The sequence below is a fragment of the Lepisma saccharinum genome, chromosome 13, assembly GCF_977018435.1.
Source record: "Lepisma saccharinum chromosome 13, izLepSacc3.1, whole genome shotgun sequence".
Taxonomy (NCBI): Eukaryota; Metazoa; Arthropoda; class Insecta; order Zygentoma; family Lepismatidae; genus Lepisma; species Lepisma saccharinum.
The window spans coordinates 8,631,600-8,703,688 of record NC_139241.1 but is presented as its reverse complement, the minus strand read 5'-3'; the positions used below and the strand labels follow the sequence as shown (position 1 = coordinate 8,703,688).

Here is a 72,089-nt window from a genome sequence, read left to right as displayed (position 1 = left end):
GGAGGCAGTTTGGCGGTCCAATGGCGGAAGATCATGACTTAATGAAATGGCCACCACGATCCCCAGATTTCACACCATGTGATTCTCTCCTATGTGGTTTCATCAAGGATCGAGTTTTTGTGCCACCACTTGCTACAACATTGGTGGAATTGAGTGAGCGCATCACTGCAGTCATAGCCGACGTGGAACCTCACATGCTAGGAAGAGTGTGGCAGGAACTTGATTATAGACTAGATGTGTGTCGCGTAACACGTGGATCGCACATAGAACATTTATAATATGCCAGGAAAACGTCTTGAGTTTTTCAATCTGTGTGTGTAATATCAGTCATTTACGTATCGTTACGATGAAATAAATAGACGCTGAAATCGGAAACATAATTTTGACTTGCGCTGTATAACTGAGAATTACTTACAAATGAGATTTAGATACCATATCATATAATTATTAAAGTACGGTAATTGTATCTATTTTGAGGAACAAGACAATACGTAATACAGGTTAATTCTGTCATAAAGTGGTAAATTAACGAGTCTAAAAGTTTGATTCTTAAATACATTACATTTGCCAATTTATTAGCGAACTCTTTGATACTGAAATACCACAGTAGACACTGTAGTTTTATAGTTTTACTACCCAATTTTACTAATGACTGTGCAAAATGCTGTATATGCGATGCCTAAACCTGCAACTATTTCAGTTTTAGTTTTACGTGGGTTAGCGTCCACTTCCTGTATAAATTTTAGTTTCTGGTGAAGGGTGTAACTTTTCCTCTTCCTGTTCTGCATGGCAACTGAAAGCAGTTACTGTTGTAGCTTGGTTACGTACAATTCAAATGTATTTTATGAAAATTAGTACGTATAACACCGAATTACGCACAAATAAGGTTAATTAACACATTTTGAAATTATATTTTGCCCGGACATACAGTAATTTACATATAAAACAGAATTACGCAGAACTGAGTTACGTATAAAGCAGTTTCAACTGTATATACAAGGTGTTTCATAAAGAACTTTACAACTTTGTAATGACATATACATTTATTCACACAACTTACAGAGCTCGTTTTGGTGTCATTTTGTAGCAAGATACATCAAGTTTTTACCCTATAAGTCAGTAATATTCAATGTGACTTCCATTGCTAATTTGGCAGACTGAACTCGATTTCTTGCCAAACACGCCACAGCATGTCACGTGTAACTTCCTCAACTTCAGCGTAGATTCTTGCTTTGAGATCAGCGAGTGTAGCAGGTAGGGGTGATCTGAAAACATTTTCCTTGATAAATCCCCAGAAGTAAAAATGAAAAGGTGTCAGGTCTGGTGAAAGAGGTGGCCATGCAATCGGTCCACCTCGACCTATCCGTTGATTTGGAAAGCGGTTACTGACGAAACCCCGTCGTTGGTGTAGTGCGGCGGTGCGTCATCTTGCTGGAAGTGAATTTGCAACTCTGCAAACACTCGCTGGAAACCAGTGAAGGCAGCAGTTTTGGTACAACTGTCGCTAGCACTACCGGTGGTGTGATTCCGAACTAACCTACTACGTGAGTCGAAACTTGATGTGTTTTGATACAAAATGACACCAAAATCAGATGTGTGAGGCGTGTGAATAAATTTATATATAATTACAAAGTTGTAAAGTCCTTTATGAAACACCCTGTATATTTGTATATTATAAATAAAAAATAAATATGAAAATAAAAAGGCGGGGAACCAATTGAATTCAATAAACAGACGTCCTGGTTTATTTAAAGGCACCAGGAATTAAACACATACCCTGAAATGTGTGTGGGCGGAGGCGGACTTACTTCTGACGTTCCCCCTTTTTTTGTATTGACATCTCCCAAGCTACAAAAGGTATCCACACTGAACTTCATTGACTTCAATCAAAACTTGGTGAGTTTCCTCTAAACAAGATTATACTAAAATTTATAAGGGCTGTTTTTTTTGGATACTTTTATTCCGGACACCCTGTGTATATGTAGACGTACATACATTATAACTGTTAGTTCAAGTTATATAAAATGGTTACTTATGTCTAATATTTTAACCTCATTTTAAATACCCCCCTTAAAAAATCCCCTTTTCAAAGCGATTTTGCTTCCCGCGGGGCTGAGACCCCCTATGCCCCTCCTGAACCGAGATCGCACCTATCGACCTGCTAGCCACGGCATAAGGGGCGTCGCTACGGATGGGCGGAGTGGATTCTAGCCCACAGTGAAATTATCAAAGAGCTAAGTTTAGAAATTTCTACACGAATTAAATGTAAGAAATAGGAAGAAAGAGAGAAAAATATGTAAAGAATGAAAAAGAAGGAAAGAAATAAAGGATAAACAATAAGTAGAAAGGAAGGGGAATTGTAGAGAACGCAGATAGAGAGAAACACAGAGCTCTCGAGGGAGCCAAGGATACAGAAACAGAGGGGAAGAGAAGCGAAGAGGAGATAGAGAGAGTATGGAAGAAAAATAATGTAAAAGGGGGAAGATAGAAAGATATAGTAAAAGTAGGGAGAGAGAGATATAAAATAGAATGAAGGGAAGGAGAGAAGAATAATAGGGGACGAGGGAGAAAAATATTACAAAGGGAAAGAGAAGTAAGAATAGATTAAAAGTGAAACAGAAAAAGGTAGTTTAAAAGGAGATGGAGAGAAAGAATGATAGATAAAAATGTTCAACGAGGAAGAAATAAAAAAGAAAAGGGAAAGAAAATATAGAGGTAAGGTGGAAAAGAGGAAGAAAGAAAAAGGGAAAGAAAAAGAAAGATAGAGGAAAAGGGGGAAAGAGATGAAAAATAAAAAGGAAAAAGAGAAAAGAAAGAGGAAAAGGGGAAAAGAGAGGGAAAATAAAAAGGAAAAAGAGAAAAAGAAAGAGGAAAAGGGGAAAAGAGAGGGAAAATAAAAAGGAAAAATAGAAAAAAAAGAGGAAAAGGGGAAAAAAGAGGGAAAATAAAAAGGAAAAAGATAAAAAGAAAGAGGAAAAGGGGAAAAGAGAGGGAAAATAAAAAGGAAAAAGAGAAATAAGAAAGAGGAAAAGGGGAAAAGAGAGGAATAAATAAAAAAAGGAAAAAGGGAAAGAAAAAGAGAGATAGAGGAAAGGGGGAAAAGAGAGGAAGAAATAAAAATGAAAAATGGAAAGAAAATGAAAGATAGGGAAAAAGGGGGAAAGAGAGGAAGGAATAAAAATGAAAAAGGGAAAGAAAAATTTTGAGGAAAAGGGAAAAAAGAGGAATAAATAAAAAGGGAAAGACAAGGAAAATAGAGTAAGAAAGGAATGAGAGACGGAGAAAGAAAGAAAAATAAATTTAAAAAGAGAATCGCATTATAGAAGAGCACACGTGAAGCTTTGCCAACACCATCCATGGACGTCGTGAGGATAGGGAGGTGTGATTCACCCCCTCCCCCACTGGAAATTGGCATAGTTCATTTCAAGTTATTTTGTTTGTTAGCATGTTGTTTTAATTCTTAATAGCATAAATATTTTTTTTTCAGTTAACGAGAATTCTAACGGATTAACCATAGCAAATAAAATGCGTTAGATCAAGAAAATTAAGTGTAAAATTCAGAAACCAGGTTTTTTCTTGTACACTCTACCATTTAATCCAAAGAATAAACGATTGCACAGTTTCCAAAATTTCAAAAGTTAAGATTTTATGTGATAAATTGCACAATATATACTTTATGAGTAAAATCTCCTCCGAAATGTTGCAGCTCCTTTCTTCAAGGACGTGTGCAAAAGTTAATAACAAATTAGGATAATTATCCGTTTTAGTACTACACTAAAATTAATAAAAAAAGGGAGACACTCGTGTGGTTGATCGAGTAGAAAATTCTCTTAAAGAATAATAACAGACAGAATAATAACAATTAAAGATTAATAATAATCGGGAATAAACTTGGTATATTTTTATTAGCTTATAATAGTTATTCTTGTATAATAATAAGGAGCCTAGTGCTAATGTCCTCATCTTGCAATCAGGGGTTTACGGGTTCGGCACACGGTAGAGGTACATAGTGGTTCGTATCTCACTTTAAACTGTAGGTCCAGTCCCGATTAGCTAATCTGTGCATAAAATCAGCCTTAAAACTCAGCCCAACTTAACTGTGTACTATTCAAGCTCTATCAATAGCCTGAAATCCCATGCAAAAAATTCTGGCAATGCCCTATGACAGCACACTGTAAATTTTCGTTGCTAATTGCATAGGCATCGCTTAGCAGCCACTAGGCTATGGAAAGAGGATTCTCCATGTTCATAACCACAACTCTTTTCAGGATAGAATTATATTGTTAAGCGAATTTCCAGGTATTCAACACGTACTGCCAGTATCCATTCTTTCCGCTCTTAAAAACTAATTTTCTCCCACTCACCAGTGTTGCCACAATCTGAGAGTAAAGTTTCCCTAAAGAATTTCCCTTTTTTGTCTAATTTTTCCCTTCATATAAAAGAACCATGTAACAATAATAATAATAATAATAATAATACGAGTAATAATACTACTAATAATAAGGTTACAAAGTTCAGAACTGTATAATTTGTATTCATGTGCAGATATTATTAGAATATTTAAATCAAGAAGGCTTAGATGGGCAGGCCATGTGGCACGAATGGGAGAGGAAAGAAGAGTTTACAGGATTCTTGTTGGGAAGCCTGATGGTAAGAGACCTGTAGGAAGGCCAAGACAAAGATGGAGGGATAACGTGGTGATGAACCTAAGGGAAATCAGTAAGGATGGAAAAGATTGGATTAATCTTGCCCAGGATAGGGACAGATGGACGGCTTGTGTTGCTGCAGACATAAACCTTCGGGTTTAAGAAGGCTAGAGAGTTAGTTAGAGTTGGTTAATAATAGAAATGCAGGTAATTGTAATTCAATGCGTAGTAGTAGTAGTAGTAATAGTAATTGTCCTTTCGTTGGTTCATGTCCGTATATGTCAAAAATGTTTAACAAATTCATCACATACATGTTTTTTAGTCAGTCTTCTTGCTAGTGGGGTCAGACGTCGCAGGTTCAAACATTGGTCAGGCATGAAGGTACAGTTGTGTATGTTCCGTCACCCTTTCATAAGTTTATTATTCATCCTCCTCGTCGCTGTTAACCACAGATATAGAAAACGACGGACAATAAACAAACTGATATATAAATGGGCTTAAACCGTTTGTACATGGCCCAATTGTCATTGTAAAAGAGCATTCGTGACAAAATCGACGACTGAAAATTGTTGAACGCGTTCCTGTTGGAAATCTTGAAATGTCTGAAATTGCCCACGTACACATAAAAAAAAATAGAACTTCATATTTGATTTGATTTATGCACAGTAAGGCTAATTGGTACTGGACCTACAGTTTAAAGTGGGGTCCGAACCACTAAGTGCCTCCACCGGGTATCGAACCTTGATTACAAGGCAAAGACGAACATTACATTTTGCCAAAAGATGGCAGCACGTACGGCACGAAAATTAATTGACTAGCGATTAGCCGTTAACAAAGATAGTAATTTTCTTTCCAAGGGAAGATATAGGGAATATTAGAAGCTCGAAATAAGTGTGATATTTATGTATCTTCTATGTATTAATAGTCTAAATGTAATATGAAACAACAGCAGTGGCGTCTCGTCCCTTGACGCTTCCGGGGCTTAGCCCCTAAAGAAAAACGGACGTATTCACGTAATTATCAATCACCATAACGCATAACTATCACACAGTCTCTTAAAAGGCGATTTTTACCCACGTAAATTCATCGTCTGTTGCAATGGATACGACAGCGCTCCTAGCGGGATTGATGTCAATTATCGTTTTCCGGGGCACGTCGCAAAGGAAGGCGTGGCCTACACCCATCTACGCTACAGTGAAGGTCACATGCTAGCAGAGAGAGGAGGGAAGAGTGCAATGGATTTGAGTGCTGATTCGGGGCTAGCTCCGTTGCGTCGCGTTCGATCTCGCGTGTTGTTCTGTTGTGTTTTGGTGGCTTTAATTCGCTATGTTTGAGTGAGTTTGGCAGGGTTGATGTTCGAACACAAATTGATGAAGGACATAGGCTGTCAATTACAAGACACAATGAATTTGTCCGGAAAAATAGGCATATATTAAATAGAATTATCGATTGCTTAAAATTCTGTGGTCGACATGAACTTGCTCTACGGGGACATAATGAAAGAGAACAATCTTTAAACAGAGGCATCTTACCAGATTTTTTATCCCTTCATAGAAGAGGTAACTTCGTGTTCTTTATTGTAGGGAAGAGTTGTAAAACATAAACTCTATCATTAGATTGCATTCATTTTTTATTTAAAATTATTTAGAGGGTACCTTTTCAGAAACAGTAAAAATGACAAACATAGTTTTAATAACTCCAGTGGCAACAGCTGAATCTGAACGATGTTTCAGCACATTGAAGCGTATTAAAACCTGCTTAAGAAATGCAATGGGACAAGACAGACCAAATGCCTTGGCACTTGCTTACAATAGAGATAGAATACATTTCAAACAAAGAGGGCTTCAACGAAAAAGTAATAACAAAATTTGCTGAGCAGAAGAACAGGAGTCAACGTTCGTAGAAGGTATGTTTCACAACAATACCTATTTCTTTTGTAATCATGTGAATTGTCATTATATTTTAAATTCTTTAAAATAATAAGTTCAGTTTTGTAGTTTAGAAGAAGATAAATACCCGTTTTTTTGTAATTCATGTAATTTGTCATTACATTTTAAATTCTTTCAAAAAAGTAAGTCCAGTTTTGTAGTCTAGAAGAAAAAAATACCTATTTTTTGTAATTCATGTGAATTGTCATTATATTTTAAATTCTTTAAAAAATAAGCCCCGGCCAAATTTGAGGCCACGAGAAGCCACTGAACAACAGAAAAATAATGTAAACACAGCAAAATAATTTTACAAAAATCTCATTTCCACAGAGAGACAGTTGTATGTTTCCTTTTTCGCAAGTCACAACACCTGTTTTCATTTTCCGCGTCGCTTTCTTTTCACCACAGAATAGAAATACATATAGTTTTGCCCCTGAATGCTTCTTTCCGATAATCAATTTCAATAGCATGTCCTCTGATTGGTCGGCAGTCAGTCACGAAAAGTTTTAATTAGAACTGTTCCTATTTAGAAATTCTTGGACGGTTACCACAAATGCGAAGAGCAGCATGACGTGTACTCTGACGTCACTTCCTTTCAGCATGGAATTCAAGGCGTTGTTCGTGTTTTTATTTGGTCGTGTATAGATAGCTTTACATTGAAAGGAGTGGAAGTAAGATATAACAAGAAATATATATGAGTCTGAAGTCTTCAAATTTCGCTGAAAATTTCCCTTTTTGCTTAAAATTCTGTGAAAATTTCCCTCTAGAAAGGGAAATTTTCCTTCTTCTGGCAACACTGCCGCTCACAGCTCAATCACAAGTGCATGCTGGGACTGAAAATCGAACGTGGAGGCAGTTAAGCTAGTGTTTCGCTCACCCACACACGCACTCATTCTGATTCCACTCTCTTAGGTGACCTCTGACATTTCCTAGGCATGAACTCCGAACTTCACATGCCCCGATTATCGGTCGACAACTGCGCATGCGCCGTGGCTTTTTCGCGCCGGCCATGTGGGAGGAATGCTACCTATGCCCTTCCAGCGAATTCTTAAGCGAGCGGCCAAAGTTTGCGAAATTGTTTTTCGACCGTCTTGGAACGCCTCTGAGATTCAAGGACCGTTGGTTGCACAAGGACACCCACACATCTAAGCGAGGCCCAACAATAGTATGTAAAATATTTCCCTTCCAGGCTACGCGTAGCTTGGGGGGGGGGGCAAGGGTGGCACTTGCCCTCCCCCAAGTTGCAGGTTTAAAAAAAATACAAGTTAATGCAGGGGCGATTCCTCCGTGTAGAAGTGAGGAACTTCCTACAGTTCATTTGTACTTATTTCGAGTTCTCTACTTTTTAGGAGTAATGCGTTATAAAATTACGAGCGCAATGTACGTGCAATTGACTAGATTAGCTACTGTCAAGAGTTGGCTGCTTTCGCACGCACCAACAGCAGCCGAAAGACAATGGCCAAAGGCTTTCTGACGCTCGCTGGGTAACCACGGCGGTTATCCTACAGATGGGTGAGGGGTGGAAGAGGCAGTGAAGGGAGGGGCGTCGAGTTTGCGAAGATCGGCGAGGACTGAGGAACCAGCAAGTTGTTCCTCAATCAGCGTTGCCAATCCCAGCATAATGGTACTAAACCAAGCACAGTTTGATCTTTGTTGGCACCTAGCACCCTGCTTTTGACATAATGGTAAAATCTGCAAACGCCAGTCCCTGGGAGAGGAAAAATACAATTCAATGGAATATGCTTGCAGCAAATAGAAATAATATTATGTCCAAATCTTATTTCTACTTCACCAGCGGACATGTTCCAAACGAGCCGGACCCTGTGGCCGACTGATTATCTCATCGCGCTGCAACGCTAGGGGTCCCGGGTTCGAATCCCGCTCGGGCTTGGATGTTTCTTTTCGTCCGAATAATGAGAAACAATGTGAATAAAGGGGAAATTGACATGTGTGAATGGCGGGGGATACTGCCGAATAGGGGTATTCCTTTATAAAAAAAAGAAAAAAAGTGGTTAGCACATCGCGCTGCGACGCCAAGGGTCCCGGGTTCGAATCCCGCTCGGGCTTTGTTGTTTGTGAATGTCCATTAATCAATTTCATCATTTAATCACTCATCCTCATCTTCGGAAATTAGCCAAGAGGCACAAAACGCGAAGTAAAATAAACTAAATCAATCATGTTTGAAACGAAAGGCAAAATGCCGATCCAGCGGTAAGCCTTTTTACAAACATGCCACAATCCATTTTCTATATTTTCTTCATCCTGACGGATTTAGTTTGTCAGGAGATTTTCTGGTAGGAAATCGGTGGAAATTTTCAGGTAAACCATTTTCTCAAACCTTTTTAAGTTCTATGTTGAACCCATGTTGTTTGTTGCACAATTTTAAACAATTTTGGGGGGAAATTTATACTATTACATAACTGTTAAGAATAAGTAACGCGAGTTCAAAACTCTAGAAAAGTAGATGTAGAATTACAATTACCCGAAAAAAGGTAATTAATATTAAATCCTAGCACAATTTAGAAACATTTAGCATAATTTCGAAGTTTAAGCAGATCTTTTTGTTATCGTGAATTCACTCGACGACAGGGAGTTAAGAAAATCGAAATTCGTGAAAAATCTGAAATATCGTTAATGTAATTTTCGTCTGTTTTTATAGGTTCACATTTAAATATTTCATAGTTCAAAGTGAGGAGCAAGGGCCCCTTGCCATACCTTGAGCATAGGCCTGCAGCTAACGTTCTAAATGCAAAGGATAGTACAAGCGATACGTGTGAATGTAATTGAAAGCATTTTTCAAACCTTCTCGGTTTCCTACACTCCGAAAAAGTCACGAGTCGTCACTGACTTAATGGCAATTTTGTTAACCTCCTTCGGACCTCAGAAGCAAAGTGATATGTAATTTACATGATTTAGTAAAACTTTAACAGAATTTTGGAAAAATAGTCACGGACGCTATTCTTATGGAATAAAAAACGTTTTATTTTCCCTCCAAAGTCAAGATCCAAATTCGATTCTGTCCCCAAAAGGTTAAGCCCCAAGTTCAAGTTCAATTATGCCCCAAGGTTAAGACCAAGTTGAATTTCGCTCCCAAAGTTAAGCCCCAAGTTCAGTTATGATCCCAAAGTTAAGCCCAAGTTGAAAATTGCTCCCCAAAGATAAGCCCCAAGTTCAGTTATGACCCCAAAGTTAAGCGCAAGTTGAATTTTGCTCCCCAAAGATAAGCCCCAAGTTCAGTTATGACCCCAAAGTTAAGCCCAAGTTGAATTTCGCTCCCGAAGTTAAGCCCCAAATTCAATTATGCCCCAAAGTTAAGCCCAAGTTGAATTTTGATCCCCAAAGTTAAGCCCCAAGTTCAGTTATGCCCCCAAAGTTAAGCCCAAGTTGAATTTTTCTCCCCAAAGTTAAGCCACAAGTTCAGTTATGCACCCAAAGTTAAGCCCAAGTTGAAATTTGCTCCCCAAAGTTAAGCCCCAAGTTCAGTTATGTCCTCAAAGTTAAGCCCAAGTTGAATTTTTCTCCCCCAAAGTTAAGCCCCAAGTTCATTGATTGATTTGGTTTATTTTTCTTCGCTTTTTGTGCCTCTTTTGGCCAATTTGCGAAGATGGGGATGAGTGATGATATGATGAAATTCATGAATGGACACTCACAGACACCCATGCCCAGGCCGAGGTTCGAACCCGGGACCCCTGGTGTCGTAGTGCGATGTGATATCCACTCCGCCTTGTGGGCGGGCAAGCCACAAGTTCGATTCTGCGGACCCAAAAGTTTGGTCACACGTTACGCCCATGTTTCTAAGTATACCAGGGGGTTATTCAACACCCTCCCCTCTCCTGGAAATATGAACATTACCTAGCCGCCATGTTGTTCTGGGTTCGATTCCCGGCCTGGGCATGGCTGTTCTTTGTGAGTGTCCCTTAATCAATTTCCTCATATCACCACTCAACTTCATCGTTAGCCATAAGTGGCGGAAAAGTGAAGTAAGATAAACTAATTTAGATCAAGGTATGAAAGAACATAGGGGCAAGTTGAGAACGGGTAAACACTCGTAAAATTCGCCCAAGGCCGTTAATTGGACATTGGCTCTGAATAATCTTTCATTATCATCGCCGCGATCAAGTTCAAGTGGTTGAGAAAGATCTTGTAGGACCAGGGCAAGTTTCTTGATAAATTACGCGTAATTTACTAGTAATTTACTTCTTGTAGAAAACCAGTTTTTTACGCAGATGTAAAGAAACTAATTTTCTTTTTTAAATTAGTAATATAAAACTACTTTAAATATATTACATTCTAAATTTTAATTTTCTTACATATTTAACACAAAATCATTATTTTCTGAAGATTGTTTACAAAGCCACTTCACGCTACTAACAGATTTTGAAAAATTGACAAACCTGTTTATATTACGTCTCGCACTAGTACTTGTACTGTACATTACGTAACGATTAACGACAATTTATTTAAATTGGATTTCAAAGTTTTAATAACATCATCAATTTCTTTTTCATATGTACAGTGCATATAACTGTCAAAAGGTAAAAAAAGAATACACGTTGATTGTTACAAGTTATACTGAAAGAAAAAACCGTGCTGATTGGACAGAACCTTTAAGTTAGCCGATTTTGCTTCCAGTACTGAAAAAAATAATTTGTCATTATTTTAATTTGCACTGAAAAAAATTTATATATGCTTTAAATGTTTATACATAAGAGTACAGGCGGCACAAAATGAAATTAAATTCAAAATTAAAGAAATCTCCGCTCGGTTTCAAGAACGAAAGCAATTCGCGATTAAAATTATCCGATACGCCATCTGGTGGGATTTTCAGGAACCACTTCAAGTAGGACATTCGCTGTGTTGAAGCCGTTCAAAGCATGGGGAACGTGCGAAAAACTAACGTCTACTGTTCACTCTTTTCCTCTAAATCATTTCGTGATTCAGGACAAGTGAAAAGCATACATGTATTTTCCACCAAGTCGAATCAACAATATGAAATTTGTAAATAAATCAGGGAAAACAGAACTGATTGACAAGATTGGCATAACTGAAATGCGGCAACGAAATTACGAAGAATGCACGAGTCTGTTCACTTTATTTTCAGAAAGAGGATTTTATTACCATGAAAGTAAGTTTTAAATTGTTCTTTACGAATATAACATTTTTTCTTCTAAAACAATGTATTATGTATGTAATTTCGAACAGGTGCAAGTCGATTAAGTGCGAATATGAAAATAGTTTGAGAATTAATTAATGTCTGTCTGTAATCATAATGGTAAGTCAGAAAAAGGAAATTGACATGCTGATGTTGTTGTTTCATTCAGAAAGTCAATTTTCAGTGAAAACTGAAGATAGCCTCAATGAAATTGTTGTTGTTATTATTATTATCCGGTGTTGTTATTAAACCAGCCTGCCTGTTTGGAGGAAGAACTGCAACGGCATGTTTACATCTTTCTCGTGCCCAAGCTTTGCAATACAGGTGAATTGCTTTATTTTCTATTCATTCCTGAGAGCCCCAGTTAGGCAGTTACAACCGAGGTGCAGTGCAGATGAAACAGCACCGCTTTGAAAAACCAGTGCGTATACATTAGTTTCGTGTGCGTTTCCCGTGTTATTTTTAGTATCATAATAAAATGCTTCGCTCTCAGCACAGCTTCACCTTCGTTATAGTTCCTGGAATTTACATCGCATTCGCAATATTTAAATATAACGCGTAATTTAAACGTTCCTTCCATACCAGCAATGACAACACGCTGCTATTACGCACTACTACTGAATGTAAACAAAGATTTATCCTACATAGAGCGGCCATATTGGAAGCGACACTAACGCTCAGGTGGTAATTTTAATCGCGAATAAAAAAAATCAAATTTGAATTCAATCGCTACTGGTCCGAAAGCTACAAATTAAAAATCTGAAACTTTTGTTTTTAAAAACATTTCGTTCTGTGTTCTAATGCAGCAAGGTAAGTCAATAACATTAGGTGCGACGTAAGCAGTGGCGTATCCTGGATTTTCACAAAGGGCATGCTGTACACAATTTTTTTAAAACATATATGAGTCATTGCATGCCAAACCAACACATATATGCGCAATTTCCAACCTCAACATCTCCGATTTTCATAAAATTTGAATAGTTGAAACTAAGCATGGAACTTAGTAACTACGAAAAGTTTGAGTCACGTGCGTCTTGTAATTGTTAAATTATTCAAGGTCAGAGTTAGCATAAATTGCACTTTTTGAGCCCGCTTAGCTATACTAAATGTGCTGTAACTCCGTCCCTATTTCGCCTAGGAAGCTCAAATAAAGCTTCTTGTACAGGGAATTGAACAAGCTTTCCAGTGATATATGACAAGCCTACCTTTGGATAAAAATACAATTTTGAAAAATAGAGGCGTAGCAAGATTTGTGGAGGCCCCTGGGCATGATGTTTTGTGGGGGCCCCCATTTTTAAATTATTTTTACTAGGAGCTTTATTAGCTCAATATGTTAACCACTACTTTTCAGCGGTTGAAATGGTAGACCTGATTTTAGAATCAGTAGTCATTCACAATCGAACATATCGCAGATAGGTTTGCAGGGAGAATAGCGTAGTAAAATAAAGTTTCTTAGCGCTATAGTAGCAGTAAAACTCTGCGCCTAGATGTCTACAGTATATTATGAAGAGTGAACACCGTAACTACAATATATAGTGAATACTAAGGGGGTTCAGACGGAAACAGAGAACTGAGCAGTAGACTGTACTTACGTACATAATTTATTATTAATGATATTATTTACAATTAAGAGTAAATATGTCACTACATATGCAAGGGTCCATCTACTGGACAATTACCGACAGGTTCATTGTGGAAAATGTAGTAACTACACTTTCTTCAAGAAAATTCCCAAAGGTTTAACACTTACAGTAGACACACTTGTCTTGCCTTTTTCGCCCAAAGTTCATCTACTATATCATCGAAGTTGAATTCACGAACTTACACCCTGGACTGCATTTTGCAGACGAACGAAACTCTGGCGACTGGCACTTTGTAAACAAAAAGCAAACCTCGGAACGCGCAAGGAGTAAAGCACTCGGTGTTTACAAAATGCAATCAATGACGGATTCTAACCATACAATCGCACACATTATTAGCATTTTACCAACAGGACGACGTTTAGAAACAATGAAGTCAGTGGCGGCTTGTAACCACACATTTGCAATTATCTCGAAAACGGCTCGTTTACAGACCCATGTTTACTGAGACCTTTTTTTGCTTCTGTTAACGTGTACTTTCAACTGTGTCAGCGTGCGCTATTACTTATGACACACCCTGTATATTGAAGCAGATATATTCTGATTAACTGGAATTATCCGGCGTCTGAAATGGAACATCACAATGAAAATCAACATTTTCGAAAGGAAATTAAAAGATTTAATTAGATCTAGCCGTCCTCAACTAAATTAAACCAAATGTTCTGTTTGTCAACAAGCCTAATATAATATCTATGCTCATGCCCTGCATATTAATTAAGGTATCATCTTTTTAAAAAAATAGGAAGTTAATTGCGAGTGCAATTGTTGGGCTTGGGGCATCGAATTTTAAAAAAACTAAGTTGCCGGTTCGCTGCCTTGCTAAGGTTGCGAACCACTGCTCCACTGGGTCCTTACTTCTGTTTTATCTCGATTAGTGTCGATTTGTTGTTTGAGGACCTCCAAATTAAGCAGTATTAATGTAAACTTTATGTAATAAGAGACGTCCTACATTCGATTTCCAGCGTCCAGAAAATTTAGTTTCGATTGACTTATTTGTGCTATTCTTGTATCCTTTTGGTTGTCTATAAAAGGTTACAGACGAAAGGGATTATTGAAGAATTCTGTCATAGCTTGTTCGAACGGATTTTTATATGTTGGGATATAACGTTATCATTATTTTCGAAGTATTTAGTCTTTATTTTTGGGAGAGGCACGTGCCTCCGCGGCCTCTCCACTAAACCCGCCAATGCATACGTGGATTAATCGAATTCCCTCATAACCTAATGAGGTGATAAATCCGATTGATTGATTGTGTTGGTGTTTTAAGTCCACTTTATGCACTCTAAGGCTAATCGGGACTGGATCTACTGTTTAAAGTGGGATCCGAACCACTATGTGCCTCCACCGGGTATCGAATCCAGAACCCCTTGATTACGACGCCATCGGGGAGGCAGTAAAGAATTTGAATCGTAATAACTTTCCTTCATATGCACCAACGAAGTGCAGGATTACACTAATAATATTACGTGCAATTAATGCTAAGCCTATATAGGGTAATTCAAAAATATATTTCTACGATTCCAGTACAGGAACGTACAGTCAGCGGCAATAAAAATGGGACACCTAGATCCTGAAATACTCACTCGCTTACCTGCAAGGCGTAACGTTTGTTGCATAACTCTACGGCGGTTGTACAAGCTGCCATTGAATATTTGCTATTAAAATCAACTATCAACGTGGAGTTAGGCAACACGCATAACGCCTTGCGGGGAAGCGAGTATTTCAGGATCTAGGTGTCCCATTTTTATTGCCGGTGAGTGTACTATTATATATTAATTATGTTATGTACCTGATGACAAGTGATGAGTGGTTGAACACCTTATGGTTCAAGCTCGCCATGAGCTAAATAAATAGGGCATTACTACTACTACTACTACTACTACTACTACTACTACTACTACTACTGCTGCTGCTGCTGCTGCTGCTGCTGCTGCTGCTGCTGCTACTACTACTGCTGCTGCTGCTGCTTCTGCTACTACCACTACTGCTGCTACAACTACTGCTGCTGCTACTACTAATACTGCTGCTGCTGCTACTACTGCTACTGCTGCTGCTGCTACTACTACTACTGCCGCTACTGCTGCTACAACTACAGCTACTACTACTACTGCTGCTGCTGCTTCTGTTACAACAACAGCAACTACTACTACCACTACCACTGCTGCTGCTACTACTACTGCTGCTACTACTACCACTACTACAACTACTACTGCTACTACTGCTGCTGCTACTACTACTACTACTAATACTACTACTATTGATGCTGCTACTACTACTGCTGCTGCTGTTACAACTACTACTACTACTACTACTGCTGCTACTACTACTACTACTACTGCTGCTGCTGCTGCTACTACTACTACTACTACTACTACTGTTGCTGCTGCTGCTGCTGCTGCTGTTACAACTACTACTGCTGCTACTACTACTATTACTATGACACAAGGAAATCCACATATGATACAGAATTCCTACTAAAAGTATATAATTTCATAGTGCTTTACTTTAACTACTGTACCACGGAAGATCGAGTATTCAAAATGGCTACATTTCACAGAAACAAACCAGACATCTTTCATGCCAATTCTATAAACAAATTATTTCTCTTTAAAAATCCCATTTCCTCGTTGAATTCCTTCTAAGGACAGATATTTTCGTGCATGTGGCAACCCTGCTACGCCTCTACATTACGTGGGTCGATGCGTATCACCCGATGATGCTTATACGAACAAAATTTCATAACTTGTTTATGATTCGGAAAGTTCAAACACTTGAAAAGAAACATCGCTGCAGGCCGTGTGCACAAGTGGAATTTGCTAAATGAATGCTTATTCGTGTGTGATTTCATTTCAAATTTCCACATTTTGTCTCTGTTTGCGCCAATCATTTAAACCGAGACTCTTGCCTTCGGATATATTACGGTAATTTTAGCCCAAGTTTAGTTTTAAAACCAGCCAATGGATAGAGAGCCTAAATGGGACTGGATTTCAAGTTCAAGGACTAGAACATGGATAGTATCTGCTTCTCCAGACAAGAATACTTAGTCTGAATTCTAACTAGCTCTCTAGCCTTCGTAAACCCAAGGTTTATGGCTGTAGCAACACAAGCCTTCCACATGTCCCCATCCTGAGCAATATCAATTAAATCTTTTCTATCCCTACCAATTTCCTTTAGGTCCATCTCAACGTTGGCTCTCCATCTTTTTCTTCGCCTTCCTACAGGTCTCTTACCATCAGGTTTCCCAACAAGAATCCTGTAACTTAATCTGAATTCATAAGGGGAATGTGCAACAATGTGACACTAACCTAGGCTAGCAGGACTAAACCTAACCTACTCGTAAGAATATTTCTGGTGTTAGATACATACTTGAGTAGGTTAGGTGGGTCAAGATTGGTGATGTTAGCATGTATCTCCAAGTTGGGAGATAGGTCAAAACGAGCGAGAAAGAGAAAGTACAGTGATATATGCGAAAGGAGAGAGAAATAGAGAACACGGAGCTAGGGTGGGGGCAGAGAGGCGGTCGCCCCAGGCGCTGATGAAAGGGGGCAACGAACGGCAAGAAGAAAAACATTGAAAATTACTTGTAATAAAGGATGCATGCGATCCCCTCGAAAGTTTTGGAGCCCTATTTAAACAAAAAAGAAACTAAATAAATATCCAATTTATATATATCCAATATCCAATTTATATATATAAATATTATTTGTTTGTTAGTGACGATGTGTTTTACAACTTCTTAGTGAATAGTTCCAATAGTAGGGTTACCAGATAACTATAAGGGAAATGTAGGACATGCTGTCCCAAAATGTAGGACATTAAGTGAAAATGTAGGACACAAAGCATTCTCAATAAATAATACATATTTCTATAGAACACGTTAGAAAATAGTTCAAAAATGACACTTTTCATTTTTTAAAAAATGAATTCTTAATGAATTTTTAAATCCAAAATTTCGAAACTTGCAATCATACTAATCAATGCACCTCTTAGCTACACGATTTAAGTGATATTCTTAGAGGAGACAATTGTTGTCAAAATTTCAGGTTTAGTCAAACTATAATTATGTTAGTTGAAATTATAGGGACCAGTACCAAACATTTTACAGACTTTATGAAAAAATAATTTCTCTCGTGAGTCTCTTGTGTTGATTGTAACGAAAGTACTCTCTCAACATTTGAATTATGACCTGTAATGGCAAACAAATATTCAGCAATTACTGTAATTTAAAATGGTTCGAGAAGTTTCATCTTGGGTAGTTTTTAGCTCAATAACAGGGTGTCTACCAAAACAAACACATCCAGATTTCTTGACTTTTTCTGGACTTTTCTAGACCTTTTCTTTCTTTTTTTCTTAACATTTGCTTATTCGAACCCTACTTAGGAAAAGTTGGAAATTAGTAATTAAGAAAATAAATATTTATTTAACGAAAACCCCTACCAAAGGGCCAGTTAAGATGAAAACTGAAGCTGAATTAAAGAAGAGAATTAGATCTGATTTCTCGTTTTAATGCATCCTGAACTGTGTTTGGAAGACAAGCGAGGCTTTGGCGTCTGGACTCAAGCCAGTATAAACTTATGTGGGGCTTGTGTCGGTTGTCCCTGTATGTTTGTGACTGTCCCTTCATCCATCTTATCTTACCACCATTCATCCTCATCTTCGCGATTAGCCAAAGGGACAGAAAAGAGTGAAGTAAAATAAACTAAATCAAACAAATAAGCCATTATCATAGCAAAAATTCTTCAACAAAAAAATTATTTATTGCCTTTTTCTTTTTATTTCTTAACCTACTTGTTGATTTCTTTACTTTTTCTTGACTTCCATGACTTTCTTGACTGTCAGACACCCCGAATAACTTTGTTATCTATACCCCTGCTTTACAATCAAATTATATTGAATATTGAATAAGAATGAGCAACACCTCGTTCCATCAGGCATTGAACAGCGACGTTATCAGAAAGTGATCCCAAAATTTTGTTCATTAATTGCTTTCGTTTTCCCGTTTGTTTAATAGCAGGACAAACTTTTTTTATTTTTGGACAATGACTAAATCAAAATAAATTTCACTAATGAGGATGGAAGCGCAGTGCAAAGACTTATAACTTGCATAATTATTTTCTGTTACGTATTTTCCTAATTAATATTATGTGACGCTCAAAATGTAGGACATTTCTGATATTTTTCAAATTCCTCCCGGACACCGGACATAAGGCTAAAATGTAGGACATGTCCGGGAAAAACCGGACGTCTGGTAACACTATCTAATAGTGTATGCAGTTGTAAAAATACTACTGGTGTAAACTGCAGTCTGCATGTCGTAACAACTGTACTAAATTTTCCTAATATCTCTTCAAAATGCTGTTTCATTCAAAAGAATACGTCGTGAGTTTTCTGGCTCTTTCAGTGATCTTTCCAGGTAGCTTTGAAATAGCTAAAAGGTGTACAGAAGGAGAGTACACGTCACTTAGAACAACAACAACACGTCTGTGACCTTTGTCAGTAGTGGCTGCGTTCTCATATGCGACAATGACCCATTCAGAGCATTACGATAAACAAAATTTGCAAAAAGAAAAGGGAGCGACAGGGCAAAACCGAATCAGAATTGACGCTCTCATAACTTCACAAAAGTACTCATGCTAAGCTAGTTTAGATGTAGCTACTACGAACTATACACTCACTTTCCGAGGACTATTGTATAGTCAACGTGCTTTGATGAAGCTGTGTGTATCCGAAATTGTGTAACTATTATAAGTGGTGTCTTCCAAGAAACTTTCTGTGGCTCAAAACAGGAAAAGAAAGAAGATAAGCGAGAAAGAGGACATTACAAGTGCAACGATTTTATCGAAGTTTTCCAAGAAAAATGTTGAATCCACAGACGCTAACGAGGATTCTTCAGCGCCGGAAATAGAAACCACACGACTGTGAAGAGTCAATCAGCAACTAGGTGGTCTTCAAAAGCAAGCGCAGTACAATCTCTAAGTACCCAATTTCCGGATGTCTGTGCAGCTTTGGAGGAATTATGTGACCTCTTAAAAGAGTCACCCGAAACAGTGCACGGTGCCAAATGCTCGCTACAGAGCATTAAGAAGTTTAACTTTCTTGTGTTCTTATTCTGCTGGGCCGATATCACAGCTACAAGAAAAGTCTGTTCCAGTAGATATAGGTGTTAGTCACTTACAGGGACTGCAAAGCTTTTGTCTGCCAATCGGGAAACAATTGTGACGAACGCTTTTGAGAAAAGCAAACAGATCTGCGATGATATGAACATTGCAAGTAGAGAACAGCTTCCAAAAAGAAAACCAAGTTTTTCGATGAAGTTGCAGAAGAACAAAAAATTAGAAAGAGCTTATTTTGTGCATTGGATTCAATTTTGTCACAAATAGGCGATCGATTCAAGCTAATGAAAGGAGTTTTGGAGGATTTTGCCGTAATTATTCCAAACAATATGGCAGTTATGTCAGGAGAAACGTTGAGAAAGGGAGTCTTTGATCTGGCTTTATTAAACCCCGAGGAAATCAACGGAAGTGAGTTACTTCATGAACTGTTGTTCTTTAAACATCATGCGCAAGCATTTTTAAAAGACTTTCACTTGGAATGCTTGTCAGAATTGTCACCACATGCTGCTCTCTCATTCATTCATAAAATATTATGTATTGAGTTTTACCCAAATTTTGTCACTGCATTGAAACTATTTTTAACTCTACCTTCGTCTGTTGCATCTTGTGAAAGGAGTTTTAGTAAGCTAAAGCTTATAAAGAATTACACTTGCGCTCTTCCTTGAGTCAAGGAAAGCTGACTAACCTGGCTATTTTGTCTGTTGAGAAGTACAGAATTCAATCACTTGTGTTCGATGATGTTTTCAATGACTTTGCTGCTCGAAAGGCAAGAAGAGTGAAACTGTGGCTAGTATGCTCGAACAGGAGAATTGTCAAACAATCATGTACTGATTGTTATTCTTAATACGTTTTTGTTTTTATTGTTGTTGATTTCAGCTGATCAGTATAACATTTTACAGTGTAAGTAGGTTTTACTTTATAAACATTACATTAATACTGAATGATTTTAGCTAGTTTGTACAATGACTTTGCAGGGTATTTGAAAGGGTTTCATGTACGTATTTTTTTTTAAAAAAAAAAAAGTACATTAATGATCTTTCTTAGAGATTCTTCTGCTACCTAAGAAATATATAAGCTATTCATGTGGTAAGATATATTTTTTTTGCATGGATTAGTTTCATTTCTAGGATTTTTTATCATCGCACACCGAGAGGTCAATAATGATCCTTGATTCAGAAGAATACGTGTACTCGTACAAACAACTCGGTAGTTGTAATTGCTACAATTACATACAATTGCTAAATGAAACGTCAATTTGAATGAACGACATTATTTAAGCAAGGCACAACAACAAATGCTTCTACCCCTCCCTTAAAAAAAGAATGCTAGAAGTTCAACAAGTGGAGTGGAAGGGGGGCGCCGAAATTTATTCTCGTCCCGGACGCAGAAATCTCTAGCTACGGCTCTGGGAGAGAGAGGGGGGAGGGAAAATATAGGGCCTCCTATAAAAGAAAAATTCGATTTCAAAACCTTGTATTTTCCAAGTATTGCACATACAGATATGAATGACATATGACAATAACTGTAACCTCACCAAGTTTGGATCGTGACAAACCAGTTGGCAGTGCCTGTGCAAACTTGCGACAAACCGACGAAAGAGTTCTGTGTTGGAATATGCGAGATGTTGATCTGTTGCAGTGCAGCGTGCATTCAGAAGAGTACAGAAAACAACCAGGGAAGGCTCAGCGAAGGCATCAATGCTTCTCTGATGACCATTGGTACAAAATGTATGGGTGGAACTTGACTAGCGCTTGGATGTATGTCGTGCGGCCAGCGGGGCATACATAGAACATGTGTAGAATATGAGGAAAACTTGGTGAGTTTACAGTTATTTTCATGTATCATTCAATGTGAGGAAAAACTTGGTGAGTTTACAGTTATTTGCATGTTTCATTCATATCTGTATGTGCGATACTTTGGAAAATACAGTATTTTGAAATCGAATTAATCATTAAAGCCCTGTATAAAAAGATGGAGTCAGACGGAAGAAAGAGGTAGGCAGGAGAGAAAGAAAGAGATAAAATAGGAAAGAGATTAAATAATAAAGAGAAAAAGGAGACTGAAGAATGGAAAAAGAGAGTCATAAAAAGAGGCTATGAAATAGGAGATAAGAGTAAAATTCGAGGTAGAAAGAGAAAAACGGAGAGGAGAGAGAGAAAGATAAGGAAAGGAGAAAAAGAGGGAGCCTGAAAAAGAGAGTTATGGCGGGAAAGAGGGAGAGAAACACAGAGAGAGAGAGAGAGAGAGAGAGTAACAAGAAGAACAGAAATGAACAGACAGAGAGAGAGACAGAGAATAGGAAACAGAAAAAGAAAGAGTTGGAGAAAGGGGAGAAAAATAGGAAGAAAGAGTACGAGAAAGCGAGATAGGGGAAAAGACAGAGAAAGGCACGGAGAGGGAAAGTACAAACAGAGAGGGGGAAGAAGAAAGAGGATAGGAAAGAAAAGAGGGAAGAAGAATGAGAAAGGGAAAGAGACAGGCAGAAAGTGGAGTATTTCAGAACGCTGCCACTTTTGGCGCTGATCGCGGAGACGAGGATGAATGATGATATGATGCAATGGATGAAGGAAAAATCACAAACATCCATGCCCAGGCCGAGATTCGAACCCGGGATCTCTAGCGTGTTAGCGCGGTATGCTAACCATTCCGCCACGGAGGTCGGCCTCTTGAATTACAATGCCCCGACGTTACCATCTTGAAGGTCCGGAAATAACAATCAAAGTGCGAATTGACGCGGGAAAGGGGGGGGGGGATCAATGCAGGGTATTTTCCGCAACAAAGAAAAAATTATGGCTGGCAAAATAAATTTATTATTTTTTCCTTGCCAGAGATGCTTGTATCCTCCTCTCAAATAAAATGGATTTGAAAGCATATACACTGTATATATATATATATATATATATATATATATATATATATATATATCAAGCACATCCGTACCCATTAATAGTCCAATCATCATCAAAGGTTTCTCTGTCGAAAAGAGAGAGACCTGGATTGTGTAACCTAACAACTCATCGAGCCGAGACAACAGTAGGTTGCTTTCTACTTAAGTTTTCCTGGCACAGTGTTCATATTTTACATGTGTTACATGCTAGGCCTGGACAGAACTGGCAAAACGACTGTCCTGTACCGTCTTAAATTCGATCAGTACCTGAACACTTGTCTCCACGATAGGTTTCAACTGTGAAAAGGTCAAGGGGACAACTGGAAAGGCGAAGGGAATCAGTTTCCTAGTTTGGGACGTTGGGGGGACAGGAGAAACTACGCCTCCTGTGGAAACGTTACGCACGTTTCACGGACGGGATAGTGTTTGTGTTGGACAGTGTTGATGTGGAAAGCATGGAGGAGGCGAAGATGGAATTGCTACGGACTGCAAGGAGTCCCGAAAATGCCGGAGTGCCTATTCTAGTCTTTGCCAACAAACAGGACCTTCCGGGTGCTAAGGAAACTAGGGTCTCCACGAACCGGGACCGACTCACCTTTGGCACGTTCAGCCTGCATGTGCTATCATAGGGGAAGGTCTAGACGAGGGTACGGAAGCCCTCTATGAAATGATACTAAAACGTCGAAAATTAGCGAAACAGTGCAAGAACATTGGCGAGATACACGCTCCGGGTGCTGCAGCCTGGCAGAGGCTATTAGAACTGGTTATCTGTCAGGGACAAAGGTTGCGGCGCCAATGGATGATATTCAGCGAACAACTTCCCCCACAATTCATTGCGCGAAAGCACGCCCGCGGCCATGATTCCGGTAAACGTTTCGCATCACAGACGGAGCGTGTTGAAAACACGTTTAATAAGCATTGCGCTCACAGCTTTTGTGGCAGTGATTCAATGTACAAATATAACGATTATAAACCAAATGTAGACTTTCACATTAGATGATATACCAATCGTAGACTTCAACAATGACCAGAGTATCTAAAAAGCTGCTATTTGCCACAAAACAACGTTGTATAAAACTACGTAACACACTAAAAAAATACAGGACTATGGAGCATGTATCTCATGGAATTAATCGGGCCTATCCGATAGTGCAGTGGCTCATGCTATCCCCTTGTAATCGAAGGATCCGAAATTCGATTCCCGCTGGAGGGAATTTTAAATAAAATTAAAAATATATTTTAAAAAAAAAGAGAATTAAAAAAACTTCGTCTCGTGAAAATGACAATTTATAGAAATGTTCCCAAGTAAAAAATTGTGTACTATATTTTTTAAGGCCGTAACTTATCACTGTCACATTTCGTATGTGTATTGAGATATGCTGAAAAATATATATAAATATACGCATACTTCGAACGCACCCGCCGATTGATAAGCAATTTCAAATTTTCTGTGAACATTATTTGAGATCGTACAGCAACCACACATGTTGCAAAGCATGCGGATGTAAAGAGGGACACAAAATTTATATAATGTTAGCCATAAACACAGTACTTGAATTTCAAATATGATTCATATTTCACCCCGGATCGGAAAAATCACGCCATCTTAACCACCGACGAAATTGTATAAAGGTATGATGTTCTCTCACAATTAATACATAAACAATGACACACACACACATACACAACGCATTAATTCACCAAAAGGAAACTTCATTTGAAAATATACAATAATAGTAATACAATTAAAAATTTTAAACTTCGGGTAATTTTCATGCACGCAGCATTTGCTTCGCTTCACGATTGCTATGGCTTGCCAGACTGAGTGCCGGAGCACGTGCGGTTTGGCCAAATTTCCCATCATGCTCTCCGCCGCTGATGTCACATTGAATATCATCCATTCGCAAGAGAAAGTGGTGGTTAGTTTTGGCTTTGGACGCTGTTATAGAATTGCGACCTCCGAAAACTTTTGCAGTTTTAACTCAGCGTTTTCTGAATTCTCATCTGCTTTGTATAAAGTGTAAATCACCAACCCTGAGACCTTCTGTAAACAAACAGTCTCACCGATTCGATGTATCACTCCGCGTCAGCTGATTCATGACCGCAATCATCTGCTGTTACACTCATAGTTCGCCGCACCTATTCATTTTATATAAGAGCCTCTGAATGTGAGAACCCGCTCTCAAAACATCAGACGAATATGCAGCCGCATACAATGTTACTCTCCCGGTCATTCTCTCTTTCATAACCCTTAAAACTGCAGACACTGACACACCACTGCACTGGGATACCAACTTAACCACTTCATTTACTGGTTTCTCAGGATCCCACTGACAGAACGTTACATAAATATTGAGTAGAATCTGTTTCTCACCCCTTTTCAAAGGCTGTCCTTGCTGGTGTTTTGAAAACAAGCTCGGAGAACACGGAGACCTTCCCGCACGCATAGAACTCGGCATGTTATTTTTCTAAGGATAACTCAGGCAATATTACTAAGTTGCACTACTTCCTTGCTGTTCACATGATTATTTTTGGAAAATAACCAATGTTATAAAATATCATTATGTACACAAATCTCTAAGCTCATTGAAAGTTACAAAGCATATTACTACAAAATGTTCACACTTATCTTGCCTTGCCATGTCACCAAGTTATTTTACGAAGTGCACTATATTTGGCGGAACAAAAATCGTTATTAGGATGCTTGTCAAAGTTTCCAACCGCAATAAATTTACGAACTTTTTTTGTCTTGTTTTGATCATCATCATCAATATATTTATTGGACTTACAGCAATGCATATGGCTGTTTATGCCCATTATATATTTTATTTACATAAGATACAATTTACATAAGTAGTCCAATCAACCCGGTTCACCAACATCAAGTGAGGAGCTGAAGTGAGGCTCGCCTTAATGGATTTCTCTCGTAAGGCATGAGCTCCATTTGATGGCGCAGTGTTGCCAGCTCCTTACTCGAAAAAATCACCAAGGTTTTTGGTCTAACCTAACCTAAAGCAAGGAGCTGGCAACCTTTTTCTCGCAGTGTTGCCAACACCTTACTCGAAAAAATCACCAAGGTTTTTTTTTCTTGGCCTAACCTAACCTAAAGCAAGGAGCTGGCAATCTTGCTTGAGGCTTGCCTTACAGTGCATAAAGCAAGGTTGCCAACCTACTGGTGCTTTTGCCATGGCTTTTTACAAAAAGAGAGAGGAGAGAGAGAGAGAGGGAAGAGTTAAACAACCGACAGCCTACCTACAGCTTTTTTTTCTTGGTCTAACCTAACCTAAAGCAAGGAGCTGGCAATCTTGCTTGAGGCTTCTTAATAGTTTGCTCTTGTAAGGCATAAGCTCTATTTTCTCGCAGTGTTGCCAATATTTTACTCGAAAAAAATCACCAAGGTTTTTTTTTGTCTAACCTAACCTAAAGCAAGGAGCTGGCAACCTTGCTTGAGGCTTGCCTTACAGTGCATAAAGCAAGGTTGCCAACCTACTGGTACTTTTGCCATGGCTTTTTACAAAAAAAAGAGAGAGGAGAGAGAGAGAGAGAGAGAGAGAGAGGAGTTAAACAACCGACAGCTGCCAACACCCACCCTAACCTAACCTAACCTAACCTAACCTAACCTAACCCACCCTAACCTAACCTAACCTAACCTAACCTAACCTAACCCACCCTAACCTAACCTAACCTAACCAAACCTAACCTAACCTAAAGCAAGGAGCTGGCAACCTTGCTTGAGACTTGCCTTACAGTGCATAAAGCAAGGTTGCCAACCTACTGGTACTTTTTACAAAAAAAAGAGAGAGGAGAGAGAGAGGGAAGAGTTAAACAACCGACAGCTGCCAACACCCACCCTAACCTAAGCTAACCTAACCTAACCTAACCTAACCCACCCTAACCTAACCTAACCTAACCTAACCTAACCTAACCCACCCTAACCTAACCTAACCTAACCTAACCTAACCCACCCTAACCTAACCTAACCTAACCTAACCTAACCCACCCTAACCTAACCTAACCTAACCTAACCTAAAGCAAGGAGCTGGCAACCTTGCTTGAGACTTGCCTTACAGTGCATAAAGCAAGGTTGCCAACCTACTGGTACTTTTGCCATGGCTTTTTACAAAAAAAAGAGAGGAGAGAGAGAGGGAAGAGTTAAACAACCGACAGCTGCCAACACCCACCCTAACCTAAGCTAACCTAACCTAACCTAACCTAACCTAACCTAACCTAACCTAACCTAACCTAACCCACCCTAACCTAACCTAACCTAACCTAACCTAACCTAACCTAAAGCAAGAAGCTGGCAACCTTGCTTGAGGCTTGCCTTACAGTGCATAAAGCAAGGTTGCCAACCTACTGGTACTTTTGCCATGGCTTTTTACAAAAAAGAGAGAGGAGAGAGAGAGAGAGAGGGGAGAGTTAAACAACCGACAGCCCACCTACAGCTTTTTTTTGTCTAACCTAACCTAAAGCAAGGAGCTGGCAACTTTGCTTGAGGTTTGCTTTACAGTGCATAAAGCAATTTTTGCCAACCTACATATACTAAACAAGGAGAGCCGGCACTGCCGTAAAAGAGAGAGAGATGGATGGATGGGAACACTACAAGGGTTCAACGTCATCAAATAAAAATCGCCTTAATGGTTTTTTTCTTGTAAGGCATGATCTCCATTTTCTCGCAGTGTTACCAACTCCTACCTATATTTTTTTTTACTTGGCAAGGGCTAGAGAGAGAGAAAAACTTATAGCTGACAACAGTAATGAGCGAATGCGTCATATCGTAATTTTCCAACTCCGGCAATGTTTGTATATCGTGACTTTTGTAAACCTCTCTCTCTCGGGGGAACGATGTGCCACACACACACATACACACACACACACACATACACACACACGTGTATTGTGACACAAACAAACAAACAAAATAATAATAATTGTTGTTTTTTAGGATTCCTGGCCCCCATAACCCCGCCAGGAGTGCGTGGTGCCCAACCAAAAAAGTAAAGGTTTTCCCGTACGGCCTTCGAACGTAAAATTGATTGACGTGGGGGGCGAATCTCTTTGGGGATGTTTTTTAATTTGTATATTTACCTGTGCATACTATTTATTATTAATTTAGCCGTTACGGTGCACGTAACCCCCGACCAGCTTGTGGTGGTACTCGAGATGCTGTCGCGGGAAACACAAATATTGCTTGTTCTGCAACGCTTCGCTGAAATAGTAATGCGAGAGATGCAAGTTGAGTTGATGCCCTCGAACCTGGTCTGCTTGCAACACGCTCTGGCAGTACGTGGAGACGATCGTTTGCACGAGTCTGTTTTTTTCAAAAACACACGTCCCTCACAAGCATCGAATCCTGTACGTTGTACTGCAACAGATCGTCTATCTTGTTTTTCTCGTAGAGCGTCTGCACGGTTTCGCCCTCGGGTTCTAAGCCCTCATTTGGGGCTCGAATCATCATTTGAGGCTCGTCGTAGCTTTTTATGATGTATATTTTGAGGGGCACAGAGTTGGCAACACTGTGGGTTTTTACTGTAGCTTTTTATGAGGGGGGGGGTCTATTGCCCTCTGTTTACATCTGGCAACTCTATTGGATGTTTTTTTTTTTTGAGGCTCGAAATTATTATTTGAGGCTTGAAATCATCATTTGAGGCTCGTCGGTGTTACCAACCCACTCTACAAAAATTCCACTATATGATCTTTCACTGGCTAAGCTAACCTACAAATAGGAGTTGGCAGCACTGACTTATAAACCCACTGGGTCCTCTTGGCATGTTTTTTCATGATGTGTTGCTAGGCTATTGAGCATCTTGGCGTATACAATGTATATATTTTGAGAGGGGGGTTATAGCTTTTTATGCTGTACGAATACTGGAAGCTTGACAGTGACAACCAACAGAGTAGGTAAACCTACATCCAGGAACTGGCAACACTAGTTTCTGACAGTGAATTTGAAATAAAATATTAAACATAATACATGAGTAAGCACTGTGATTACAAATAGTACCAGTGTTATGCCCCCAACTCCAACTGGACAACTGGGGAAAATAATTGTACAACAATTTGTACCTAATTGTACAATACTTGTACCTAATTGTACAACATATACACAGACATAAAAGAGAGAGCTTTTCTGTAACTTACTTCATGTACAATTTATATGATTTTACAACTGTGAAAAGAAAGCATATGTGTTCTGTATGCACACATTTATTCTTATTTTTCGAAGTTGAATGAAAGCACATGTTTTTATGCTCTCGTAATACTAACCTTGCTCCACTGATTTTAAATTGCTTCCATCCGCTTTTTTTTTTTCTGTGTTATTTCCGTATGCACGCAACATTCGCTTTCAATAGACAGAAGGAGTGTTAGTATAGCAGGCTCCGAGTTTACAATTTATTAAATTAAACAATAATTTATGTAAGAATATACTTGTACTTACCGAACACAAAATAATAAAAAGCACATGTGAATGTTTGCGTGTGTTCATGTTATACGACGACTGAGTAAAAAAATAATGTTGACCCCCCGAAAGATAAAAGTTCCCAGTTCGACATCAGATGCATGCAAATTTTATGTTTTGCTCTCCAAAATCTTGATTTTTATGTTTGTGCTATTTGTCATACAGCAGAGGAGAAGAGAGGAGAGGGAGGGGAGGGGGTATTATTAGCGCCATCTATTAGCAAACAATAGAAATAAAAAGTAGGGTCAAACTTTTTCAACACCCAAACATTTTAAACGTCCTCGCGTAGTAATACGATCTAGCTGAAGATGTTTAAAAGAGTACTCTTAGTCGACGAAGCTAATTGCTAGGGCTCTTATATTACTAAAATATTCTTTAATTTACATATTTCTCATACCGCCATATGTTGTTCTATTTGACTTCTTCCAAAAAAAATGCTAATTAGCGAGAGTTAATTAAGCAAGGCAAGTAAAAGAAGCAAAATAGGACAACATATGGCGGCGTGAAAATATGTAAAAAATTCGATTCAGAGGTGGATCGAATTAAAGTTAGGGGATATTTTGCATTTTTTCCCTATAATGTACAAAACATTTACCATACATAATCTTTTCTATTTACAACAGTATAAAATAAGAGGAATGTGTGACAATATCCATATTAATTAGGAAGGTATGTTGTATGCTAGGTTAGCTAATTGTGTCTTCTACAGCTTCACTGAATAGAGGGAAGATGGAAAAAGAGAGCTCTACGGAAACTGACGCTCTTAACAATATTGTACGTTCGTGAAAATTATATATAAATAAGACTTAAGCGTATTATCTGCTTTCATGTCAGATTTTGCCAACCTGTAAGCTGTAGTGTTTAGGTGACAAGCGACCTGCTCAAATATGATACTGTTGACAATATTGTACGCCCGTGAAAATTATATATAAATAAGACTTAAGCGTATTATCTGCTTTCATGTCAGATTTTGCCAACCTGTAAGCTGTAGTGTTTAGGTGACAAGCGACCTGCTCAAATATGATACTGTTGACAAATATTGTACGCCCGTGAAAATTATATATAAATAAAACTTAAGCGTATTATCTGCTTTCATGTCAGATTTTACCAACCTGTGAGCTGTAGTGTTTAGGTGACAAGCGACCTGCTCAAATATGATACTGTTGACAATATTGTACGCCCGTGAAAATTATATATAAATAAGACTTAAGCGTATTATCTGCTTTCATGTCAAATTTTGCCAACCTGTAAGCTGTAGTGTTTAGGTGACAAGCGACCTGCTCAAATATGATACTGTTGACAATATTGTACGCCCGTGAAAATTATATATAAATAAGACTTAAGCGTATTATCTGCTTTCATATCAGATTTTGCCAACCTGTAAGCTGTAGTGTTTAGGTGACAAGCGACCTGCTCAAATATGATACTGTTGACAATATTGTACGTATATTGTATTGTATAGGAGACTAGAAGCATATAATTTGGCGAAAAAAAAAACCCAAGTAAGGTCATAGAGAATAGTTAAAAAAAAGTGAACAATTATATTTTGCATTGCACAGCATTGGATATTAAATAACATACCCCCAAAAAATCTCTGCATTATGCGTTCTGTAAAAAATTGCCCTACGTGCCAAACTGCTGTGTTAAGTAAACATTTTCAAAAGCACTGTCGTACTTGTGTCCCGGGAAGCGAATATGTGCGACCAAACTGTGCTCTAAGTGTGGAAAAAAATATTTCTATTGCCAACTTCAAGTTGTTTTTTTTTGACACGTATATATATTATTATTTTTTTTAACAGAGGAAGAAAGTCCGTGCTTCGGAAAACGCGATGATGTGCGTAATGATATTTTTCGTCTCCTGCTTAGACTTGCACCAATCTACTGTGTACCGTCTTCTTCCCTGCATCGCCTCGTGCAGTTCGTCCAACCTCTCGTTCAATTTTTCCCCTGCAGCCGAAAGCAGAATGTTGAGATCACCTCAGGCCGCCGATCTCCCGAAGATGGTCCTTGAGAACCATTTCACAAGGGATGCGAAATTCCGGCGTCGTTCTTGCTATGATTACAAGTTTCCCTACATCCTCACAATCTTCGTTTACTGCGTGTTTAAATATTTTACATAGTAGCTCGGGCGGCAAATCAGTTATACGAGACATGTTGTTATTATTATTATTTTTCACTCTATGTTATTTATATACCCCACCCCAATTTTTGTTTCGTGTTCATGGCGATGGTGGTACCCAGTGCGGCGACCCGTTAACTTGTTACCTTTTGAGAACAGGCACCTGCACGTGTTCTTGAAAAGTTTGGAGCAATCCAAATACCAGCAACTGATGAAACTGTACGATGGTCTGGACATTGCAACGTTCGCCTCGGAAATAAAACCACTCGACGATTGTCGTGAAAATTCAGTCGTTGTGTTCGACGACGCCATCCTGGAAAATCAAAATGAAATTCGCAACTTTTTCACGCAAGGTCGTCACAAAGAAATGGATTGCTTCTACCTAGCTCAAACGTTTTCCAAAATTCCAAAACAGTTAGTACGCGACAACGCTAATTTCATATGTTTGTTTCGTCAAGATCACACCAACCTCAAGCACGCGTACGATGACTACGTAGGCGGAGACATGAACTACAATCAATTTTCGGAACGCTGCTGCTCTACTTGCTGGAACGGTGACGATTTCGGATTCGCGACGATCGACATGACGAGGAAACCCAACGACGGAAAATACAGAAACAAAATCAACGACTTTCTAAACGTTGCAACGTTGTGAGAAACGACGTGCTCTCTCTTTTATGTCTGTGTATATGTTGTACAATTAGGTACAAGTATTGTACAATTAGGTACAAATTGTTGTACAATTATTTTCCCCAGTTGTCCAGTTGGAGTTGGGGGCATAACACTGGTACTATTTGTAATCACAGTGCTTACTCATGTATTATGTTTAATATTTTATTTCAAATTCACTGTCAGAAACTAGTGTTGCCAGTTCCTGGATGTAGGTTTACCTACTCTGTTGGTTGTCACTGTCAAGCTTCCAGTATTCGTACAGCATAAAAAGCTATAACCCCCCTCTCAAAATATATACATTGTATACGCCAAGATGCTCAATAGCCTAGCAACACATCATGAAAAAACATGCCAAGAGGACCCAGTGGGTTTATAAGTCAGTGCTGCCAACTCCTATTTGTAGGTTAGCTTAGCCAGTGAAAGATCATATAGTGGAATTTTTGTAGAGTGGGTTGGTAACACCGACGAGCCTCAAATGATGATTTCAAGCCTCAAATAATAATTTCGAGCCTCAAAAAAAAAAACATCCAATAGAGTTGCCAGATGTAAACAGAGGGCAATAAACCCCCCTCATAAAAAGCTACAGTAAAAACCCACAGTGTCGCCAACACTAGGCCCCCAACAGTATTGCCAGACATAAAAAATACATGGACCCCTCAGACCCTTTGATGAAAATTTACAGTGAAAAAAACCCAGTAGGTTAACAACACTGTCAAAAAATCTACGGTAGTGTTGCCAGATGTAAACAGAGGGCAATAGACCCCCCCCCTCATAAAAAGCTACAGTAAAAACCCACAGTGTTGCCAACTCTGTGCCCCTCAAAATATACATCATAAAAAGCTACGACGAGCCTCAAATGATGATTCGAGCCCCAAATGAGGGCTTAGAACCCGAGGGCGAAACCGTGCAGACGCTCTACGAGAAAAACAAGATAGACGATCTGTTGCAGTACAACGTACAGGATTCGATGCTTGTGAGGGACGTGTGTTTTTGAAAAAAACAGACTCGTGCAAACGATCGTCTCCACGTACTGCCAGAGCGTGTTGCAAGCAGACCAGGTTCGAGGGCATCAACTCAACTTGCATCTCTCGCATTACTATTTCAGCGAAGCGTTGCAGAACAAGCAATATTTGTGTTTCCCGCGACAGCATCTCGAGTACCACCACAAGCTGGTCGGGGGTTACGTGCACCGTAACGGCTAAATTAATAATAAATAGTATGCACAGGTAAATATACAAATTAAAAAACATCCCCAAAGAGATTCGCCCCCCACGTCAATCAATTTTACGTTCGAAGGCCGTACGGGAAAACCTTTACTTTTTTGGTTGGGCACCACGCACTCCTGGCGGGGTTATGGGGGCCAGGAATCCTAAAAAACAACAATTATTATTATTTTGTTTGTTTGTTTGTTTGTGTCACAATACACGTGTGTGTGTATGTGTGTGTGTGTGTGTATGTGTGTGTGTGGCACATCGTTCCCCCGAGAGAGAGAGAGGTTTACAAAAGTCACGATATACAAACATTGCCGGAGTTGGAAAATTACGATATGACGCATTCGCTCATTACTGTTGTCAGCTATAAGTTTTTCTCTCTCTCTAGCCCTTGCCAAGTAAAAAAAAATATAGGTAGGAGTTGGTAACACTGCGAGAAAATGGAGATCATGCCTTACAAGAAAAAAACCATTAAGGCGATTTTTATTTGATGACGTTGAACCCGTGTAGTGTTCCCATCCATCCATCTCTCTCTCTTTTACGGCAGTGCCGGCTCTCCTTGTTTAGTATATGTAGGTTGGCAAAAATTGCTTTATGCACTGTAAAGCAAACCTCAAGCAAAGTTGCCAGCTCCTTGCTTTAGGTTAGGTTAGACAAAAAAAGGTGTAGGTGGGCTGTCGGTTGTTTAACTCTCCCCTCTCTCTCTCTCTCTCCTCTCTCTTTTTTGTAAAAAGCCATGGCAAAAGTACCAGTAGGTTGGAAACCTTGCTTTATGCACTGTAAGGCAAGCCTCAAGCAAGGTTGCCAGCTTCTTGCTTTAGGTTAGGTTAGGTTAGGTTAGGTTAGGTTAGGTTAGGTTAGGGTGGGTTAGGTTAGGTTAGGTTAGGTTAGGTTAGGTTAGGTTAGGGTGGGTTAGGTTAGGTTAGGTTAGGTTAGCTTAGGTTAGGGTGGGTGTTGGCAGCTGTCGGTTGTTTAACTCTTCCCTCTCTCTCTCCTCTCTTTTTTTTGTAAAAAGCCATGGCAAAAGTACCAGTAGGTTGGCAACCTTGCTTTATGCACTGTAAGGCAAGTCTCAAGCAAGGTTGCCAGCTCCTTGCTTTAGGTTAGGTTAGGTTAGGTTAGGTTAGGGTGGGTTAGGTTAGGTTAGGTTAGGTTAGGTTAGGTTAGGGTGGGTTAGGTTAGGTTAGGTTAGGTTAGGTTAGGTTAGGTTAGGGTGGGTGTTGGCAGCTGTCGGTTGTTTAACTCCTCTCTCTCTCTCTCTCTCTCTCTCCTCTCTCTTTTTTTTGTAAAAAGCCATGGCAAAAGTACCAGTAGGTTGGCAACCTTGCTTTATGCACTGTAAGGCAAGCCTCAAGCAAGGTTGCCAGCTCCTTGCTTTAGGTTAGGTTAGACAAAAAAAAAAACCTTGGTGATTTTTTTCGAGTAAAATATTGGCAACACTGCGAGAAAATAGAGCTTATGCCTTACAAGAGCAAACTATTAAGAAGCCTCAAGCAAGATTGCCAGCTCCTTGCTTTAGGTTAGGTTAGACCAAGAAAAAAAAGCTGTAGGTAGGCTGTCGGTTGTTTAACTCTTCCCTCTCTCTCTCTCTCCTCTCTCTTTTTGTAAAAAGCCATGGCAAAAGCACCAGTAGGTTGGCAACCTTGCTTTATGCACTGTAAGGCAAGCCTCAAGCAAGATTGCCAGCTCCTTGCTTTAGGTTAGGTTAGGCCAAGAAAAAAAAACCTTGGTGATTTTTTCGAGTAAGGTGTTGGCAACACTGCGAGAAAAAGGTTGCCAGCTCCTTGCTTTAGGTTAGGTTAGACCAAAAACCTTGGTGATTTTTTCGAGTAAGGAGCTGGCAACACTGCGCCATCAAATGGAGCTCATGCCTTACGAGAGAAATCCATTAAGGCGAGCCTCACTTCAGCTCCTCACTTGATGTTGGTGAACCGGGTTGATTGGACTACTTACATAAAATCTACAAATAAATTTCAAATACACTCCTATCTATATCATCTTTAGAAATATACATTACCATGTTATATCATTTTGTCTAAAAAATGCAAGTAAAATATATTCAATTCACATGCAACAAAGAAGCCAAATTTATGGGAAATGATGACTGGTGCAAAGAGTTAAAGGTGAAGCAATAAGTAAGAAAAGAAAGAGCATTGGGTTTAAAGTGAGACGTCATTTGCGGCAGCGTATCCCATACTACAAATTGGCCATTGTTTTACCTTACGTAATGAACCCTGTAACAACGCTGGATTTTCGTGTGGATTATTTTACTTCTATGAGTTTGCAATGCTTTCTGCATGCAGGTGGTTTTGTTTACAGAAGGTCTCAGGGTTTGTGATTTGAACTTTAGGTTATGATATTAGGGGTACATAAAACAAATGTGGGCTTTTATAATGCCATTAGTTGTTTGTGAAATATGTACCACAGAGAGCGAAAATAAATTGAAGAAGAAAAATAGCGTGATGGTCTAAATATGGGCTTGACATGAGGTCTAATGTTGAGATCATATTTTCAACAAATATTTGGATGTTTTTCTTAATTTTGATTTTTTCCCATTCCGCGTGATTTTCAAAACAACAGATTATTCATAAATATGAATTTTATAATGTTTAAGCGATAAATGACTGTTTTTTTTAAAATTCTAATTGCTTTTTGTGATATTGCCACTAGTAGCCCATATTTAGACTACAATTTTGAAATACATCATTTTAGCATTTTTTAGAAATTGCTTTTTTTTAAAAAAAAAATGGAGACCTTCTATACTTTAGCATGCTATTACATTTAAGTATATATTTCACAGATATGCATTTTAAAGGCAGGTGCTTGATATACTATTTTTTTTCCTCCGAAAATGACAACATAAAAAGGGGGGCCCATATTTAGACCTTTTCCTCTACTGTATCTATGAACCTACTATGGAACTGCTTGTTGAGTGTGTTAATGAAACTATAATAATTTCAGTAAATTTTCTTTCAATGAAAATAAAACATTCTGGATGTATTATATAATTGTACCTTAAATATTTTTATGGTCCTTGTAGCTGAACTTTGGCAATTACCTTAATGATAGTTTCAAAATATCAGCTGCCATGTATATATACAGTTCAATGATAATGACACTATTTACGGTTTAGCATGATTAGTATCTTGTATAATTTTCTACACAAAATGTTTGCTATCTTTGCCCATAAAAATTATTGAACTTTATTTAAAGACAAATGAACGTGTGTTAACAGGTTAAATATTACATTTCTTTTCCTATGAGCTTCACCCCATACGTACATATATTTTGTTTCCTTCCTCTTCCTTTTTTAGAGCCTAATAAATAAACACCATTAAATGACTACGAGATTAATATACTTTCATACAAAATCCGTATGTACATTATTCTATAAATTATTTATTTAAAGTAATTTAAATCAGTGATTTTTCTAAATCACTTGATTTAAATCAGTGATTTTTTCTAAATCACCTGATTTAAATCAGTGATTTTTCTAAATCACCTGATTTAAATCAGTGATTTTTCTAAATCACCTTATTTAAATCAGTGATTTTTTTTCTAAATCACCTGATTTAAATCAGTGATTCTTCTAAATCACCTGATTTAAATCAGTGATTTTTCTAAATCACCTTATTTAAATCAGTGATTTTTTTTTCTAAATCACCTGATTTAAATCAGTGATTCTTCTAAATCAGTGATTTTTCTAAATCACCTGATTTAAATCAGTGATTTTTTTTCTAAATCAGTTGATTTAAATCAGTGATTCTTCTAAATCACCTGATTGAAATGTGTGATTTTTTTCTAAATCAGCTGATTTAAATCAGTGATTTTTCTAAATCACCTGATTTAAATCAGTGATTTCTCTAAATCACCTGATTTAAATCAGTGATTCTTCTAAATCACCTGATTTAAATGAATCCACCTTGCTGCCTGATAACACATACAAATTTGCATAATCAAAAAATGTTACCTCCACAAATGAAATGACAAATACCCCGTTGAGGGGCACCCCCTTCAAAGCAGAAAGCTTAGTTCGCACAGTCATGCCAGTAGTCGAATTTTTGTGGTAGCGAATTTATTTTTGTCTGAGCTGAAGAGAAACTTGTACGAAAGAGGGTAATTTTGCATATAGAAAGGGGGAAAGGGATGGCAACACTGGGACCATCCCGTAGGAGGTTACGGAAAAGGACCTCGAAGGAGTCTGCCAACTGGAAAAAGCTCACCGGAGGAGGAATGACGTGATCTGGAGCAACACGCACTGCATTGATTTTCGTCCGACGCACGGGAGAGAAGTCCATTGTGTATCGCCGGGGTGACACGCACGACACACGCGTCGAGATACGCGTAGAGCCATTACCAAAACGAGATGAGGGGAGTGTGTTAATCCCAGCCAAATTTCCCGAATTAGAAGTTTTATTTGTAGAGAATATGCAAGACTGGAACAGAAAAGAGGAAAAAGGAAAAATCAAGTAAGTGAGAGGGGGAAGTAATATCTTGCAAATTTATGGAGCAATGCATTTCTTTTTCATGTACAAAGTGTATTCACAATAAATATTGTTAATAAAAGTATCTCGCGATAGAAATAATTCTGATCTCTTATATACATACAACTGTAGAACTACGTACACAGTGGCGTATCCAGAGCAGGGGATGGTGTGAGTGACGTGCTTTATGAAGACGAAATGAATGATGAATATAACCACGCATTAACACTATATCCACGATTCTAACCTAAAGTTCAAATCACCATCCCTGAGACCTTCTTTAAACAAAACCACGTGCATGCAGAAAGCATTGCAAACTCATAGAAGTAAAATAATCCACAAGAAAATCCAGCGTTGTTACAAGATTCATTACGTAAGGTAATACAACGGCCAATTTGTAGTATGGGATACGCTGCCGCAAACGACGTCTCACTTTAAACCCAATGCTCTTTCTTTTGTACTTATTGCTTCACCTTAATGGTTAACTCTTTGCACCAGTAATCATTTCCCATAAATTTTGCTTCTTTCTTGCATGCGAATTGAATATATTTTACTTGCATTTTTTTTAGACAAAATGATATAACATGGTACTGTATATTTCTAAGGGTTGATATAGATAGGCATGTATTTGAAATTTGTTTGTAGATTTTATGTAAATTGTATCTTATGTAAATAAAATATATAATGGGTATAAACAGCCATATGCAATGCTGTAAGTCCAATAAATATATTGATGATGATGATCTAAACAAGACAATGAAAGTTCGTAAATTTATTGCGGTTGGAAACTTTGACAAGCATCCTAATAACGATTTTTGTTCCGCCAAATATAGTGCACTTCGTTAAATAGCTTGGTGACATGGCAAGGCAAGATAAGTGTGAGCATTTTGTAGGAATATGCCATTTAACTTTCAATGAGCTTAGAGATTTGTGTACATAATGATATTTTATAACATTGGTTATTTTCTAAAAATAATCATGTGAACAGCAAGGAAGTAGTGCCACTTTCAACATGGCGAGTTCTATGCGTGCGGGAAGGTCTCCGTGTTCAGTGATACATCGAACCGGTGAGACGGTTTGTTTACAGAAGGTCTCAGGGTTGGTGATTTACACTATAGAGCCTCTGGTGCGGCACCTACAGGAATTTCGCTCCCAAGCATCTGTTAATTCTTAGTGGAACAGGGTGACCTGCCACTTCCTTGAACCGTCGACAAATGCTTTCACTACGAAGGTTTTGGGTTCGAGTTCTGCCTTGGGTGTGGTGGGCTTACCTTTATGAGAATGCTTCACCAGTTTCATGTAATATCCATTTCATTCTCATCGTCGCGACGTAAAATAAGAATAATGTGACAACTCGAGCGTAGCGTTGTTAAGGAGCCAGGAAGCCATAAATTCTAATGGGTTCTATTGACTTACGCAACAGGACCGGAACTTTTTTCTCGCACAATTTAAATTCGGTCCAAGTTAAGTATAGTTTCCTGGACCGCATTCAAATTCATCCGGAGAAAAAGGTTCGTAAAACTATCAAAACCGGGAATCGGATTTCTTCAAATTTACAGGAGAAAGTACTTACGGAATTGAGTTTCTGTGTAATTTCGGAAGGTCGTAGAAGTGTTTTCTCGCATTTTTCAATGTATTTGGCCGCTAATTCATGTATTTTTCTATAATAATGTCCGTCCGATGCACGAAAGCTGTTGCTTGCATTTCCATCCATGTACTTGAACCGGATGTTGCGAGCATCTGATGGCGTAATCCCCATTAAGTGTTTCCAAACACAGTTTTTTTTTTCACTATATTGCCCAACCTAAAGCAACCTAACCTAACCTTACCGTGATGGTGCGTGGGGCTATCGTGAATTGTTTTTGGGGCTATTCGTGGATGGTTATACGATCGAGAATGGTTTTGGGGGCTATGCGAGAATGGTTTTTGGAGCTATGCGGAAATGTTTTTTTTTTTTCGGGAATGATTTTTGGGGCTATTCGTGGATGGTCATACTATCCCGAATGGTTTTTGGAGCTATGCGTGAATGGTTTTTGGGGCTATGTGGGAATGGTTTTCGGGGCTATGCGGGAATTTTTCTGTTAAGAAAGTTGAAACACTGCTTTGCCTTTTGAAACACAACGCTATTCAAGATTTGCCCGCCATATTGCGTGTTCAGGAAGCGAGAAAAGAACGAAAAATAACACTGGTCTACATATGAATTTTTTTTCTGCTGACTTAGATATTTTAACTGATTCTATATAATTTGAGATCGCTGATTCCAAATATGTAATCAGAAAAAGTGTATCACGTCAAAATTTTTCACAAATCACATATAATACTGGGCTAAATTCCAACAATTTTCCATATAGATATCTGCACATAATGAAATTATAGGACTATACATAGGTGGCGTAGCTGATAACAGGTATTAAGTTGCATTGTTTCACAAGTCACATTTCAAAATTTTCAGAAAATCATATCCGGCTACATTCCAACAGCACTTGCAAAGAGAATGCGACGTAGTCAGATGTCCATGCAGAGTATCACGTCACGTTGTTTAACAAACATACGATTCTATTTTCTCAATAGGGAGTTCTTAATGGACAAAAAGTTTAGGTAATTCCGGCAAATTGATAAATTTGTTTCACGAGCACATACAGTCAGCACCTGATGCCTGTACGTATGCTAAACTTAACATACATCACAGAATAGCACAACATGCATACCTACTTAGGCAAACATTTTCGTTTCTTTGATTTTCTGGAGTAGGTGGCCTCAGGAACGTCACTCTGCAAGCACCAGCAATAATCGGCCATCATGTTTTCATTCCATCTCCCCTGATATCGGTGCTCCATGGTTTTTACGTCTTGGTGGAAGAGTTTCCCCCTTTTCTTCACTTACGCCACCAAGATTGGACGGAAATACATCTAAGTGGCTTTGCAGGAAGTGAAGCTTGACACTCATATTTACTCCTAACTTTTGAAACGTCACCAACAAATTTTCAACTAGAACCTCGTAGTTGAAGTTTCCAAGAAAGTTTGTAATGACATCAGAAAAGGCACACCATGCATCTTTCTCTGTGCGGTTTATTGTTTGTAAGAATTCTTCATCTTTCCTTAGCATCCTTATCTGAGGACCATCAAAAATACCTGCTTTTACTTTCTCATGCGTCAATGCAGGAAATTTTGAGCAAACGTATTTAAAGCAAGCCCCATTCTTATCCAAAGCTTTTACATACTGCTTCATTAATCCCAACTTAATGTGCAGTGAGCTTTCTTAGGATCAACAAGCGGCTTGTTCTGGATGTTTTTCGCCCCGACTTCAAAGCTTTTCCTGGCAGGCCACAGTCTTCGTACCCAATGTTCGTTCCTTGCTCGACTGTCCCATAAACACAAAAAGCATGGATATTTCGTGAAACCTGCTTGTTCACCAAGTAACATTGAAATGCCCTTGAGATCTCCGCACACAAGCCAACTGTCATTTGCATACTTTATCTTTCGAAGCAGTTCTTTAATTGTTTCGTAGCTTTCTTTCAAATGTACGGAGTGGCCAACAGGAATGGATGCTAACTTATTGCCATTATGCATCAACACACACTTCAAACTCCTCTTCGAGCTATCAATAAAAAGCCTCCATTCTTCTGCATTATACGTACATCCCATAGCTTCAATTAGTCCCTTCACATCTGCACAATAGACAAGTTCTTCGTCCCTTTGAAAATATCTTAATAGATGCCTCTCTCTGTCCCGATACATGAAGGTTGTTCCAGACGCTAACATATTTCTTTCCTTTAGTCTACACAGGTCCTGCATACTTTATGAGGTGCCCAGGATTTATCTTGGTCACCCAATTTAATTCCGTATATGCTTTCCTTACAAAGTCAGTAATATTTGTCCTTTGTTTTGGGGTTAACAATGTTCGAAAACCTTATTGAAATAATATTCATTATAATATTCCACGTGCTGCCATCTTGTGACCTCTTTACGGACTACGTTGTTTCATTGCTCTAAATATACAACCCTAATATTAGATAATTTTCTATTTTCCTCCGAAACCTGACGTGATAGAAAAAAACGGATTTCGGTTTTGGATTTACCACCCTCGAATTACTAAAGAACAACCATCAGCTTCCAGTCAGCAAAATGGACGTAGACCAGTGTAATTACTCGATATGTCGACAATAGATACTAATTTCGTTAAAAAAGCGAAATCCCTTGTTAAACAATCTTTCGCAATGCAGAATAAGTAAGTACGAATGTCAACAATTACAGAATAAACGAGTCACAGACGATTCCCGGCTTTGATAGTTTTACCGGTTCCTGGACCAAATTGAAATACGTTAAACTGCATCGGACCACTTTCGCTCGCTCAAACTCTTTCGAATCTCCCACGCTCGAACGTACCGCACTCGTAGTGGAATGACTGACAACATCCCGTATTTCAGAGCCTAAGAAGCAGCACTGTCAACATAAAACACATACATGGAAGAAAACCACTCTATGCAATTACAATTCTAAAGGTAAATTTCTCGTAAGGGACAGACGGCTGAAATTTGATAGTTCATTTAATTTGAATATTCGTACTTACGTATTCTGCATTGAGAAACATTGCTGAAGGTGGCATTTCGCTTATTTCACGGAAATTAGCTCTATTTACGACATATCGAGTAAGTTTTCTTCGTTTCTTTTTGCCTTCGGTAACACGCAAAATGGCGGTTACAGTTTTACTACCGTGCTCGGCATGCAGTGTTTCCACCCTACGTAGCCCACAAACCATTGACGCATAGCCCCACGAACTATTCATAAATAGCCCCACGAACCATTTCCGGTAAGGTTAGGTTAGGTAGGGCCACGTTTAGGTTACAATAGTTAAAAATTGGTTTAGAAAAAAATTTGCGTAGCCCCATACACCATTCTCGCATAGCCCCACGAACCATTGACACATAGCTCCACAAACCATTTGCCGAAACGTACCTTCTTAAGTTACAAAAACACATGTTTGGAAACACTGACCGGGATTACGTCATCACACACAGGCTACATCCACCTGGAAGTAAATGGATGCAAGAGCTTTCGTGCATCGGTCACACATTTATATCGAAAAATAGGTTATTTGCCGGCAAAATTCAATGAACGATGCGAGAAAACAGTTCCCCGAACTTCCAGAAGTATAAAGAAACTGCATTCGGTAAGTAATTTCTCCTGTAAATTTGATGAAATCCGTCTGTCCCTTACGAGAAATTTACCAACCGAAACTTAAAATGGATATACATGCTGACAGACTTGCCTAAGTAATTACAAATGTCGTATCACAGTGCAACAAGTACGTGTACAGGCTTGTTCACTTACCGAAAAGGATAATCATATTCTGCGAAATATTAAAATGCAGTTATAACATTCAATCGAACATCATTTCAATGTGACAATGATCGTAGAAACATAAAACGTCAGCTTAAGCAGTTTCAGCCCATAATCAGTATTTCATTTTCACATATCTCGGTAACATAAACAAAACTGCATTTTAACATGGAAATGACGATTATGTTCACTTATTTTTCAATTGCACTTCGCCTTTTACTTCACGATCCATATTTGAGGGCCCACTACCATAGACAAATTGCGGAAATACGTAATAGGGTTCGAGAGTTCGAGTGTATTTCGCTCGTTCGGTCGTTTTTCGCTCGAGCGGAAAAACTATCAATTCTGTGTGCCATCTAGCGTTGCCCGTGGGAACTATTTGCCGCCCGAGCGAAGAACGCTCATTGCAGAACTCTACTCTGAGCATAAAAAGGTTCTTTACGGTCCTCCTGGACCGGAATTGAATTTATTTAAAATTACAGGACCTCTAACAACTCTGCTTGATAGTGACAACAGTATGGAAGTCAACAATCACACGTCTCTAGGCAACAGCACACAAGTGACGTACATGGCATGTGTCATATTTCATCAATATAGTTAATTCGAATTTCAACTCTCTTCTTTGAGGTATGTACTACCGGAACATAGATGGCACACTTAGTGCATATCAGTTAAAACGGGTAATTTCAAATATACTTATCAAGTTTTGGAATACTGCACTAGAATGGAAAGGAAGATAAATCAGGTTTGAGTTTTAGAACAATTTCTTTTTATTTTACCGTGATGTAAGCTTATATCATCCAAGTTAATTCCCAAGGCTCACATGCGTAGTTAATAATTCAAAACTGATCCTGTGTTAATAGCAACTAAAAATTATTACTTTCGGATAATTCAAAAGAGTTTGTAATGGGTAAGATGTTAGTTCTGTTGGTTTATATATTAGCAAAATAACAACGAATAATGCTGTTCACCCCTAACTGTATTAACCAATAGCTTCCCAAGTCGATTTCGCTTGTAAGAGCCTTTCTTCCCAGCGCGTTTTCGGCTCGAAATGTCAAATTCTGCACTGCTGGTAATATTATTTTATCTTTCAAACTACGTATCCTAGAGTTACGAATCATACCTCGTTTTGTTCAGAATAGATCAGGCTATTAGTCAGGCGGGTAGTCAAAAAACTGACATCTTGCATGACGCTACATCATGGGACATAGGCTGTCCCATGCGTTGTCCCATACGGGAAGTAGAGGGCTACGTTTTCGTTACATATACTGCACATATACTGCTGATTTTTGCTGGTATGGCAACGGTAAAATTCCAAATATTACATCATGTATACAACGTTAATGAAAATTAATAACATAAAACATAATTAACGTTGTACAAAAGTTATTATGCACGTTTTCAACCATTAATAGAAAATTAATTGTCCAACATAAATCAATAATTTTAATAAACATATGTATGCGTAATATTGTGAGGATTCACAAGACCGTCACATAATTCAGCACCCATATAAATAATCGTTACTGAACCGACAAGCTATGAAGTACGTTGTGTAATTCTGCGTCCATTGGTCAATTGATAAGGGCTGGATGTAGACTAGGTTTTCCTTTGTGAAGATAGCAATCACCTTGACGCATAGGCGTGTGCAGACGCACTGATTAGCGGGGGGGGGGGGGAGGGGGCAAAAGACTTGATGAAAGTTCAATCGGAGAAAGACAAGCCACATTTCATCTCACTGTTTTATTGCATTGGTGGGTATTGAACAGGGGCGTATGCAGAGTGTGTCTGGATCAAACGAAAATCACTGTATTACAGTAGAAGAATTCAAACTAGAGTGGTACCAATGTCCTTTATTTTCCCTCTGTGTGGTTCAAAGACTATTTTACTTATAAACATGGTTTCCTGCAGCATATTAAAAAAACTACACATAATTTATTCATTTACAGCAGTGACGCCGATTAGGTGGTGGTGAGGGGGTAGGTGCCCCCTACACTTTTTGCCTCCGCACTATGGTCTCTTAATGCTAAGCCTTGACTACAAAAAAAGGAAAGTGTCCTTTGCCCCTCCCTTCCAACTTCTGTCACAAAATCGCAGCTACTGATTTCCAATGTATGACAATTTATTCTGCAAACACATAACACAACTAACGGATAAACTGCGTGGGAGTGATAATAACAAGAAATGTGAAAGATAACGACGTTGGGTAGTCCAATTACATAGGAAATAATACACACACCCCTCCTCCGTAGTTGCTGTGAACTTCCGTCGGCTTAAAAATATACCGGGTGTCCCAGAAGTCTTTCCCTGATTACAAACTTTATTCATATCCGCTATATGCAAGGTAGAGATGTGAAAGTGATGCCAAAATGTTGGAAAACTAACCAAATTTTTTTGTTGTAGGTTTGAGTAACGTGGCTGTAGTGTAGCAGTGTCAGTGCCCAGAAAACCGGAAATGTTCACAAATATGGAAAAAACTCAGCATGTCCTCTGGTATCACGAGACCCGGTCACCAATAACAGTGCAGAGGAACTTTCAAATGTACAGAATTCTTTCGTCTAGAATATCTGCCGTCAATAAGTTTGTATTTAAAAAAATTGAATTTATCTTCATTCCCAAATCCTGTCAATTCCAAGAAGCATTGTATGGAAAGATGCCACCCTATGTCAAGAGCATTAATTCCGGATTCCTTGGCACTGACACTGCTACACTACAGCCACATTGCTGAAACCTGCAACAAATAAACTTGGTTAGTTTTCCAACATTTTGGCACCACTTTCACATCTCTACATTACATATAGCGGATATGAATAAAGTTTGTAATCAGGGAAAGACTTCTGGGACACCCGGTATATTTCTTAAAGAGCATAATATTGTTTAATAACCATGATAAGATTACTATACACTAAATGTCTAAGTTAAAGCATTAGGAGGGGCAACTGCTTCCTCTTGCCCCCCCCCCCTTTCCGTACGTATCCTATGCCTTGATGCATTTCGTGCTTTCTACATGTAGAAGATAACGAGATCAGCTCCCAAGGATCCCAGTTGGCAACAGTGTCCAAGTATAGCTCAGTGTAATGAACACATTTGTCACTTCTTTACCAAAATGTCCATCCCTGGCACGAGAAGTGTTATCATATCAGATTAGTATAATGGAGCTGAACTGCACCTAAAATGGAGCTAAAACTAAAAATAAAGGAAGTTAGGGTTACTAAATATCAACATAAATTTTCGGACTGGGTCACCGGTGAGGATGTTTGATTTTCTTCTTCTTTTTGTTATTTAGAGTCATTGTTTTTCCACTTTTGGTTAATCGCGACGATGAGAATGAGTTATTTTACGATGAAAGTGATGAACACACTCACAAAGTATATACGTACACCCATCCCAGGCCGGAATTAGTCCCAGGGATACCTGGAGTCCTACCGCGATGTGCTAACCACTCCACCACGAAGGCCGGCCCTGCTGAGGAAATTAGTAGACAGGACCGGAACCCACCATTTTCTGCACTTTCTTTCTTATTCGGTTATTTTACGTATCGCAAAGATGAATGATGATGGATGGCACATGCATTACCCACTTTTCGTACCCGGGACCTCTCAGTTCAATACAGTGCCTCTTCGTATTTTTGTGCCGTTACTGTATTCTCGCTAGAAAAAAAAAACTTGTGACCCAAACCCCTGTAGAAACTACACTATCCCCCACTCCTCTTCAGGGGTTAATCCCGTGGGACGATATACGCGTACCGTTCGAAGGTGGGTTTATTTCCGGCTCAAAAAGTAAGCGAGTTACAGTTACTTGGTTGAAAAGGTAACTGAGTTACAGTTACTTGGTTATAAAGAAAATAAACTGAGTTACAGTTACTTGGTTGAAAAGGTAACTGAGTTACAGTTACTTGGTTAGAAATAAAAGTAACTGAGTTACAGTTACTTGGTTAGAAATAAAAGTAACTGAGTTACAGTTACTTGGTTGAAAAGGTAACTGAGTTACAGTTACTTGGTTAGAAAGAAAAGTAACCGAGTAACAGGTACTTGCTTCAAAGAGCAACCGATTTACGGTTACTTGCTTCAAAGAGCAACCGATTTACGGTTACTTGGTTAGAAAGAAACGTAACCGAGTTACAGATACAGTTACTTGGTTGAAAAAGTAACTGAGTTACAGTTACTTGGTTAGAAAGAAAAGTAACTGAGTTACAGTTACTTGGTTGATAAAGGTAATTGAGTTACAGTTACTTGGTTAGAAACAAAAGTAACCTAGTTACAGGTACTTGCTTCAAAAAGCAACCGACTTACAGTTACTTGGTTAGAAAGAAAGTAAGCGAGTTACAGTTACATGGTTGAAAGGTAACTGAGTTACAGTTACTTGGTTAGAAAGAAAATTATCCGAGTTACAGGTACTTATTCTTAGTTGAAAAGGTAACTCAGTTACAGTTACTTGGTTAGAAAGAAAAGTAACTGAGTTACAGTTACTTGGTTTTTAAAGGTAATTGAGTTACAGTTACTTGGTTAGAAACAAAAGTAACCTAGTTACAGGTACTTGCTTCAAAAAGCAACCGACTTACAGTTACTTGGTTAGAAAGAAAGTAAGCGAGTTACAGTTACAGTTAATTGGTTGAAAAGGTAACTGTGTTACAGTTACTTGGTTAGAAAGAAAAGTAACTGAGTTACAGTTACTTGGTTGATAAAGGTAACTGAGTTACAGTTACTTGGTTAGAAAGAAAAATAACTGAGTTACAGTTACTTGGTTGAAAAGGTAACTGAGTTACAGGTACTTAGTTAGAAAGGAAAGTAACCGTGTTATAGTTACAGTTACTTGGTTGAAAAGGTAAATTAGCTGCAGTAATTTGGTTCGAAAAGTAACCGAGCTACACTTAGTTGGTTCAAAAAGTATCGAATTCATAGTTACTTGGTTCAAATTAAACCAAAGTTACAGTTACTTGGTTCAAATTAAACCAAAGTTACAGTTACTTGGTTCAAAATGTTACCGACCTAAAGTTACAGTTAGTTGGTTCAAAAAGTCTCCGAGTTACAGTTACTTGGTTAGAAAGAAAGTAAGCGAGTTACAGTTACATGGTTGAAAGGTAACTGAGTTACAGTTACTTGGTTAGAAAGAAAATTATCCGAGTTACAGGTACTTATTCTTAGTTGAAAAGGTAACTGAGTTCCAGTTACTTGGTTAGAAAGAAAAGTAACCGAGTTACAGTTACTTGGTTGTAAAGGTAATTGAGTTACCGTTACTTGGTTAGAAAGAAAAATAACTGAGTTACAGTTACTTGTTTGAAAGGTAACTGATTTTAAGTTACTTGGTTCCAAAAGTAACCGAGTTACAGTTACAGTTATTTATTTCAAGTCATATTAGTTGAAGTTATTTGGTTCGAAATGTAACCAAGTTAGTTCAACAGGTAACTGATTTACAGTTACATCTGTGCTTCAAAAAGTAACCGAATCGCAGTTACTTGGTTAGATTAGAAAGTAAAGTAATTGAGTTACAGTTACTTGGTTCAAAAAGTAACAGAGCTACAGTCAATTAGTTAAAAAAGTATCCAATTCATTGTTAATTGGTTCAAAAAGAAACCAAGTTACAGTTACTTGAGTCAAAAGGTATCCGAGCTAAAGTTACAGTTAGTTGGTTCAAAAAGTGTCCGAGCTACAGTTACTTGGTTTAAAAGGTGACCGATTACAGTTACTTGATTTGAAAGGTAACCGAATTACAGTTACTTGGTTCGAAAAGTAACCGGGCTACAGTTAGTTGGTTCAAAAAGTATCCAATTCATAGTTACTTGGTTCAAAAAGAAGCCAAGTTACAGCACAGTTATTTGGTTCAAAAGGTACCCGAGCTAGAGTTACAGTTACTTGGTTCAAAAGGTAACCGAATTTCAGTTAGTTCTAAAGGTAACAAAAAAAAATACAGTTACAGTTACTCGGTTGAAAAGGTAATTGATTTTCAGTTACTTGGTTCTAAAAGTAACCGAGTTACAGTTATCGTTACTTATTTCAAACGATAACTGAGTTGAAGTTATTTGGTTCAAAAAGTAACGGAGCTACAATTAGTTGGTTCGAAAAGTAACCAAGTCATTGTTACTTAGTTCAAAAGTTACAGTTACTTGGTTGAAAAGGGAAACGAATTACAGTTACTGTTACTTGGTTCGAAAATCAACTGAGTTGTAGTTACTTGATTCAAAAAGTAACACAGTTACAGTTACTTATACTGATCATAATAGTTTGCAAACACATAGATGAACTTCAGATCGTCCATATACCAGTTTGTATGTTTTACTAAGCTTTGGCCCTTAGAAGGTGAAAGCTTTGGCCCTCATAAGGGCTACGCATTTCTGACAAACCTTTTATTCTCTTAATGAGTATTTACACAGAGATAATGGAGTAATAGCGTCCCGTCTTTTGTCTCTGCTCCCAACAAACGTAAATACGATTATTTTGCCTTCAGTCCCAGCCTTGCAAGTTGCCTGGAGCGACACTGAGTCCGAACGGCAGGTGCGAGAAATGGTAAAATCCGTCTCGAAGACACAATGCATTGAGCTTGGTGACGTAACGTTGACAAACGACTTGTTCAGGCCACCAACTTATTCCAGTTGATACAGGATGAGTTTGTTAGATAACTTATATGGAAGCGTTCTTTCTTTCTTTCTTTTTGAGGTCGATGGTAAGCAGTGGCGCAACCTCAGGGGGATAGGGGCCATTGTCCCCCATCCTTGGACGGATATCGATTTTAGGGTGGCAAACACTAGTGGCCGGGGAGAGTTGGGCCATATTAAATCAATATTGTTTTCAGTTTGCAAAAAATTGGATCTAAAAATGTTCTTGCTGGCTTCGCTCGCAATGTATTTTTTTTCTGTAATGCATTGTACATTACCAGAGAAAGAAGGAAGACTTCTCTTAATTGATTTTATCTTAAATGCATGAACAATTGTTTTGAGGAAAACGGACGTGCATATTTCAGAGACAACTTATGAATTTTAGCTGTTGGTTTTTTATGAGGTGGATGAATCGATTATGTAATGTATTTAAATAACATGTGGTGTATGTATATGTATTTAAGGAACTTTGAATACGTACAGAATTGTGTTAGCATGTTGCATATGTATTTTCTTATTTTACGTGGCTCCATGCTGCATGTGTGTAAAACATATGTTGTACATGAAAGTTACACATGCTATATGTAGAAAAGAATTATATTCGACTTTTATCCCTTTCTTGCGTGATTTACGAGGATAATAACGTCTTTGATACTACTACTAGGCCTACTACTATTATTATTATTATTATTGGTACGTTTATCTTGGTACTTGTCCCCCAGGCAAAAAATCGTGGTTGCGCCCCTGATGACAAGACAACAAAAGTAGCCGCGTTTTGGAAAGCATTGGCAAGTCTTTTATGCACTTGCCGCCGCGTTTGGGGGGGGGAGGGAGAAGCAGCCGTATTCTGGAAAACGAGAAAGTCAAAATTTGCAAATGCGGCTAATTTGTCCATTTATGCAAAAGCGGCGTTTTCTGTCGTCGACTGATTCAGACATCAGCTCTGTCGGATTACTTCACTCTAGTTCTGTGGAACTTTTCAAACAAGCGAGATTTTTGCCAGATTTAGGCTGCATACCGAGCAGTGTATCATCGGAGAAGTATAGGGTGTTCCGTATAGGACGCCGAATTAGAAAATTAAATAAAATAGGGAAAATATCATGAAAATTGTTATATTTCACATATATGCAAGCAGTAACATCTCCCATTTACGTATGAAAGACAATGTCAGGCATATATCCACCCCTACTGAGTCTGCATGCATTTATACGCTGGCAGTGACACTCTGTTGGACGACAGCGATTTGTTGCTCTGTCCGATGAGAACGATTCCGCCTAGGCGATTTCACCGTTGACACTGAACCAGTTGACTGAAACTTCAACATTAGACTGCGAACTATAGACTTGTTAGGTGTTTTCTTCCTTCCGAAAATCGTACGAAGTTTTCGCACTGTCTGCGTTGCACTTTCACCACTTTGGTAAAATGTCTTCAGAATGAGAAAACGTTGCTCAATCGTAAACTGTTCCATATCGTAACCGCAACAAAGGAGTTAAAACAATTGGGGCTACATTAATCGGCATGACAACACATACCAACATTGGTAAGAACAGGTCTGCCAACCTCGAAACAAAACAATAGCACTCGATTTAAATTCGGCGTCCTATACGGAACAACCTTTAAAATGGTCTAATTTCCTTTTCTAGTAAATAGACTCTGCATGTCTGCTGCACCAGTACAATAAACCAGTGATATAGATTCCAATCTGTCAACTCATCAAACAGTTATTCCAATATACAAGAGACAAGCATGACAAAATATTAGATTCAATTCATTATTCACAAAGTACAACATACCTCCATCAATGCAGGAGAACACGCTAAAGCCATTCATATGTTATCATGACGTCATCAAACATGAAAATTCCCAATTAAACGTTTCTGTATTATATATTTTGGACATTTGATGGCAAAGTGCCACTGAATCTCCACCTTTAAAATTAAATGCAATCCTGTAATTTTATTCTATCTTGTAAGTCAATAATTACAATTATCATTTGCATAGAAATTCAAGTATTATACATAATTTAATTAAAACTGTTACATTTGCCTTTAACTCCAATAGAATATTCAAAGGTCGATTACTTCCTCTCTTTGTCTTAAATGATTTATTTTTCATAATTTGAAAGTTCGCACAAACTAAAATAAAGTTCTTATTAAGTAAAGAGGAATTGTTTTAACTGTTCCAGCCAGAATTGTTCACCTACAGCTAAATCTGGGAAAGTATTCTAAGGGTAGTTGTGCCTAATCAACAGCGTTCAGTTTCATAATTCATTGCTCAGAAACCGCATGGAAAACGTTACTTAACTGTTAGCAGAACAGTTGGTTTGTAGTCTGTGCGTCCAAACCCGTGACAACGGAATGGCCCATTTCCTTGAATGTTTAAGTGTTACGAGAATGTACAAGGGCAAAACATACATCTACGGCGAATGTCAAATTGTAAGGTAACGATGACGTTATCTTATAACAAGATTTCTGTTCAACCAGACTGCAACCGAGCTGATTTGTAACTTTCAGTTTAACCAACTGAGTTAAACTTGGCGTAGCTACTATTAGAAATCAGAGATTCCCTTGCACATTTTCAGCGTTCTTAATTGGCGGAAAGAGGGGCAGAAGCGTAGATCGACTTCAAGCAACGACTATTTACGGTCTCACGTTCCCCGTTAATTGACAATTCCCGGAATTGTCACCCGACACCGTAATTCTCTCCCAGATCCACGGCGGGGTAAAATTTCTTAGTTCTTGCAAGAAAAACGAACCCTTGCAGAATGTCGGGGGTTGGGGAGATTAGCAGAGAAGAGCGTAACGGTTGATGTGCGATGTGACATAATACGGGAGTGGTACGCTCGCCAATGGGTTCTTTAATTGTCTCTCTTTGTTAAGCGCTTTGTATCGCAGTCAGTGTTGCCAACCTACATCCGCATTAAAGCGCTAACTTCCACCTTAAATGGAACTAGATTCTCGAAGACACCATGTACAGTCTTGGACACGTCTGGCTTGTAACGACCCAATTGAAAGTAAATAGAGTTGTTACGACCGGGAAGTGTCCATGACTGTACTAACTCCGAGGGTAATTTTATGTATCAGGAGGGGACGGAGTGAGGTACCACCCCCTTCAATCCATCGATGTTAGTTTGAAGTAAAAAACAAACGAAGGCGGCCTCCATGGTGGAGTGGTTAGCGCAGCGCGCTACGACAGCAGGGATCCCGGATTCGAACACCCGCCTGGGCATGTAAGTTCTTCGTGAGTGTCCCTTCATCAATTTCATTATACCATCACTCATCCTCATCTTCGACATTAGCCAAAAGAGGCAGAAAAGAGAAGGAAAATTAATGAAATAACAAACCCGAAATCAAAAGGAAAAATTGCCGGTGATAAATATTATGTCATCTTCACACTGCGCTAGAAAATAGTGGATGAGTATGCAGGGCCAACACAGTAAATGTACCACTAAATATCACATATAAATGCATATTCATGGCAAAAGTCATTGAATTATCAATTCCTCCTTGGCCTATGGGGGCCGGAGCCAGCGAGCAGCGATGGCGCCATATTGAGGAACAGGGGGCGGGCGTCCCCATTTCACAGTTTAATTTGAAAGTTTGCATTTGTATCGACACGTTTCAAAATCAATAACATGCATCGTAGTGGGTAAATTATAGGTATTAGGCGTGTCGATGCAACTTAGCCAAGGGATACAAAAACGAGGCATGATAACCAAAGTGTCACAAGAACCTGTTGGAGTAGCTGGAAGGGGGGGGTCTATCGCTCTCCCAACCTTCCCTCCCCGTAGATGCTTGCCTGTTGCCCGAACAACCGAAGTAACTAATGAAGTAACTCCCTTCCTATGGTAGGCAAGCCACCCTTCTCATACATGTGATCCTTACTTCGCTGAAGGAACAGCGTTAGATATAAAGATCATACTGTGGTGTGGATATGAATTTATTAACAGTTTAATACAAAGTGGGGCTAGATTTGGAGCTAAATTTATCTTCGAGGAGAAGGGACGTATTTAGTGGGGGATGTAGGTGGTCCGGACACCAGCCGAAAGATTAACCAAACCAAAATTAAATCATCAAAATACTTGTTGCTACTGTAGAATACGAAGTTCATTCATTTCCTCATAACTTATATAAATTATTACATTGTGATTATACATTTTCACGTTAACAGTGCCTGTGAAAACTTATGCGTACAATATAATAACACACATACAAATAAGGATTAGGTACTTTCCAACGGTTGCACATAAAAACGTTTTTGGTATTCAATACATTATCCATTTAAGGAAAGTTGACCATTTCTTTGGTAGGACAAATGTTTTTACACAAACGTTAGTGATCTTAATACCAGATAATGCCGTCGTCCGTGGGCCAGCGCGCTACGACTCCAGAGGTTCCGGGTTCGAATCCCGACCTGTGCATGGGTGTTCTTTATGAGTATTCATCAATTCCATCGCATCATCACTCATCCTCATCTTCGCGATTAGCTAAAAGTGGCGGAAAAGCGAAGTGAAATAAACTAAATCAATTAATCAATGCAAGTTATTGAATACATGCAGTTACATCTCCATCGTTTTTTTCATATTTTTATCTGTTTACGCGATAACAACAAAAATGTATTATTTAATGTAATAACACACATATAATAGTATTGTTACTTTAATCTTATTAAGCTACTTCGGACTAGGGATGGCCAAACGGATCCGGATCCGGATCTCAATCTCATTATAATATTACCACACCTTAAAATGTATTAGGCTTGTGATCTTCGATTACAAAGAAATTTTTCATTAGTTAGTCCTACAAGATTTTTTTTCAAGTGTTGTTCCTAAAATACTTTGCTACGCATCTGCTAAGACACTCGTGCACAAAAATAAGCTTACTTGTTTAACATAAAATGGCAGAGGTGATTTTGTAAATGCCATTGAAACGAATATGTATTCATTCGAATGTATTGGAAATGGAAACACACATAAATGTGAGACATTCTATTCCAGGATGAAACCTTTAACACATTTAACAAGATAGAAATGTTATACAAAAATTATACAATTGTTCTACAGTTACAGTTTTAAAAATTAAAATAAAACATTATAATATATGCAGTGTTATATAATTACAAAGTGTAAGACTAACGTAAGTGTATTAATTACAAATCGCGCACGCGCGCACACACACTATATATATATATATATGTGTGTGTGTGTGTGTGTGTGTGTGTGTGTATTAGCAAGTAAAAATATGTTATAAACACATTCTTACTTTCCAAAGAAGCGCTCATGTGTGATGGCCAAACGGATTCGTATCCGAAAAATTTTAGGATCCGGATCTGGCCATTGCTACTTCGGACCACCACCCCGAAATAAATTACTGTATACGCGCCTGTCGTTGAAGCAAAAAGCTCTTTGGAGCATTTCGAAATTTTAGGAGCCAAACGGGAAAGAGCCACATCTAGTTCTGAAAGAGCTGAATTGGCAACACTGGTCAGCCCTGTCCTTTCCCTCGGCAGACGACGGCGACGAATTCCTGGACGCCTGCCCACCCGCTTATCGCACAGTCGATGGTAAACAAGCTATTCTTGCCCCGTCGCCCCCAAACTTTCGGTTCAATTGTTGGCGTCGCTGAGAATAAAGAAGAAGAGAAGTCGCTCGCATGTAGTACACCTCGAGGCATGGAACGATCGCAATGTCGCGAAAAGCTATGCGAGTCGGGGCTTTCTTGCAAGGACAGGCGCTGGGAAAGAAAGCCCTGTATTGTCCCTAGCATTCCCAGGGAGACCAGACGGCCTGGGATAGGCAGGGAATTTCCATCTGCCGCCTGGGGAAAACTTTCGTCCTGGAAATTTACATATCAAAAAAATTAAGAAAATAGTTGCAACTTTGTCGGCCATCAGGCTTGTTAAAGGTCCAAGAATTTTAAATAAATTCAATTCCGGTCCAGGAGAGAAAATCTGCAAGCGTAAATGGTTTCTGGACCGTAAAGAACCTTTTTACCTGTAAAGTATTTCATACCTTTTTTCCGGATAAATTTGAATGCGGTCCAGCAACTTGAACCGAATTTAAATTGTGCGAGAAAAAATTGTCCTGTCCTGTTACGGAACCCGAAAGAATGTATGAGATCCTGGACGTTTAACAACCCTGCTAGTGGAACCACGAGCAAAACAACCTGGGCAGACCCGCGACTCCTGTGCACCGTACCCCCGCGAGTAGGGGAGGGGGAGAGCGGACCATGCTTCCTTATTGCCCGAGCTAAAGGGAAGAAGGGAAAGCTGCGCGGCGACTTTTCGTCCCAAGGTTTTTTTCCTTGTGGTCGATCTGTACCATCCCTAACTTTCCATCCTCCCCACCCCCCCAATCTTTCCACTCCCAATATAACATGCATGGTAAACAATGCATTTAGATCATTAGGTTTTCTTATAAGAAATACGAGGAATCTAACTAATGTAGACAGTATTTTCCTCTTGTATAATGCAGTAGTTAGAAGTAAGCTTGAATATGGTTCTAATGTTTGGTTTACATATTATAAATCCCAGGAGTTGGTAATTGAAAGAATTCAAAAACGATTTTTAAGATATGTGTATTACAAAAAGTATAATCTACCATCATACTATAATAACTTATCATACAATGACCTACTTAATGAGTTTAATTATGAAACACAACACAACAAATATTTCTGTACAAAACAATGACTGGCATCATAGATAACCCTACTTTTCTCCAAAAGATATGTTTCAATGCAAAGAAATGTGGCTTAAGGCTGCTGCAATTCAAGTCTTATGATATTCCTAAAACAGAAAGATTAAATAATTCGCCATTATTTAGAATGTCCTTTGCTTACAACAAAATATCTATATTGCAATCTAATCTTGATTTCAGTATCTCAATCAATGAGTACAAAAAAATATTAAGACAAGTGTTTACAACATAAATTATAAGATTTAGTGTTATACTTAGCAATATATCACTGCAAATGAATAAAAATGACATTTTTTTTGTCTTGTTCTGTATTGTTTTGGGTGAAGCGCTTCTAAATTGCTAATTGGGTGTTATATGATTCTCCCGTAGTATAGTTTAGTAATTTATATTACATTATATTTGTGTATGTGTTCTACCTGTGATATGTCTCACTGTATTATATTATGTGTTTCTCTTGTTTTTTTTTATTGGCTACCTCCTGTAAAAGGAAATAATTTCTCTGTTGAAGGAAATAAATAAATAAATAAATAACTCCACCATGTTCTATATTTAATGTTTTAAATAAGAAAAATAATAGTTTTATTTTTAAATATTTAAGTATTACTGTTAAGGCATACATTTATTGTAGGTATGCATTTATTTAATACTTCCTTAAATAATATCAAAAGAACAATAATCTCTTAGCTTAAATTGCTACATAATTTTGCACTGAATGTACAGGGTGTCCATAAGACACACAACCGGAATTTAGAACGTACGTAACTTTTGTACAGAAAGCGATAGAGGCATGAATATTAACTTTTTTTTTCAAGTGAATATTTTAAAACATTAAACAAGAAAATTATTCTCTACATAAACGTTCAGTATGGGGGGAAAGTTACTAAACTGTAAAAGTTTTTTGTACGAAGTAAAAACAGAGATGAATTAAACAAAGTTTAAAAGAGTAGCTTGCAATATTTCTCAACGTGTATCCATGGCCCCTGTGGGTATTTATCGAATTGATGAAAGAACGATACATTTCTACGTATTTTGTGAATTACACTACGATTTAAGGGGTTAATTACGACGTATTCATAAAAAATAAGACGTGTTCTGGTAACATTGGTTTTGCAGAGGGCAGTGCCAGACATCTGGCTATGCTCTTCAATCAATGCCCAGATATAATAAAATATTTCAAATTTATCGTACAAAGAGATGTGTAGGTTAGTCTTATGTGCGATAAATTTCAAATCTTTTATTTCATTTGTCCAGTCTCTGAATTTTGACACGTCCTTTCCTCTTGTACAAATGTTTATTGTTCTTTCCTAATTACCTTTTTCGGTGTACAAAGGTTTATTGTTATTAATATTAATCTCTGTTATTAATTTTGTAATTCTTGTGGCATTTAATATTTAAACCTATCACTGATAGTGTCAGGATAGTGACTAACCTTTATGTACATATCTTGTATGAGATGTTCCCTGGGAATTACGATTGTGTTTTGTCTTTACTTTTAGTTCGGACTTTGAGTTTTAAAAAGTGATGATGCTGAATTGTAAGATGCTGTTATTTCTTTGAAATTCCAATGGATTTGGGCACATAAGTATTGATTTTGCTAAGAAGTAAAATATACTTATTTTCTCTTAGTGAAAACTTTTCTTGATTATTGACCAACGAACGGAGATATTATTACCCAACCCAAAACGTGTCAATTTTCACTTCGTTGAATACCTTTTTATGTGTGCCAACTAATTGACTAGATGCTTTTACTTGTTGAATGATGAAAACAATTTTTGTTTTCATTCCATACATTATCTATTTTTTTATACATTACATTCATCTTCTCTACATCTTATTTATACTTTCAACAATTGAGGGGTCTAGTGAGAGAGGGAGCTATGCTACAAATCTTGAAAAGTTTATTTTTTGGCATTTTCAGTCTTCTCCTACCATCTGCCATCTATCATGTGAACGACAACCATGTGGCATAGCTCTCGCTTGTTCTGCAGCAGATTTTCTGAGTTCTTGAATACGTCCTCATCAGCATTTTGAGCGAGAGAAGGAGCTATGCCACTTACTGATGGTGTCTGCAATAGGAGTGGCAGAGGTTGTGTTGCAGTAACCGGTGCAAGATTTACTATCAGCCCTGAAGTTAAAAAGATCTCATGGCAATAATGCCTTATATTCCTCCAGTTCTTCATGGTGTTTACCAAAAACTAAAATCCACAGAAACAATGGACAGTGAAGATCCTCCAGAAGACATATGAAGTTGTCTTTATGTAGATCATATGTAACCCTGTGAACATGATTTGCACTCAGGCAAAAGTATTTAAGCCTTGTTCAAAGTATTTGATGTGCTAGATTGATTTTTCCACATGGGTATACTACAACAATATACCACACATGTTCATAATAAATGGTATTTATATTGAAATTCATATTTTTCTTTTTGAATAATTTACCTTACAATATGTTCAGAAAAAAAAATTACCCTTTGTTATACAAATTATGACTCAACGCAATGCTTTAGAAAACTCAATTTATTTCCATTTCTTGTCAAAGTGGCATAGCTCCCTCTCTCACTAGACCCCTCAATTTATTTGTATTCATTCATCTTGTGGTGCCATCTATGTTTGTTTTTCTAAACTAATTTGTATCCATGTCTTATTCAAATATCTGGTTTGTAACAACTCTTTTTGAAACAAATAACCACACTTACGTAATCAAAATTAAGTTTTTTTCGCCCTGGGCAGTCGCTCGGTTGTCCGGTCCTTAAGCCGCCTCTGTGTAACTAAGGAGTAAAACTGAAATTTTCACTTGATTGTGTACATGGCGTAATAATGGGAACAAATAATGAAGTGAAGTTATCCATGAAATGTGCAACGACAATGTTGCAGTCTGCAAATATTAAGAAATGTCTATTTCTAAATAGCGTAGTGTAGTGGTAGCGTCGTCGCCTTGTAATCAAGGGGTCCCGGGTTCGATACCAAGTGTAGGCACATGGTGGTTCGGATCCCACTTTAAATTGTAGGTGCAGTTCCCAATTAACAAAGTACATATACTGATTTCTCATATGCCACACACACACACACACACACACACACACACACAAACTATACTCGTACCTACAAGTCATATCACCTGAATATAGCTTATAAATATAGAATACAAAATATAAAATAGTATACAAGATATTTTTAACAATTTCATTCATACGGGTATCATTTACACATACAGCATGTCTTTCAATCGTATATGTTGTTTCCCACCTTATCAATTAATAGATAATAACCAGGGGTTCCTGGTTCGAATCCCGGCCTGGGCATGGATGTTCGTGAGTGTCCATTCATCAATTTCATTGTATCATCACTCATCCCCGTCTTCGCAATTATCCAAAAGTGGCACAAAAGCGAAGTAAAAGAAAGCAAATCAATCAATCAATAAATAAATAATATGATCTATCCAGCCAATAACAAACATTAATATATTAGACCACTACCAAGCACGTATGTAGGGGGTACATAGGGTCCGGACCCCCTCCTCCGGAAAGACTTAGTAATTACTAAAATTAAATAATGAAAATATTATTGTTATACAATCGAGGGACTTGCTGCAAGGCAAGGATTATATTGGGGTTATATGACTTTGAATTGACGGTTGAATATAGCCTGACCCACGAGTCTTTGCCGCGATCGGCGCAGCAGAACGGGAGAACCAATGTTGCTAATCTGTCTCGAACGTTGAGTTTTAAACGCCATGCACCAAGGCTGGGATTAATATGTGCTAACAAGTGGCTTTATATGTACATACATACATATGGACTAAAACTTCGCTAAATATGGACTAACACATGCGTAAAATTACCCAAAATGATGCAAAGAAGACTTCTTCATAGTGATTTCAAATAAAATTAAACAATTTATTATTTTTCCATTGCATTAATGAACCTGGTTGCATTTTAACTGTTCACTCCAAATAAGCCTGTACACACTGGTACTGGAACTGCAACGACATGTGGTACACGACTGACACTACCACTGGTTTGAGAACTAATAACACTGTTCTACACACGTTTTGTTACAGAAATAAGAGTACACAATCTTTACTAATATGAGGATGCTGAATACGGAAGTGTTTAAAGTTATGGTCTCCCCCAGTTAAGAAAATTATCATAAAGCATCATCAGCATTAAGTTAATTTGCGTCTGTCTTTCACGGCATCTCTCATCTATGTTTCACGCTTTAATTTCAAAATTTGAATTGTATTAATTCTTCCCAGATATCGGCGGGGGGAGTGGAACAAGTGCCCCCCTGGCCTCCTTTTGTGGGCGCTCTTAATATATTTATTAAGTTATGCCCTCATGGATTATGAATAATTGTTATGTAACGTGAATTATGCTTATGTTGAAAATAAGCGCCAATGTATTGCTTATGGGTAACATGAATTATGCCGTAACTTCAAATTAAGGTCCAATCTTAGAAAATTAAGAGGAGGTCAATTTCAGTAAGAAGGAGATGCTTTCCTTTCTGCAATAGAAAAAAGTGAACATTTGTAGAACAATGTAACTTGCGAACGTGTTAAACCGCGACAATTGGACCACAAATACTCCTCCTTAAGCAGTATCATTGCCTCTCTGTGATGGCCGACAGTCGGCTGCCTTTGTTATACATTTACAAACGATGCCGTCTTCCGCAACAATAACAAAGGAAGAAGTACATATATTGCCACCAGACGTTAAGCCGCGCGGTTTTTCCATTTGTTATGAACTTGTCACCCATCAAAGCATACCAATTTTAACAAAGAAAACAACATGCGTCGCATTAAGCAACAAAAATAACAGCTTCCTTCATACAATTCCTACAAGAACACGTACCGGAGCCGAGAGTTGAAATGCTCATTCATCCACATAATTTATTTCTTTTGAGCAATTCTAAAGTGATGAAATATGAACAAAAGTACTGTAGGCATTATGGAATATAACGTTCACTAACCAAGCACATGCACTTTCATATACACGCACACAACATCAAACCGGTCAAATACTTACAATAAAAATACGTATGGTGCTTCCAATCCAATAAAACTCACCGTCACTTTGCATTTCTCCTTCCGTGACAGAAATAGTGCTACATATTTACAGTTGGCAACACTGGTTACTAGCTAGCCAATGAACATGTACTGCATAAAAGAAGCAACCACTACGTCATGCTATATTGCCACATTACCGTCATTGTCCTTATTATTTCTCAGATACTTGGTTCGACCTCCTGAACCGCCAGCTGGAGCGCTATTATTTTCAATGATGTTTGCGCGAGTGTATCGAGGAATGGAATGACAATTGGTAACAATGGCGAAGGTTGGCGAACAGGGTAGAACACGTGATGCTAAGAACGAAAATTGGTATCTGCGCAACGGCAGAGATTGCCGAGTTGGTCTCTACCTTGATAAACATTTTTCCAAAGAATTATTATGCACTACTACTACTTACAAAAATATCCATGGAATATTAATCAGGGACTTTGCTTTACGTCAACTGTAGGGTGACCAGACATACTCTTTTTAAGAGTATTATACTCTTTTAGAGGTTCATATACTCTATACTCTTTTCAATTTGCAAAAATCCCCAAATATACTCTTTTCCTTGCTATAGGGTGTTTTTTTTAGAGTGATAGAACTTTGAATTGAAATAAAACACATAAAAAAATAAGTTTGAAGCCAATTGTGTTTTTATTTGAAAGATAACTTTCTGACATTTACTTTTTGAAAATAATTTCCGGCATATGTCCACCACGACTAGCTGTGATGAACCGGATTCGATCAGTCCAATTTTGAACCACTTTCTCCATTAATTGGGGACGTATGTCGTTAATAACACGAGTTATGTTGGTTTCCAAAGTGTCAATTGAAGCTGGTTTATCAGTATAAACCAGAGACTTTACATATCCCCAAATAAAATAATCCAGTGGCGTTAGGTCCCATGATCTTGTGAGGGCAATTCACTGACAGCACCGATATTTCCGAAGTGCTCTATACGTTTGGCGAACAGAACTTGATTTTGGAAATATATTTCCACAATTTGTAAACGTTGTTGCGGCGTCAGTCTTTCCATGATCATTTGCCAATGCTCACTGATATGAAATGACAAAACAACATGTCATCAAAACAAAACAAATGACATCTATCCCTATCGAAAATTCTATCACTCTTAAAAAAACACCCTTTATTTCATTTCATTCATTATTTTACGCGTAAAAATGCGTTAAAATCCACAGAAAGAAAAGAAACAATCATGGGTAAGTGGTGGTCAGTACAGGCTGAGTCAAATTTAAAAGTGATTGTGCCTCTTATAAAATTCTTGTTTACTCTGCCTGGTATAAATGTTGATTGTGAAAGACTCTTTAGTGTTATGAAAACTTATTGGCGAGAGTAAAAAAGTACACTCCTGGTGTCAACATTGATTGAGTTGGTGTTTTAAGTCCACTTTGTGCACAGTAAGGCTAATTGGGACTGGACCTACAGTTTAAAGTGGGATCCGAACCACTATGTGCCTCCACCGGAGTAGTTATGCACCCCCGTAGAGTCCGATAAATCAATTGATTGGAAAAGATCGATCAAAGATCAATTGATGACCAAGCAGTGTGGGCAAGCAAGGGTGGGTGTTTTGGGTGATGACGTCATAAATGGGTGGGGTTTATTTTGTTAGGAGGGATTTGATTGGTGTGACGTCATTGAATGGGTTGTGATTAATTTGTGAGGAGTGTTTTGATTGGGGGGGGAGGAAAAGTCGGTGGGGGAATTGATAAGATGGTTTCCTGTTGTTAATGATGAGGTGACGGTTTTCTGGGAATGTTGATATGGGTTGGGGTTTCCTGTTGTTAATGAGGAAGTGAACCATGATATGGGTTTCCGTTTCGGTTGGGGGGCGTAAATGACTGTTGAAGTTGATAAGAGTGGACTGTTGAGAAGATAAAGGAGTTGGAAAGGAAATGTGTTGGGATATTGAAGTGATATGGAGAGATTGTGGAACACGTGTTGGGACATGTCGGATGTTTCTTGGAATGGGCGTGTAGAAGTTTGTGGGAACGTTGATAAGGTATGACTGTGTGCAGGATACGTTAGTAGGCGGCGGAATGGAGAGCGGGAAAAAGGAAAAGAGTGGATGTGTGTAATTGGTTTTTAGGGGCGTTGGTTATGAGTTTAGTTGAGATAAATGCTATTTGTGTAGGAACATGTGCTGGTTATGCAAAGATAGAGAAAATGTGATACTGTTTTTGCTGGATGGAGAACGGAAGGAAAGAAAAGAAAACAGTACGTTTCTCCGAAGAGGTGGATGTGTATGTGATACCGGGAGAGGAGGATCGACGAGGTACGTGGGCACTCGACGCTCTGCGCGAGAGGATGCGCAAGGAACTTCAGGGAGAAGTTATCAGCGAGGAAGAGGAGGGGTAGGTAGGTATATAAAAAGTTCCGTTGTGTTTGAATTTCACTATTCACCAGACATCTTCAGCTGTGTACATGATTGGAGATAGTTGTTACCGGAGGAAGCGATAGAACCGCTATTCGAAGGTAAGTATGATGGGTTTGGTGTCCTGGGTGTTGACGTTTTTCGGTGGGGTGATTGGAAAATTATCCCCAGCTGAACCAGTTTCGGATTGTAGTAGTGACGTACCTGCTCCTGAAAGTTTACCGGAATCATCGATACGTCCAGGTGGGAGTACGGAAGAGAAATGGTATGAGGGTAGTTGTATTAGCGAAGCAGAATTTCGACGTAGTTGGGAGGAAAAAAATGCCGCCCATCATGTATACGAGAAACTAAAACGCTGTAGAGGAAAACGTATCGATGATGACGGTAAACGTTCAAGGAGGAGGAAACAGAATATTCTGAAGAATGTTGTGTCTAACCCCTTATATGGCTATACGGAGTACTCTCCATGTAAAACAACGTGTCTGGCATACCCTGCTACGATTTCTGGTCTAGGGAAAGTGAAGTCGTCGGTCAAACCAAAATTGTCTGGTGGGAAGAATTGTGAGTTGCTGATTATAGATGCACCTGTAAGATTCCGAGAATCTCTTCTGGTCACATATTACAGCAGGAATGTATCGCGTGAAAGATCTTTGGAATTGGACAATGACGGATTTGCTATCAGTATGTTCTATTCCCGACATCGTACGCACGGATTATGCGAGACACATTTTGTTACAGAGAGAGCTCCCGTGTACAGCCACTTACCGTACTGTGTGTGGTCGGAGAAGGTAGCAGATGATATAGCTGCACACGGGTACCAGGCAGGGCCGTTCATTGTAGTTACGGGGGTTACCTCAACTAACTGTATATGCCAGGAAACAGAGACGGAGTTAAATTCCGAGCATATAAATGTAGATTATCTGCATGTTCCTCCTCAATGTGTTGCCACAAAATATCTGATGCGAGCCGGCGAGAATTTGAGACATTCTGTTTCAAGCATCGAGATGGTTCGCTATGAGAATTTGGAGGAGCTAGTTAGTGAGGAAATCCCACGTGTCTACCGAGTAGGGTGCCACAAGTCCTACATGATAGTTGATTACTGTGACGTTTCAACGTTAATGCAGATGTTTCGAAAAAGTTACCGAGACTCTGTATTAACGTTGAACGAGATTTTCAAATGGTTCCACACCGGTATAATGTTAAACGAGTCGATAGGCACGGTAATGGGTGTGAACGGCCATGTTTTGGATCCTGCGGAATTACTGGAGTACGGTAACGATCCGACAATAAGTGGACTAAAAAGAATATTCATTTTTCTTTCCAGCATATACAAAGTGGAGGAACAGTTTTCCGGAAGTAGAACCCCACCGACACGGCGGTACCCAGATATCATAGAAGAGACGGACACCTCAGAAATTGACGAAGAGTGAACGGTGAGAAAGCATATTGTTTTTGTTCTGTATTCCGGAGTAGGGTATAATTTCCGAAACTGAGGGTAAAATAAAAAGATCGATATTTAAAAATAGTAATGAACGTGTTCATATATATTTAAAATGAGCTATGAATACAAAGTTAGAAGCGATAGAATATAAAAAAACAGAAAACTCACCGGAGATTCGGTACTTATACCTGTTGAGCTTCTTCTTCTTCTTCTCCGGAAAGTATCTCCACTATCTCCGGTTGGGGGTTATTTCCACCCGAAGATAGTGAAGTAGTAGAGTTACCAGCATTCGGTATCAGGGGGGAGGACAGGCGTGCGAACAATAGAGCAGAACTCGGAGGGGGAATTTGTGGAAGAGCTGCAGGTTCGAGAGGCACGGGTTCTGTAGCAAGAGTGTGAGTAGTAGAGGTAGAAGGTTTGGAACGGTCGAAAGGTGACGGAGACGTAGGTATTAGAGGGGGTGGGGGGTTTACTGTTGTGGAAGATGAAGAAGTTTGTTTTCGTCTTAAACTCTTCCCTGATTCTAGATGCTGGTAACGTCTTACATGTCTTTTTCGGAGAGTATCGAACCTGTAAATAGATAGAAATATTTTGTGAGAAAATGCATATCAAAATATGTAGAACGAATTAGTAATGATTAAAATGTTTAAATTTAGAAGAACGTTTGTAAGTATAGGACAGTATGTTTCTATGTGTGAATCGGGAATTATCAGATACTTTAATCGAAAAATTGTAAATATGCGTGTATAAGAAATTATAATTTGAGAATTCCAGAAAAATGTATTCCAATATAATAGACGTGTCAAAATATTGTATTATAAAATATGGTATTTACCCTTTTTGGTGGGTACGGCACTCGTCCAGAATCTCGTTCTGCATATCATGAGTACCGAATCTCCGGTCCAGCTCCTCTTCCATCTGGTCCAACTGTCCCCTCATGGCGTCTATTTTTTGCTTGAAGAATTTTCTGTTTTGCTGATTTATCCTGTGATATTTCGCCAATATATTCCTTATTTTTCTGAGAAACGTCTCTTCCGTACCCGTCATCACACCGAATATCTGCATTAATATGAACTGTGTCTGCATCATGTTGCCCATGGTGAAAAACTTTTGCTGAAAACAAAAAAACATATGTCTTACTTTTTGTTTTTTATTTCCAGATGGCATCCCTACCGTTCGAATTTGACCTCCTACACGCGAATGTGAAAAATGAAGCTGAAAGTGGAGGTGAGAGAAGGAATCTATGGAGCAAGACCCATGCGAAGCAGGCTGAGAAGCAGATTGCGTGCTTTGTAGATTTTTGCGAGGAGAATGGTTTAGCTGGAGAGTTGTTGGAAAATCTGGAAGAGGTGTGCAAGGATATGGAGGTTAGGCTCGACAACCTCGTCAAGCTGTTCACGTACATATGCGACAAGAAACAAACAAGTCCGGTGTTCGAGGGGTTTATTGAAAATATAAGAAAAGCTACCTATGTACCATCCCACTTCAGCATGAAAGTGTGTTTTGAACTGATGGAAGTTTTCAAAGGTGTGCGGAAGCAGAGAGGTATAGATAAAATGGGGGGTACAGAAGGTGAAATGGAGAAGAGGATGCTAGAGATTTTGAAAAAACGCAAATTGGATAACTAAAAACTAACAATGCTAACACACTAATCATCTTATTCAATTTTCGTTATTTCTATATATGTAATGTATATAACTTGACATGTGTGCATTTTGAATAAATGGAAATAATAAACATATATTGAATATATATAAAAAATGATTATGTTAATTATTTACTTGGAATACTTACAAAGTTCTCTCTCTCCATATTCTTGATGGCTTCTATAAGATGTCAGAACAAACACTGTCAGTGTATTCGACAAGTTTCATTTTCCATTCGCAATATCAAAAGGAAATGGGTGGATGTTGATATCTCTGTAAGGAAATGGGTGGATGTTGATATCTCTGTACGGAAGTGGGTGGATAGCGGTATCATATTCTGCTAACGAGAATGACAAACCATTCGCAGTATGTCACAGAACCCGCTAACACACATAACTCATGGTTAAAGTGTAAAACCGTATACCTTTGTAACCGTAAGTTAATGACCGCTAATAACAGTATATATATATATATATTTGTAACCGTAAGTTAATGACCGCTAATAACATATCACACACACACACACACATATGTCAGAGTATATATATATATATATATTACATATACATATACACCTTGACCTTGACCTTGAACTTGAACTTGACCTTGACCTTGAGATGACCTTGACCTTGACCTTGAGATGACCTTGACCTTGACCTTGACCCTGACCTTGACCTTGACCCTGACCTTGACCTTGACCTTGACCTTGACCCTGACCTTGACCTTGACCTTGACCCTGACCTTGACCTTGACCTTGACCTTGACCCTGACCTTGACCTTGACCTTGAGATGACCTTGACCTTGACCTTGACCTTGAGATGACCTTGACCTTGAGATGACCTTGACCTTGACCTTGACCTTTAGATGACCTTGACCTTGACCTTGACCTTGACCTTGACCCTGACCTTGACCTTGACGTTGACCTTGAAACTTCAAACCCGGATATCTCGGTAACCGGAAGTGCTAGACCGGAAATGACACCATATTCGGATTCTACGCCTCGAGATCTATCGATTGGACAACTTGACCTTGAAATGACCTTCAAACTTAAAATCGCTATATCTCGACTCCTAATTGACCTAGGAGGATGATTGATAGCTTGTTGGACTCGGAGTAAAGGCCTCTTTCCGGTGAACCAGGTTTCATTGTTCTAGGACCGACCGTTTCCTAGTTTCGTTATTTTCAATCGTAGACCCCCCTTCAGACCACTCTACTGAAAAGTCTCGACGTGCAGATTACGAATTTGTCATCACTTCCGGTCTAGCTCAATTAGGAGCCGAGCTATTTCCTTATCTACGTCCTTCTTCCTTTGTCGATAGATAAACATTTCAGACGTTCCTTCGTTACGCATTTATCTACATCCTGTATCGCGCGTGTTCAGATAAACATAAAAAACGTTACATAGTGATATCAAACAGGAAAACATGTGGTGAAGCCTGTTAACCATTTCCGGGATAATTACATAGGGTCAGTAGAACCGTTAGGATCGGAGATAACTGTTGCGTCATGCTTGCATATATAAAGAACGGCGTTCTCTCCACAAGACAGTCTTCGTGAAATAATCATTGTACGATCATGGACAAACAGTTATCCGCTGACGATCTGTTAGTGCTATATCGTGACGGATATTACACAACATCTGCACAATTACGGGAAGTGTTGGCGATCATTGCGCACAAAATCATCGCGGGAGAAAGTATCTCATTGGTCGAGGAGTATGACCGCTTACTAAGGACAGTGACAACATCCGCATCCGATCTTTCAGGAGGAGGATGGACAGGTATTCCCGAAGAGTCCCCAGGCCCCCCATCGACACCTGATCCTGTATCCCGAGTAACCAAGGAGACGCAGGCATTCGACACAGGAACTAACGCTGCATCCAGATCACACCCGGAGCCTTTGCCAGGACCGTCATGGAGACCGGACCCACCAGCAGAACAGCCATCAAATGGGAAAGGTAAGAAAAGGAAACGTGCTTCAGTGTCTCGTGAACAGATAGGGAATATAACATTACATAACATTCAAGAACGTGAATATCCTAAATTCCGTTCCAAGGGACGACGTGTTGAATTCAGTTTCTCACAGCCACCAGAAAATGTCGATCCTCACACTTGGATTCGCGAAGGTGTTGAAAATCTTCTCATCTACGTTAAAAAAGACACCAAGGATGAAGACAAAATAGGTTTAACTTTGTCTAACATATCTGACCCAACTGTGAAAGATATTTACATCGGGTGGCATAGATGTGATCAGTTGCATAGTGATATGGTGTGGAACATTATGTACAAAATACTACAAAGTGCGAAAACCTTCACTGCTACAGATCGTTTAATTTTACGAGCAGACCATGTCAGTATACCTGTTGGAGGTGGGGGTAATCGAACATATTGTTTACCTAATTACATGTTAAGTACACAGAAAAGAAGTATCGTCGGTGTGCCAAATAGAAAAAAACCACTCTGTTTAGCTGAAGCGCTGGTCATAGGGAAAGCCTATGCTGATAACGATCCTTCCTATACTCGATACAGAAAAAACAGAAATCTTCTCAAACCTGTTTTCGAAATTATGCGAAAAGCAGATGTAGATCTGACAGACAATACGTGTGCCGTAAGTGGAATTCCCGAACTGAGAAAATTTCAGCAAGTTCTCTCAGAATATAAAATTATTGTATACAACAATCTTAAAGATGTTTTGTTTGAAGGACAGGTTGAAAACGCTTCCAAATTTATATATCTTCTCTACGATAACCTGAGACAGCACTATGATGTGATAGTGAACCGTGTTGGAGCATTTGCGGCAAAACAAGAATGTCGCGGGTGTAACGAACTCATATTTCAGAAAGCTCATAACCATCTGTGTAAACAGTTATGTTCTATGTGCCGTTCAACTCCACCGTGTGTGCCTGAACAGGGTGTTCGTAGAATATGTCAAACATGTAACAGAATTTTCAAAAATGAGAACTGCTTCACAAATCATGTTTCTACACCGTTCCGAAAAGGTACTGTCTGCAGCGAAATCCAACAGTGTCCCCGATGTTTCAGAATTATTCTCACGAACAATAGATATGAGAAAGTACATAGATGCAACATGAAATATTGTACGGTATGTAATTGTGTGAAACCTGTAAATCATTTCTGTTACATGTCTATACCGAAACCTAAACAGAACTCAAAATTTCTATTTGTGTTTTACGACTTTGAATGCTACACTGACATTCCTTATTTTGAGAAAGAAAAAACTTTTCTTCACGTTCCGAATCTTATTGTGGTGCAGACGGCCTGTCACGCATGTTACAAAAAAGAGGATTTAACAGTTCCGTGTTCTGTTTGTGGAACAAGAGAGTTTATATTCTGGGATGACCCTGTAGACACATTTCTGTCCTATTTGGAATTGCAGCATAAGTTTTCCGACATAATTATCTGTGCACATAATGCACGAGGTTACGATTGCACATTTTTATTACGGAGAATGTTGGAGAGAGAAATGAAACCTCGTGTCATCTTAGATGGTACCAAAATCATCAGCATGACATACCAAAATCTTCATTTTGTGGACAGTCTCAACTACGTTCAGACAATCTTGCAGGCTTTTCGAAACTTTTCGGTTTGCCTGTTCAGAAAGGATATTATCCGCATTTGTGGAACACCTACAAGAACAGAAATTACATTGGACCGATGCCTCCTCCTTCTGCATACGGTTATGAATACATGAAAACAGTTGAACATCAACACCGTTTCATGTCTTGGTATGACGTCGAATGCATGCGAAACGTACCTTTCAACAACAGAAACCAACTTCTCCAATACTGCATCAAGGATGTTACCCTGTTGAGACAAGGATGTCTGAAGCTGAGACAGAATTTCCTAGACATATGCAAAATAGACATTTTCAAGGATTGCCTCACAATAGCATCTGCCTGTTCACTAATTTACAGACAGAAATTTATGCCTGCTAACACTATAGGAATAATTCCTAAAGGAGGTTACCATCATGCAGATCAGATGTCGAAGTTTGCATTGAAATGGCTAACCTACGTTGAAGAACAGAATGATGTAATACTTCTTCACGGCGGACGTACTCGTGAAAAATATGTCATAGGAGGACGTTACAGAGTGGACGGTTATCACGAGGAGACGAAAACAGTGTATGAGGCCCTGGGCTGTTACTGGCATGGTTGTCAACGTTGCATATCCGTTAACAGGGATATGTATCCGAAAGATGACGATGAAACCGATCAGGATAGCAACAGTCAAAAACACAGTGACATGTTGAACACTGCAGCCTTCAGATACGAGACAACATGTCGTAAACTTGCGGCTTTACGTTCTGAAGGATACCATGTCGTCACTATGTGGGAATGCGATTTCAACAAAATATTGAAAGCAGATCCTGAACTGAATAGATATCTATCGACACATCCTATTGTTTGCTGCATTCCTTTGAATCCACGAGACGCCTTATATGGAGGAAGAGTTGAAACAGTCAGGACTTATTACAAGATCAAGGAAAACGAGAAATTGCAGTACAACGATTTTACAAGTTTGTACCCCTATGTGAACAAATACTGTGCCTATCCTGTCGGACATCCTACAATATTTCTAGGAAATTCTATTCCTCCGGTAAATGAGGTTTTGAACATGGAGGGAATCATCAAATGTACTATTCTGCCACCGAAAACCCTTTTACATCCTGTTTTACCTACAAAAATGCACGGAAAACTGATGTTTGTATTGTGCAAGGAATGTGCTTTTAGATTAAAATGTGAAGGTACATGCAGCCATTCCGATGATCAGCGTATACTTTCAGGAACTTGGGTCATAGCCGAGGTGCGTAAAGCTTGCAGTTTAGGCTACAAAGTGCTGTCAGTGTCGGAAGTGTGGAAGTATGAAACATCGATGTATGACCCTGTCACAAAGACTGGAGGACTTTTTTCTGGTTATGTCAACACCTTCTTGAAAATAAAACAGGAAGCGAGCGGGTGGCCTTCATGGTGTCAGAACGACGAGGATAAGCAGAAATACATACAGGAATATTTCGATAAGGAGGGTATTCTTTTGGAAGAAAACAGTATCGAAGTCAATCCCGGGAAACGTACTCTGTCTAAACTATGCCTTAATTCTTTATGCGGCAAGTTCTGCCAACGGGACAATCTTTCCCAGACAACCATCATCAAGGAATCGAAGGATTTCCTCGATAAAATGACTGACCCAAATATCGTAATCGGAGGAGTCGTATTCATCAATCAGGACACCGTTTTAGTGAACTGGAAATATGTTGAAGAGGCAGTCAGTCAGAACAGCAAAGTAAACGTTCCTATCGCTGCCTTCACAACATGTCATGCTCGTCTGAAACTTTATGAACTTCTAGAAAAATTGGGTGACAGGGTATGTTATTGTGATACAGATTCAGTAATTTACATAGATAGTCCTGAAATGGAATACCATCCCCAGACAGGTGACGCACTAGGAGAACTCACCGATGAATTGGCAGATTTCGGCACCGATGCGGTTTGTGAACAGTTTGTTTCAACGGGACCGAAAAGTTACAGCATGAAAATAACAAAACCGTTCTCCGAAGCACAGTATATCTGTAAAGTGAAAGGGATTACATTGAATACC

At 38.7% G+C, this 72,089-nt stretch overlaps 2 protein-coding genes across 2 annotated transcripts; both read left to right on the top strand.

The window, feature by feature from the left end:
• Positions 1–22,570: 22,570 nt before the first annotated feature.
• LOC145997126 (ADP-ribosylation factor-like protein 4C) lies at positions 22,571–63,470 on the top strand. The gene is given in 5 exon segments (XM_083133755.1): positions 22,571–22,642; positions 22,644–22,727; positions 22,729–22,930; positions 22,933–23,129; positions 63,417–63,470. Coding segments are annotated over 5 exon segments (609 nt in total).
• A 1,135-nt stretch (positions 63,471–64,605) lies between these two features.
• On the top strand, positions 64,606–66,471 carry LOC145996868 (uncharacterized). Its single transcript, XM_083133414.1, has 2 exons — positions 64,606–64,817; positions 65,986–66,471. The coding sequence occupies exon 2, from the start codon at positions 65,986–65,988 to the stop codon at positions 66,451–66,453; it is 468 nt and encodes a 155-aa protein (XP_082989540.1). The 5' UTR covers positions 64,606–64,817; the 3' UTR covers positions 66,454–66,471.
• The last annotated feature ends 5,618 nt before the right edge of the window (positions 66,472–72,089 follow it).

What these genes read in the sequence shown, in the direction of transcription:
- LOC145996868 (XM_083133414.1), top strand. Translation starts at nt 65,986, where the DNA reads ATGGCATCCCTACCGTTCGAATTTGACCTCCTACACGCGAATGTGAAA.